At 36.5% G+C, this 68,993-nt stretch overlaps 2 protein-coding genes and 1 pseudogene across 2 annotated transcripts; 1 reads left to right on the top strand and 2 right to left on the bottom strand.

Annotated features, from left to right (window-relative positions):
* Positions 1-15,591: 15,591 nt before the first annotated feature.
* Positions 15,592-16,527, bottom strand: LOC141418187 (olfactory receptor 4F4-like). The gene has a single exon (XM_074058623.1). The coding sequence runs from the start codon at positions 16,525-16,527 to the stop codon at positions 15,592-15,594; it is 936 nt and encodes a 311-aa protein (XP_073914724.1).
* Positions 16,528-28,253: 11,726 nt separating this feature from the next.
* On the bottom strand, positions 28,254-48,008 carry LOC141418185 (olfactory receptor 4F21-like; annotated as a pseudogene).
* Positions 34,554-35,489, top strand: LOC141416861 (olfactory receptor 4F4-like). Its single transcript, XM_074054597.1, has one exon. The coding sequence runs from the start codon at positions 34,554-34,556 to the stop codon at positions 35,487-35,489; it is 936 nt and encodes a 311-aa protein (XP_073910698.1).
* Positions 48,009-68,993: the final 20,985 nt, after the last annotated feature.

Below are 68,993 nucleotides of genomic sequence, written 5' to 3'. Positions count from 1 at the left end.
ATGAAACAAGAAACAAAGAGGGGCATTATTCTGAAGTGCATTCTTCACAATAGTGCCTATGTTATGCTATAAACAGTCTTAAATACTCAGAAGGTTGAAATCCTATCAAAAATCTTTTCTGACCACAATGTTATAACGCCAAATATCTATAGTAGGATAAAAAAAGGAAAACCCACAAATGTGTGGAAATTAAATATCCACAACCAATGGGCTAAGGAAAAATAATAAGACTTTTTAAAAACTCAGAAAAAATGGAAACACAATATGCCAAAATTCAAGGTATGCATCAAAAAGCTCTAAGAGGAAAGTTCATATTAATAAATGTCTACATTTATTAGTACAATCTTGAAAAATAATAATAATCTTGAAAAAATGATGCAACTTTATAGGTAAAGGAAATTTACAAAGAATAATATAAAAACTCAGATAAGAAATGAAATAATAAATGGTAGAGTGAAATTAAATGAAATCGAGATTAGAAACATATTAGAAAATATTTTAAAAGCTACTATTTAGTCTTTTGAAAATAAAAACAAAATTGGCAAAACTTTAGTCCAACCAAGAAAAGACATGATTCAGCAAAATACAATTACAAATTTTCATCGCAACTCATATGACAGAAACAAAAAGATCATAAAAGATAGTGTGAGCAATTATACACCAGCAAATTGGATAACATACAGAAACTGGAGTCATTCCTAAAACCATAAAACTCACCAAGATAAAATAATAAGGACAGCTCAATAACAAGGACTGAATTAGTATTCAACATCCCCTAACACACCAAATAAGTCCCAGATGAGATGCCAAACTCTCAAATTCTACCAAACATTTAATGAATAATTAGTGTCAATCCTTCACAAACTCTTTCCCAAAAGTGAAGAGGAAGGAATGATGCCAAGTTTGTTCTATAAGGCCCAGATACTGACATCATAAAAGAAAATAAAATTACCAACCAATATCTCTGATAAAGATAGATCTAAAAACCATCAATAAAATGAAAGCTGAGATTAACTCCACATGAAAGTGATTATGCACTGTGCTGAGTGCACTACCTTCATGCCTTTCACGTAGAAATGTAAGAGATGCATACATTCCAACAAACATGGAGAGAACATATGTCCTCTAGACTTGTCTAAGAAATGCTACAGGAAGATTTTCAAACTAAAGGAAGAGACAGAAGAAAGAAGAGAAAGATGAAGACATAGGAAAGTGTAAGACTCATGGATAAGAGTAATTCTGCAAACAAATTCACAATGTCCTAATGTTACAACCATGGAGTGTAAACTACCCAAAATTTGTATATACATTTAGTGTGAAAACTAAAAACTTAAAAAAATAAGTACTTTAATACATTAAAATGGAATATTAATGTCAATGTAGAAAGATGTAAAATGGGTCACAAAATCATCAGAGTCTAACACAGTGTCTGGTAAGGTATTCAAGAGAAGTTTATTAAACACTTTTTGCACATTGAATGTGACAAAAGGATTAGCTATTAAACTTGGTTTGTCCTCCTGCAGTTTCTGTTAATAATGATTTTTCCAAAACGAAAAACGTTAAGATGTGAGGAGGAATGGAGTACAAGTGTAGGTTTCACTCAATATTTTCTCTCTTTTCATGCTCTTCTTATTTTAAAGATCTTATGCTATCATTTCAAGAAAACTTGTTAAATCAAAAAGGATTTTCAATCTTCATGATAATGACAAAGCAAAAAAAACTGTAATAGACAAATCAAAAATAATTAGCAAGGATCCAAAACACACTATTAACAGTAAATAAATAAATCTCAAAGGAAGACTGTGAGAGAGAGAGAATGGAAAAAAGAAAGGGAAAGATATATCAGTCTATCTTTCTATCTCTGTATCTATCTATATCTATATCTATATAGGTAGAGATCTAGAGAGAGAAAGAGAGAGAGAAAGAGAGATAATGCCCTAGAAAACACGAAGTCAGCACACTGAGAGACACCTGTGTGCCCATGATTATTGCTGCACTATTCACAACGCTGCAGACATGGAATCAACCATAATATCCAACAACAGAAGAGGGGTGCACATACACAGTGGAATGGTATTCAGCCAAAAAAGTGTAATCTTGTAATTTGGAGTGAAATGGATGAAAATGGAGGACATTATGATTAGTGAAAGAAGTCAGAAATGAAAAAAAATGTATCGTATGTTCTTCCACATATGTGGAAACATTTCAAAAGTCAGTTCTCAGGTGGGCACTGTCTGCTCACAACTGTAATCCCAGAAGTTTGGGAGACTGAGATGAAAAGATCTTATTTTGAGGCCAGGCCAGGCAAACAGATTGTGAGACCCCCCCATCGCCAAGATAACCAGAACAAAATGGATTGTAGGTGTGGCTCAAGAGGTAGACTGCCTGCTTTGCAAAGGTGAAGTCCTGAGTCAAACCCATCTCATCAAAAAAATCAATCTCAGTGTGCAATGTGATTAATAGAGGTAGAAAATCAGGAAATAGGGAGTGTGGATAAAAAGGAGTTTGGATTATGTCAGTGCACATTGCATGCATGTACTGAACTCCACAGCACACACTTTAATGTGCAATTCATACGTGCTTGCCAAAAATACTCTTTTAACTTTAAAAAACAAAAACACAGATGAAATATCCTTAAAAGACTTAGCCTAAAATCTTTACTGCACCAGTGTAATAAGGAATTTGGGGAAGAAAAGTTTGTAAGTTAGTGCAGGAGGATACTGTGGGAATGCATCTGTCTCCTGTGATACTTAGACTGTAAAAACAGAAAAGAGACAAATGAAAATACTTAGAATTTGCCAGCAAAACAAATATAACAAAATGTCTCACCATGGAATAAAAAAGAAGCAAACCAAATGCATCCCACTAATACATTCATAAAATTATTTCTGTTTGTGTAATCCCTTTCCTTGTCATGTTACTACTTCTCTATTTCATTGACTTATTTTGTTAGCCAAGTAAATGTTTACTAACTCCAGATTTTGTACCTAACAGAAGGAGGTATCACAGGTGGGAAATATACTTTAATTCCACTGATCGTGCCCTTTCCCATTTTCTACTGATAGATGGTTTGCAATCAGCTCCTCTGCACAGATGAATGGATGGACTAAATGACTCAGTTGCTGATTTTGTGTTGCTGGTACTCTCTAGTTCTTGGGAAAATATAATTTTTCTCAGATTGACATTCTCCTTGCTCTACTTAGGGATCATTCTGGGAAATCTCTTCATTGTGTTTTTGGTATTGCTGATTCACACTTACAGTCCCGTATGTACTACATATTGACTAACATGTCCCTCCTTGACCTGGGTCTCTCCACCACAGTTCCCAAAATGATCTCAGACCTTTTTAAAGAACACAAAGTCATCTCTTTCCAAAGCTCCATGGTGCAATTATACTTCATCCACATCATGGGAGGAGCAGAGGTGGTGTTACTCACAGCCATGGGATTTGACAGGTGCACAGCAATCTGTCAGCTTCTTCACTACTTAACATCATGAGCCCTAAGAGATGTGCTTCATTTGTAGTTATTAGCTGGGTAACAGGTGTGATCTATGCTATGTCTCAGTTTTCTTTTTTTTTTCTTTTATTATTCATATGTGCATACAAGACTTGGGTCATTTCTCCCCCCTGCCCCCACCCCCTCCACTATTGTTGGTTCAATTTTATTACTTGTTACAGATTGGTTTTTGTGGTTAATATTTTCTTGGCTCAATTTCGGATGGTCATAGGTATCTAGAAATTTGTCTATTTCTTCAAGATTTTCCAATATATTGGAACACAGTTTCTCAAAGTAGTCTCTGATGATTCCCCAATTTCCATGGTATTTGTTGTTATCTGCCCTTTTTTGGTTCTGATTTTACTAATTTGGGTCTTTTCCCGCCTCATTTTAGTCAATTTGCCAGGGGCTTGTCAATCTTGTTTATTTTTTCAAAGAACCAGCTTTATTTTTCCATTGATTCCTTGTATGGTTGTTTGGGTCCCTACTTAATTTCAGCCCTTAGTTTTATTATTTCTTTCCCTATTCTTGTTTTCAATTTTGCTTGCTCTTGCTTTTCTAGGAGATTGAGTTAGGGCATAACTTGTTTACTTGAGATCTTTCTGTCCTTTTAATATATGCACTCATAGCTATGTACTTTCCTCTGAGATTGCCTTTGCTGTGTTCCATAGGTTCCAGTAGGTTGTGTTTTGATTTTCATTAGCTTCCAGGACCTATTTTATTTCCTCTCTTATTTTTGGTATGAACCACTGATAGTGAGCAATGTATTATTCAGCCTCTAATTTTTTGTATGTTTTATGCTGTTGTTTTTATTGTTGTGACCTAGTTTTAGTGCATTGTGATCAGATAAAATGCAGGGAGTTGTTTCTATTTTATTATATTTGCTGAGGTTTGATTGTGTCCTAAGATCGGATCTATTTTGGAGAAAGTTCCATGGGCTGTTGAAAAGAAGGTATACTGTATTGTTGGATGAAATATTCTGAAGATATCAGTTAGGTCCATTTGATGTATGATGTCATTTAATTCTAGGATTTCTTGTTTGTATGACCTATCCATTGGTGATAAAGGGTGCTAAAGTCTTCCACTACCAATGTTTGGAGTCTACCTGTGCTATTAAATCCTTTAGTGTGTGTTTGATGAAATTGGGTGCACTGACATTGGGTGCATTAAAGTGGATAATTATTACTTTTTTATGTATTGCACCTTTTATTAGTATGAAGTGTCCTTCTTTATCTTGTTTGACTAATGTAAGTTCAAAGCCTTCTTTGTCTGATATATGTATTGCTACTCCTGCCTGTTTTAGAGGGCCATTAGCTTGATAAATATTCTTCCAGTCTTTCACCCTAAGCTAGTGTCTATTTCTGTCAATAAGATGTGTCCCTTGTAAACAACAGGTTGTCAGATCTTCCTTTTTAATCCACTTTGCCCACTGGTGTCTTTTGATGGGGGAGTTGAGTCCATTGACATTCAGAGTTAATACAATTAGGTATGTAGTGATTCCTGCCATTTAGTGTTTATTTTGGTTTAAGGATTTGATTGTGTGCAGTTGAGTCAATGCTACTCTCTGATTGCTTTTCTTTTCTTCTCCTGTGGTTTGATGATTCCCATCCTCTCATGGTTTTGCTTGCTTTCATCTTCTGTGTGCAGAATTCCTTGTAGAATCTTCTGTAGTGGTGGATTGGTGGGCATATATGGTTTTAGTGCATGTTTATTGTGGAGGACTTTTATTGCTGTATAAATGTTTAATGATAGTTTTTCTGGGTAGTGTATCCTAGGGTTGAAGTTATTTTCATTCAGTGACTGAAATACCTCACTCCATGCCCTTCTTGCTTTTAAAGTTTCCATTGAGAAATCTGCTGTTATTTTGATGAGTTTACCTTTATATGTTATTTGGTTTTTTTCTCTCTTATAGCCTTCAATAGTATTTCTCTGTTATCTGTGCTTGGTTTTTTGATGATAATATGTCATGGGATTGTTCTATTTTGATCAAGTCTGTTTGGTGTCCTGGAGGATTCCTGTGCCTGAATGGGCAAAGCTTTCTTGAGATTTGGGAAGTTTTCTGCTATTATTTTATTGAATATGTTATGTATCCCTTTGGTTTGCAACTCTTCTTCTTCAATGCCCCCATGGTTCTCAGGTTTGGTCTTTTAATGGAGTCGCTGATCTCTTGGATATTCCTTTCACAGCTCTTGAGTTGTTTGACTAAGATTTCTTCGGTTTTTTTTTTCTTTTATTTCTATTTTATCTTCTAGCTCTGAGATTCTGTTTTCCACTTGTTCTAATCTGCTGGAGTAGCCTTCCACTGGGTTTTTTGTTTACCTATAGGGACTTTTTATTTCCAGGATTTCTGTTTTAATTTTTCTTCTAAGATTTTCCAGTTCTTTGATCTACTACTCTTTTATAATTTGTGTTGTTCTCTTTAATTCATGTATCTCTCTTTTTATAGAGCACTTTGGTGTTTTCTGAGGTCCTTTCTGTGTTCCTTTATTTGCTTCTGTGTCGTCTCATGTTCTTTACTTTTGGTGACTTGAAATTTCTTGAGTGTATTTTGTACATTCTGGGTAACCATAATTAATATCTTCTCCATGAAATTCTCAGAGATTTTGTCCCAGATTTCTTCTTGGAGTCTTTTTCTTTTCGGGCATCACTGAGATCCTGAGTTACATTTATCATTATTTTGTCGAGGTGAGGAACTGGGTAACCATTTTTTTTCATTTCCTATTGAATGAATCCTGTATTGAATTTTTTTACTTTGAGCAGAGTGGTTTCCATCCTTTCTTCTTCTTTCTAATGCTCCTCATGGTGCTGTACCACTATATTTTTGGTAGGCTAGTTGATGGATTTTATTGCCTATTTTCTTTCCCTGATTCAATTGTTGTACTGTGGCTGACTTGTTTGTTAGCTAGGTTGATGTACTCTAGCTGACGCTGGTCTGGAGGTGTAATTTAGCATTAACAAGTTCACAGGTTCAACACCAGACCAGTTGTTAACATATTATATAGAAAACCCCATGATGATAATATGTATAAAGAGTAGCAATAGAGAAGGGGTTATGGTTATTAAGCTAGTTAAAGATTATGGTTAACTGGTAAAAGTGGCACTAAAAAATGGGTGAGAAAAGGAGTAGGTGAGTGGGTTAATAGGTATGGAGGCTGCTGGGTTTTGTGACCCTTGTGTGTGTTTTGGTGTATTTCTATTGTTATAGTGGAGGGTGTTTGTGTCAGGGATTGCGGGGGTCTGGGGTTTTGTGCAGTTGGTACAGTAGGATAGTCAGCAGGGGGTGAGTATGTAGGAGGGAGGGGTAGTGTGGTGACAGGTTGGGGGAGGTTTGAAGGTGGAGGTGAAGATGAGAAAGAGTGGATGAGAAGGGGCAGAAATAGTAGTTTGGAGGGAGAACAATGGAATGTAGTTTGGAAGAATGAGAGAGTAAAGAGTATGAGAATAGTGATGATGGAGTTAATATTACAGTAATAAAAAAAGATAAAGAAAGAAAGAAACACAATAAAAAATCCCCACCATGTTCAGGTACCTCAGAAAGTTCAGTCTATTAATAAAAGTTCTGGAGTCATTCCTTAGGTGTCCAATTCTGGTATTGGTGTTCAAGCAGAAGCTCTGATGTGGTCTCACCAGGTGACTGGCTTGTGAGTGGCATTTGACCCTTCTGTCCACTAGATTAGTTGGAGTTGTGAGGTGAGGTAAGATTGCCAGCTCATGCGGGGTTGTCAGAGGGTTTTCAACAGGCAGCAGCTGTGTTGCTCTTCAACTGCAGCTTGGTTGGTCAGCTTCTCCCCGACCCCTTCCCAGAGAGCAGCTCTGGTATCAACCTCCTGCCCTGCTGTGGGAGGTTAGTTTATCATTCCATTCCCTCTCTTAGCCCTTATGCCTCACCCAATTTTTGCTGGGTGCCTGCAGCTCCACTAGGCAGTTGGCTTGTTGGCATGCCTCAGTTCTCAGTCTTTGTTGCTTTATGGCACATCCCTGAGAGTGTAGCACTGAGAACTTTTGTTCCTTGCCACACCCCCGACAGTTCAGAAGTGAGAGATCAGCTCTTTGTCCCTCCCATGTTCTCCTGGGCACATTCAGAATTCCACACCTACCTCTTATGTCAGTGTTAACTTACAGTTCATGGTTTATATCTTTCGGTTTTGCTGGGGTGGGTTCAGTCTGGCCAGCAGTTGTGTTGGATTTTTTTCCGGATTGGGATGGAGGAGTGGGTAGGGGAACTGTGTTGTGGTCCCATGATGCTCACTTGTTACTTCTGCATTTCAATGCAGGAAGCTTTTTAGCCAGCTTGTGGGTAGAAATGGAGATGTTGTTTTCACTGCAGCGTGGTGTAAGGAGGCTTTCCATGGGCTATGGGTCCAGGATTTCACAGGGTTTGATTCTGATTGATGCTCTGTTTTCTACTTGTTGGGAGAAGAAGGAAAGAAGAAAAAAAAAGAAAGAGTAATGAGAAGTGGCCAGAGACTTTTTTCCCAGGGCCTGATGCCAGACACACCTTAATGGCTGTACCAGGCAGGATTTTCATGGCTTTTAGGTGTAATTAAAGGCTGAGTTAAGGGTCCATCTTTGAATTTTACCAGGACCTAATGTGATGGTGGTTATTATTTTGGCTTGGAGCAATCAGAATGTGGCTACTGCATCTCAAGGAGGTTTCTGGAGTCACAGAGCTTAGGAGATCTATTCTCTACCTTAGTTGCTATTTTTTCTCGTTATGTAAGTCTATACTTTATATAAAAAACTTTAGTGATAAACAAAAGCTGAAGGAATTAATGAACATCAAACCAGAACTGCATGTTACTTAATCTTATATACAAAAGAGGACGCTAAATGGAAAACATCGGAAAGAATAAATCCCACTAGGTAAGTAGATTAGCAAGTGAGGAATGGGAAAAAGTAAACATCACAAAACAAAAAATGATATGCAATTCTGCATGCAACATCAACCCTGAATGTCAGTGGTCTCAATTCTCCAATCAAGAGATGTGGAATGGTGAGCTGGATTAAAAAGCAATACCCAGTATTTGTTTCTTAGAAAAGGAGCATCTTATTGACAAAGATAAACACTAGGTTAGGGTGCAATGGTGGAAAAAAGATCTCCAAAAAAATGGATTTATATGATACTCATATTTTATAAGTTAGACTTCAAATCAACATTAGTCACAAGAAACAATGCTAGTCTCTTCCTATTAATAATGAGAATAATCCATCAAGAAGAAATAAGTGTTACTATACAAGTACCAAATACTGATGTTACCAGCTTCATTAAATATGTACTGCTGGACTTAAATACACAGATAGGCCCTAAAACACGAACAGTGGCAGACTTCAATAGTCTATTCTCACCAATAGACAGGTCCTTCAGCAAAAAAATATCTGAAACAATTTACACTAATGACCAAATAAACTTAATAGACATCTACAGAGTAGTTCAACTAACCGCAACACAGTATAAACTCTTCTCAGCAGCCCATGGAAAATTCTCCTAAATACATCATATTTTAGGACTTACAGCAAGTCTTAACAAATTTAAGAAGATACAACTAACCTCCTGTATTCTACCAGATTACAAAGGAATAAAACTAGAAACTGACTGCAAAAAGAAACTACAGAAAATTTTCAAATGCATGGAGATGTAAAGTTCATGGTTAAATGACCAGTGGGGTCATTGAAAGAATAAGGGGGAAATTAAAATGTTCCCAGAATCTAATGAGAATAAAAACACAACCTATCAGAGCCTTTGGAGTATAGCAAAGTCAGTGCTGAGAGAAAAGTTGACAGCTTTGAGTATATATGTATATATATATATATATATATATATATATATATATATATATATATGTTTATATTTTACACCATGGAAATATAGAGGATCATCAGAAAATACTTTGAAAACTACAGTGTAAGAAATTGCACAATGTAGAATAAATGGATAAATTTCTAGATTCATATGCTCTGTATAAATTGACTCAAGAGGATAGCACTCTCTTAAAAATATCTGTAACAAGCAAGGAAATTAAAGCAGTAGTCGTCTCCCAACAAAGAAAGCCCAGGACCCTGTGGATTCACTGCTGAATTCTATCAAACCTTTAAGGAAGAACTAACACAATATTCCTCAAACTTTTCCATGAGTTACAAAGGGCAGGAATAAACCAACCTGTTTATATGAATCCAGTATTGTACTCATTCCAAAACTAGGCAAGGATACAATAACAAAAAGGAGAATTATAGATAAAGCACTTTGGTGAGCATGGATGGAAAAATTCTCAATATAATACTTTCAAGTTGAAGTTAACAGCACAAGAAAAGATTTAACATCATGATGAAGTTGGCTTAATTGTAGGGATGTAAAAATGGTTCAACATATGTAAGTCAATGAATGTAATACATTCTGAACAGAAATAAGGGCAATGATCATTTGAATTGATGCCGCAAAAGCCTTTTGTAAGTATTCAACATCCCTTCATGACAAAAGCACTAATGACACTAGCAAAAAGGAAGGATCCCCAAACACAATAAAAGACATATATGACTAACCTACATCCAACATCATATTAAATGGAGGAAACTGAATTCATGTCCTCTAAAGACAAGGATGAGATGAGGCTGATTGTCTCCACATCCTTATTTTTACACATTTGCATTCTTATTCTTCTTGTACTGGAATTCCTAGTCAGAGCAGTAAGTCAATAAACAGAAATAAAAGAAATTCAAATAAGGAAGTAAGAGGTGAAATTACCCTATTCATAGGTGGTATACTATACTTAAAAGATCCTAAAAACTCCAGAAAACTCCTAGATCCTATAAATTCTTTCAGTCACCTAACAGGATACAAAATCAATATGCAATAATCAGTAACTCTGGGGCTGGAGGCATGACTCAAGTGTTAGAGTACTTCTCTAGCAAGCATGAGGCCCTGAATTCAGCTACAGCACTACCAAATGAATCAGTAGCTTTTCTATATACTAACAATTAAGTGATTGAGAAAGAAACTGGAAATACAATTCCTCAAAGCAGGCTCAATTTGTCTAGATATAAACAAAGACAAGGAGGTAAAAGACCTCTACAATGAACAATATAAAACTTTAAAGATAGAAATTGAAGAAGAAACCAGAAGACTGAAAGACATCCCATGTTTACAGTTTGGTAGAATTAATACTGTGAAAATAGTTATTCTATCAAAAGCAACCTATAGTCTCAATGCAATGTCCATCAAATTTCCAATATCATTCTTTATAGAACTAGAAGAGTCAATACTAAAATTCACACAGAAGCATAAGAAACCCCACATAGCAAAAGCAGTCCTGAGCAAAAAGAGTAACATGGGAGGAATCACAGTATCCGACTTCAAATTATACTACAGAGCCATAGTGAGAAAAACAGCATGGTAATGGCACAAAAGCAGACATAAAGACCAATGGAACAGAATAGAAGACCCAGAAATAAAACTACACAGGTACAGCCCCTTTAACACATGGTGCTTGAAAACTGGTTATCTACATGCAGAAGACTGAAACTGGATCCCTAACTCACCTTGAGATCTGAAATTTTGAAACTACTACAGGAAAACATAGGGGAGCTCTGGAAGATACAGGCATAGGTAACCATTTTGTGAGTAGGACTCCAAATACCCAGAAAATAAGAGTAAAAATTGCCATGTAGAACTGTTTCTAATTAAAAAGTTTCTGTAAATCAAAGAAACAATTATCAAAATCAAAAGACAACAAACAATTGAGAGAAAATCTTCAACAGCTATTCAATGAATTAAGGACTAATATCCAGAATATAGAAAGATCTCAAAAATTAAATTGCAAAAGAGCCAAATATTAAATTAATATATGTGTAAAAAGTTGAACACAGTTCTCAGGGGAAATACAAATGATTAACAAATACATGAAAAACATACAAAATTTTAACCATAAAGGAAATACCAATTAAAACTACACTAAAATTACACCTCACCCCAGTCAGAAGGGCTGTCATGAAGAAAGCTAACAAAATGATTGTTGGTAAGGATGCAGCCAAAAGGAACCCTCATACACTGTTGGTGGGAACATAAATCTGTATAACCACTAGGAAATCCACATGGAGACTCCTCAACAAACTAAAAATAGACCTACCTTATGACCCAGCTATACCCTTTTGGTCATATATCTGAAGTAGTTCAACTCAACATACAAGAGAGATATCTGTATACCCATGTTTATTGTAGCTCTGTTCACAAGAACCTAACTGTGGAACCCAACAACTGATGAATAGATAAACAAATATTACTCAGCCATAAAGAAAACTGATATTATGTCATTTTCAGGAAAATGGATGGAACTGGAGATCATGATGTTGTGTGAGATAAGCCAAGTTCAAAATCCAAGTATTGCATCTTTTTGCTCATTTGTGGAATCTAGACCTAATGATGATAATGGAACATAAATAAAAAAGCAGGACACTTTGGGGTAGGGATCAGTGGGAGAAGGGGAGAGGGGAGAAAAGGGTGAAGAGGATCGAAGTCAATTACATATAGCCATAGTTGACAGTGTAGTCAAACCCACCAAACACTTTGGAAAAGGGGGAAGGAGGGAGGAGGGAATGGGAATACAATGCAGGAGTGAACTTCCTCCAAGTGCAAAGTGCACATCTATGGAACCCCCTTATTTTATTGTTTTATACCAATCAAAAATAACAAAAAAATGAAATCATGTCACTTGGTGGAAAATGAATGGGACTAGAGATCATCATGTTAAGTGAGAGAAGTCCAAATCCAAAAGACAGACATGAAAGTGGAAGAGGGACTAGTAGGCATTAGGTCCCAGGGAAGAGGGTGGGGAGACAAGTGTGGGTAATTCATGGGAGAAGCATCTTCAAAAACCTTATGTACACTTACAAAAATGTCACAGTGAAAGCCAATATTTTTAGATTGAATACACACCAATACAAAATATGTTCTTGCTTCAGTAACTGTTTTAATTGTTCGTTTCATGTAAATCTTTAATTTATTGGTGTAACATCACATTATAATTTCTGTAAAGGATGTGGGATCTGTTGAATTTCTTTTTCAGCCCTGGCTTTCATTACTTGTGCTGTTTTCTTTCTCTTCTTATCAGTTTTGTTGGTCTTTGGAAAAACCAATTTGGGATTTATTCATACTTTGAATTTTAAAAAAGCTTCAGTTTTTGATCTTATGTCCTTCTACCTAAGTTTATTTTTTTGAGATGGATACATTATTCATTTATATGAATATTATCCTTTTTTTTTAAATGTAACAATGTCTCTGGGAGAATGAAAGCAACTGTGCCACACATTTTTCTCTATTTTTAAACTTTTACTAGTTTTCAGCTCAAAATGATTCTAAGTTTCCATTGTAATTCTTTTGAAACACAAATTCCTTTAAAGAGAAGCTCATTGAATTGCTGATGAGTTAAATAAAATTCCCATACCTATAGACAGGTTGGACATTAACACATCATTTTAAATCTACATAAACTAAGTATATACTGTAACAAGAGCTTGGTTAAGATGTCCTGTTGTAATATTGTTTCCATAGGCAGGTGAAAGAGGAAGGTATATGCGGTCTTTAAATCACTTAAGAAATACTCTTGACTAATAAGAATAGAGGAATATGTAAATGAGTGCAGGTAAGATAAAGCCACACCATAATATTCCAGGAAGTCACCATATGTTCCCATGCAGGTCTGCAGACAGACATGAGTAATGCTTCCAAAATAATCTGATTTGAGGAAACCATTACTACAGTTATTTATTTGTTTTTGCTACATCAGTTGTAGTGTTATCATGAACCCTTTATTTTTTATGTAGAGAGAAGATAGATTTTAACTATCAGCTTATGAGATATTGGTACAGACATGAGATCCAAGAAATTATGAATTGCTTTTCTATATAAGAATGAAGTAGACATTAAGATTTTGTGAAAATGTGTGCATACACTTTTACTCAGAAAATGACACCAAGTTGTATAGAATATTAAATATTAGAAAATTTAGTTTGTTTTAGAAGACTGTACAATGTTGAAATAAAAGTCTTACCCAATCCAACGCAACTAACAATAAAATAGGCTGCATTTCCATCTCTATTTTACCACACATATGAACCAAAATATACACAAACAGACATATGAGTACATACACATAAAAACAAATGTGTGTACACACATGTTTAACCCACACATATTAAATATGTCACTCGTATGTTTGTGTGTGGTTGTGTGTATTTTGGGAGGAGGTTGTTGTCAGGTGACAGTTTCCTTAGAAAGCAGAAAGTTTCTTTGGTGGGAATGTAGACTAGTACAACCACTCTGGAAAAAAATTTGGAGGCTACTTAAAAAGCTGGACATCTATCTACCATTTGATCCAGCAATACCACTCTTGGGGATATACCCAAAAGACTGTTACTCCAGAGGCACCTGCACATCCATGTTTATTGCGGCACTATTCACAATAGCCAAGTTATGGAAACAGCCAAGATGCCCCAGCACTGACGAATGGATTAAGAAAATGTGGTATCTATACACAATGGAATTTTATGCAGCCATGAAGAAGAACGAAATGTTATCATTCGCTGGTAAATGGATGGAATTGGAGAACATCATTCTGAGTGAGGTTGGCCTGGTCCAAAAGACCAAAAATCGTATGTTCTCCCTCATATGTGGACATTAGATCAAGGGCAAACACAACAAGGGGATTGGACTATGAGCACATGATAAAAGCGAGAGCACACAAGGGAGGGGTGAGGATAGGTAAGACACCTAAAAAACTAGCTAGCATTTGTTGCCCTTAATGCAGAGAAACTAAAGCAGATACCTTAAAGCAACTGAGGCCAATAGGAAAAGGGGACCAGGAACTAGAGAAAAGGTTAGATCAAAAAGAATTAACCTAGAAGGTAACACCCACGCACAGGAAATCAATGTGAGTCAATGCCCTGTATAGCTATCCTTATCTCAACCAGCAAAACCCCTTGTTCCTTCCTATTATTGCTTATACTCTCTCTACAACAAAATTAGAGATAAGGGCAAAATAGTTTCTGCTGGGTATTGAGGGGGGGAGCGGGAGGGGGTGGAGTGGGTGGTAAGGGAGGGGGTGGGGGCAGGGGGGAGAAATAAACCAAGCCTTGTATGCACATATGAATAATAAAAGAAAAATGAAAAAAAAAAAGAAAGCAGAAAGTTTGCTAGGCACATAATCCATAACCACATAGCTATCTGAATTTTGCAGAGAATGGAGAATTGTGCTGTGTTTGTCATTGATGGCTTCTCTTTGGCCGTGGAGATTTATTTTGCTTTGAAACAATGAATCCTTCTCCTTCCACATACTAATAGCTGTCCTTGTTATTTCTTCAAGTAAGATAAAACTGCAATCACAAAATTCATTTAATAACTGAGAAAATATTTCACATTATAAACACTTCTTCCTGTTTATTTAAGGAAAAAAATATTAGAAATGTTGCATTACAGAGGTTCTGTCACAGAGAGCAAGAGTAATTGTATTGTGCTTTGATTCATTCATCATTTTCTTTTCTCCATGGATGCAGAACATTCAAATATCTTATTATCATTTCTAGCTAATTTAGATATGTGATGCTGCAGTTTTAGAAGAGAGAGTACTGAAAACTATGTATTTTGTAAACAATATTATCTAGGCTAATGCCATGCATAGTTTTGGGAACACAAGTAGTGTTCAATAAATTGTGGCAAATGTTATTTTTAGAGCTTTCATTATTATCACCAATGTAAAATCTTTGAACTTACACGTAGGGATATTTATTCAGAAATATAATTTTCTCAAAGGAGCAAGATTCTGTGTATCGTATTTTAGGACATATTTTCATAATGAAAAATATACAAACCTTACATCTGTGAACACTCATAGCTTACAGAAATGCACGCATCATTTATGAAGTTCAATGTAATGATCAAATGTGGCTAACTGGAGTGCACACAGCTGAGTTTCTGATTACAGGAGATACCTCACAAATACACCTTGTGTTCACATGATAATTACCAGTTTCTTTAGGGCATTAATATTATTATTAATTATTATTATTATTATTATTGCAGTACTTAGGGTTGAACTCAAGGCACTAGCTAGGCAAGTGATCTACCACTTAAACCACGACCCAGCCTTGTAATGGCATTCTTAATCTCATTATTTCTAAGTGTGTAAATGGCTGGATTAAGGACAGGTGTGATTATTGTGTAAAACACAGCAAGAAACTTATCCACCCAAGTGATATTGACTGCCCATAGGTAGATGAAAATGCAGGGTCCAAAGAACAGCACCACCACTGTGATGTGGGATGTACAAGTAGAGAGTGCCTTTGATGCACCATTTTTAGAGTAAAGTAAAACAGTTAATAGTATGTAAGTATAGGAGATCATTAAGAGAATGAAAGAAGTTGTTGCATAAATACCACTATTAGAATTTATGACTATTGTTAAAGTGTCAGTATCCACACATGCTAATTTCATCACCAAAGGAATGTCACAGAAAAAGCTATCCACTACTCTGGGTCCACAGAAGGGCAAACCCAGAATTATGACCACTTGAATTATGGAATGCAAAAAGCCAATGATCCATGATACCCAAATTAGCCCAATGCACTTCTGTCTGTCCATGATGCTGCTGTAATGGAGTGGTTTGCAGATGGCCACATAACGGTCATAACCCATTGTCACAAGAATTACCATCTCAGCCCCTCCGAGGAAGTGCACACCGAGGATCTGGATCATACAGCCCCCAAATGAAATGGTTTTACTGTCCTGTAGGAGGTCTGTGGTCAGCTTTGGGGTGGTAACTGAGGAAAGGCAGAAGTCAACAAATGAAAGATTGGCTAACAGGAAGTACATAGGGGAGTGGAGATGATGGTCAGTGAGGATCACTACCACAACAAAAAGGTTACCTACAAAGGTCATCAGGTATATTGTAGAAAATGGCAGGAAGAGGAAGATCTGGAGTTCTTTAGAGGTGCAAAATCCCTGAAAAATAAACTCAGAAACCACAGACTTGTTTGCTTCCTCCATTCAGTACAGTATGATCTACTGAGATGCAAAGAACTGGTGAATTACAGATACCTGGAATAGAAGAAAACACTCAACATTCAAACAAGCAGAAAATATCCAGGTACATCTCTTAGCATTTCATTAAACCTGAAATTTAATATAAGTGTTTCTTGAATTTAAATGCATGCATAGACGTGTGTCAAGACAGACGTACCTAAGTCCAGAGAGGCAGGTCATAAATTGCCCAGAAGAAGTACATTACACACAGGTGTGAAAATGAATATTTTAATTTAAAATGTCAGCAGTAAATGTTCTCCATAAAACATTTTTTGTAAGCATTGAATCTATCTCTTCTATTGGGAATCAGACAGAAATTTCTTCAATGAATAGCTCTAAAATATATTTGAAGCCTCACCCAGAATGGATACAGGGAAGTCATCTAATGACACACTTCAGAAACAAAACACGTAATTCTCCGACATAAATCTATGATAAGTGGATATGCATGAGCAACCTGAATTGAACCAAAGTCTATTACCAACCATGGGAGGAACTGTTATCAAATGTCCTGAGATAGAACATTTGTGTTCAAAAGAGTCCAGAGGCTCAGTGCTCATTCTTAGCATTGTGTATAGTATTTATTGACAGTTTCAATTTCTTCATGTCAGTGTATTTCTGCCAAATCACCCATTTCTTGTCCTGTGCATGCTGTCATACATTGACTCGTCTTGAGCTCTAACTGGTAAGATTTCTTTTCGAGAGTAGGTTGAACAGTAGATGTGTGTCAGCAACTTTGAGTCCTGAATGTCATCACGGGGAATAGAATAGCCTCTATGTTCACTCATATTTAAACTACTCATCCACATTACTTAAATTACTTTAATGATTAATATTTACATTTTAATCCAGAAAAGCAATTCGTTTTTTCCAATTTCTTTCTTCTGTCCTCTATCTCTCCCTCTTTAACTGTTGTCCTTCCTTCAATATTGCTCTCCTTCTTTCCACCTTCCTTTTCTCCCTTACTAATTCTACTCTTCTTTTTGTCTTTATTTATCTTAGTATGTACTTTTTCTTTAGTGACTTTTAGAATGGAAACTGGAAGATCAAAAAGTCAACTATTACCAGATATTATATGCCAGCCTTTGCAACCCACATTAAACATTATACTTTAATAATCATATTTTTGGTCATTTTCAGATGTGAAAATTTAGTTTCCCCAAGTACTACAGTGAGGAGCTGACTGGAATGTAATCTGAGTTCTGTTTGATTCCAAAGCCTCCAACATAACTTTTAAGCTAGAAAAAAATCAAATTGATTTTGAGGAAATTATGTTCACTAGGCTCAAAAGGCCAAAACGTGCATGTTCTTCCCCATATGAGGATTTTAGACCTAAAACAAATGCAGTAATATTATTGGATATGAGCCACACGCTAAGAGGAGAATGTGCACAGGAGGAAAAGGGAAAGGGAATGAAACCTAAAGTTTGAATGTGGTTGATGTGCTTACTTTGAGAAGTGAATAAAATAATCTTAAACTGGCAGAGGCCACTATGGGAAGGGAACTTTGAAGAGGTCTGGCAGAGATGAACCAACTTGGTTGTAATACACACGTGCATAGATGAAATGCTAGGAATCTCTCTGTATAGATGTCTGTGTCTCAAGCTAGCAAAACGCTATGTCTTTCTTATCATCTCAACAAAATTGGAGAACAAGAAGTTGAACAGGTTCTGCCCAGTAGCAGCAGTGTGGGGAGGTGGCTCAAGCAATGTATACACATTTAATTAAACCTAAAGTGATAAAATAAAAAAGAAAACCAGAAAAAATAGTAATATTTTGAAATAAGATGTTTACTCTGTGAAGAAATATGAATGTAGACAAATTTAAATGCCAATAACATTATCAAAAAAGTTCATGTTTATTAAATTTTATTGTCATCATCTTGGGTTATGAATGTTAATATCTGGGTTTTTAAGCTACTCATACACTGTGAAAAATTGGTAGCACAGACAAAACCCAAAAGAGATTTAGAAAATATTTTGGTAAATTAAATGTCCTATAAAATCCATGCCTACCCCACTTAAGGGTCTGAGAATTTGTAAGAATTTATAAGGTCATTGCCTTTTGTAACTGAGAAAAACTACTTTAAGGACTTCATTTGTCTCAAGGATTAGCTGGAAAAACTCCTATAATGTTTTTGTGAAACACATAACTAAATAACACATTCAGAACTCCAAGATCAATGTGGAGCTAAAGATGGTGGTAAACAGAAACTAAAAATTATTCTGAGATTAGTGGATATGAATAAAAGTGAATGTACAAAAATCAGAGATTTCTGAATGTACTTACCTGCAGCAATCACTTCTGAAACCATGTTTCCCCCATAACAAGTTTGAAGATAAATTCCTCCCTACACCTGAAATAATGTCCAACTCCTTTTCTGCTGTGACCTGTGTGTGCAACAGGAAATTCAGCTCAGATGGCATAAATACAATGAAAAATGTAGTATCTAGGCTGGAAACATTTCGTATCTGTGTTTTATGTGGGGCTAAGTGTTTGGAAAGACTTTTACTTTCACATTCCTTGGGGATCCCTGGCCTCAAACTTCTCCTGAACTGAAGACACAGTGAAATATTGCACCATTTTCAGTGCTGGGCTCAAGATCATTAAAAACTAGTAGAAATGGAAGATAAGAATGCTTAGAGAAAAGATTAAAAATGTTGCTCAGACATGGAGAACTTGGAAACCTTGTACATTTTTGGTAGTAATGTGAAATGGTGTAGAAGTTATCAAAACCTGCAGAAATTCACTGGAAAAAAATCCTTTCACTGTGTGTACATACTTATTTTGAAGAGATACTGACTTCTGTGTTCATTGAAATATTATGAACAATGGTTATGATATTAAACTACTTAGGTGTCTATGGACATATGAACCAACAGAAAAAATGTGGCATATACATATTATGAGGCGTTATTGGACCTTGCACAGGAAATACTTCCATTCGTAACAACATGAATGAATGTTAAGGACACCTACTAAGTGAGATAAACCTGTCAAGGAAACAATGTGTGATTCCACTTATATGAAGATTCAAATAATTAAAGTCATAGAAGCAGAGAATAGGATAGTGGTTTCCATAGCTGAGGGAGGAGGGAAATAGGTATTCAGTGTTGCAAGGATTTTTTTTTTCTTATTATTTCATTTTATTCTTCCTTTTAAAAAATCTTCTCATTTTACATTTGCACATTGTTTGGGCCACCACTCCCTGCCCCTTCCCCCTGGAGCTTCTGGGCAGAAACCTGTTCTGCCTTCTTGTTCTCTGATTTTGTTGAAGAGAAAACATAAGAGATACAAGAAAGACAGCATTTTTGCTAGCTTGAGATAAAGATAACTGTACAAAGAGATTCCTAGCTTTGCTTCCATGCACTTGTGTATTACAACGTACATTGGTTCATCTCTGTCTGACCTCTGCACTACTTCCTGGTCACCTTCTCATAGTGGCCACTGCCAGTTTAAGATTACTTTTTTGCTCCTCTATATTAAGCACATCAAAAACTTTCAAGTTTTAGGTTTCCTTTCCTTTCCTTATTTCTCTTGTGCACATTCTTGCCTTAGTGTGTAACCCATGTCCAATAATATTACTGCATTTGTTTTATGCCTATTATCTGCATATGAGAGAGAACATATGATTTTGGCCTTCTGAGCCTGGCTAACTTCACTTAAGATGATGTTCTCCAGTTCCATCCATTTACTTGTGAATGACAAAATTTTGTTCTTTTTCGTGGCCAAGTAAAATTCCATAATACCACCACATTTTCTTAATCCATTCATTGGTAGTGGGGCATCTTGACTTTTTTCCATATCTTGGCTATTTTGAATAGTGCTGCAATAAACATGGGTGTGCAGGTGCTTTGAAATAACCTGAGTCGCATTCCTTCGGGCATATCCCTAGGAGTGGTATTGCTGGATCATATGGCAGATCTATGTTTAATTTTTAAAGAAGCCTCCATACTGTTTTTCAAAGAGGTTGAAATAGCTTACTTTCCCAGCAGCAGTGTATGAGGGTTCCGTTTATCCCCCATCTTCACCAACATTTGTTGTTGTTGGTTTCTTTGATGCTAACTGTTCTACCAGGGGTGAGGTAGAATCATACTGTGGTTTTGATTTGCATTTCCTTTATTGCCAGGAATGATGAGCATTTTTTCACGTGTTTTTTTTTTTTTTTTTTTTTTTGTCCATTTGGATTTCTTCCTTTGAAAAATTTTTGTTTCGTTCAGTTTTCCACTTCTTTTTTGGCTCATTGATTTTGGGGGAGTTTAGTTTTTTTAAACTCCCTGTATATTCTGGATATCAGCCCTTTGTCTGATGTGTAGCTAGCAAATATTTCTCCCACTCTGTGGGTGTTCTCCTCGGTTTAAAAACCATTTCTTTTTTTGTGCAGAATCATTTTAATTTCATGTAGTCCCATTTGTCCATCTTTTCTCTTAGTTGCTGGGCTCCTGGAGTTCTACTGGGAAAGTCCTTGCCTATACCTACTGCTTCTAGATTATTCCCTGCTCTTTGGTGTGTTAACTTCACAGTTTCAGGTCTGATATTAAGGTCCTTAATCCACTTTGAATTGATACTAGTACAGGGATATGGCATGAATCTAGTTTCAGTTTTCTGCAGGCAGATAACCACTTTTACCAAGAACATTCGTTGAAGAGGTTATCTTTTTTCCATTGTATATTTTTGGCACCTTTGTCAAAAATAAGGTGGGCATAGCTGTGTGGATTCATATCTGGGTCCTCTATTCCGTTCCATTGGTCTTCATATCTGTTTTTGTGCCAGTATCATGCTGTTTTTATTGCTATGACTCTGCATTGCAGTTTGAAGTCAGTTGTGCTACCTCCAGCATTGCTCATTTAGTTCAGTATTTCCTTGGCTATTTGTAGTCTTTTGTGTTTCCAAATGAACTTTATTTTTTTTTTCTTTTATTATTCATATGTGCATACAAGCCTTGGGTCATTTCTCCCCCCTGCCCCCACCCCCTCCCTTACCACCCACTCCGCCCCCTCCCTCTCCCCCACCCCCTCAATACCCAGCAGAAACTATTTTGCCCTTATTTATAATTTTGTTGTAGAGAGAATATAAGCCATAATAGGAAGGAACAAGGGTTTTTGCTGGTTGAGATAAGGATAGCTATACAGGGCGTTGACTCACATTGATTTCCTGTGCGTGTGTGTTACCTTCTGGGTTAATTCTTTTTGATCTAACCTTTTCTCTAGTTCCTGGTCCCCTTTTCCTATTGGCCTCAGTTGCTTTTAAGGTATCTACTTTGGTTTCTCTGTGTTAAGGGCAACAAATGCTAAGCTAACTTTTTAGGTGTCTTACCTATCCTCACCCCTCCCTTGCGTGCTCTCGCTTTTATCACGTGCTCAAAGTCCAATCCCATTGTTGTGTTTGCCCTTGATCTAATGTCCACATATGAGGGAGAACATACGATTTTTGGTCTTTTGGACCAGGCCAACCTCACTCAGAATGATGTTCTCCAATTCCATCCATTTACCAGCGGATGATAACATTTTGTTCTTCTTCATGGCTGCGTAAAATTCCATTGTGTATAGATACCACATATTCTTAATCCATTCATCAGTGGTGGGTCATCTTGGCTGTTTCCATAACTTGGCTATTGTGAATAGTGCTGCAATAAACATGGGTGTGTAGGTGCCTCTGGAGTAACCTGTGTCACAGTCTTTTGGGTATATCCCCAAGAGTGGTATTGCTGGATCAAATGGTAGATCAATGTCTACCTTTTTAAGTAGCCTCTAAATTTTTTTCCAGAGTGGTTGTACTAGTTTATATTCCCACCAACAGTGTAAGATTTTTCAATATCTGTGGTGAATGTCATTGGGATTTTGATGAGAATTGCATTGAACATGTAGATTACATTCAGTAGTGTTGCCATTTTTACTATGTTGATTCTCCATCACATGAACATGGAAGGCTTTCCACCTTCTGTAGTCTTCTTCAGTCACCCTTCTTCACTGGTTTGTTCTCTACAAGTTCTCCTTATAGAGGTCATTCACAATTTTTTAAAGTTTATTTCTAGGTATTTGATTTTTTTTGAAACTATTGCAAATGGAATTGATTTCCTATATTCTTTCTCAATGGGTTTGCAGCAAGGATTTAATTATAGAATAAATTCTGGAGCTCTTCTATACAACATAGTTCTATGTTTAATAATACCACATAAGACCTTAAATATCTGTTATTTTGTTTTCCTACAAAATAAAACATCACAAACAAAGAAAGGAAAAAAGAATAATCCCCTTGAACCTTCCAAATAAGCCTATGCAAAAATAAACAAAGTGAACAGGGCAGAAGCAAACTTTGGGAAGGGCTGGATATGACTGAGACCATTTTGTTGAGATGAGGTGTGAGCATAGTTACAAATCCATCACATCTTGCACATTAAATACAAGCAGTTGTTTTGCAGCAGTTGTACTTGAGCAAAGCTTTAATGTTAATGTAGTATGTTTTTATTATTCTCTTTGTTAAGAGGATATAATGTTCCTTACTTATACCTGCCACATAACAAAATAGATCCATGATGACAGTTCAGAAGGTAGTTGAGTTATTATTTGTGACTGGTGTCTAGCTCAGCACTGGAGCACTGTCATTTTTCTCATGAGCCTATTTGAACTCCTGTCACTCAGAGTAGACTTTGGGTCGGACAATTCTCTGTAGAGTTCTAAAAATTGAAAGTGTGATTGTAAATTATGCTGTGAGTATTTCTTAAAGTGAAAAGGGACAATGGAAAAATATTTATAAATGCACTTCAGTAATCCTGCTTTATTCATGCACCTATAAAACGTGGGTTTGTCCTGGTGTGATAAAAAAGAAAGTTCAAAAGAGAAATTTTTGATTACTCTTGCTTCTATTGCAAAGCTCAGTTGATAAGGACAGGCACTCAGTCAGTCCTGCATTTTGTCAGTTGTGTTTAAATCCTTGTGTGATATGCTGAGTGTTTCCCTGCCCTTAATTTTATGAACATCTTTCTCTCCCAAATGACATGGTACCCAAAAAGTAGGTGAAGGTTATGGTAAACATTCTAAGTCAAAAAATTTAAGTCTGTTGAAAGGCAACATGTCTTTAGCTTAAGTTGAGTACCATTGTGGGAAAAATGAATTAAAGATCTGCAGTTTTTAAGATAAAGGGCATGAAATAAGATCTAGTCCTTGGATTAATATTAACATGTATGAACAGTAATTTTGTAATACTAATGTTCACTATTCCATACAGTTTCAACCATGGATACTCAGATCTAATTTATGTATGATATAGGTAAATTTGAGTAATTTCAGAGTACTGAATTCCATACATCTTTTGCATTTGTGGTTTTTCCCTCAACAAGAGTTTCCTTGGAACTATATACCTGCAGACACCAAAGTTCTACTGTGCTATATGAAAAACAACATATAAATATGTTTCACTTTAATAAGATCCAATCAATTCTTTAGATATATTTGTGACAAATATTGAAACTCCATTTCTCCTCTCCCACTTTTATCTAGTCTTAGATATAACACCTACCAAATGTGGAGTGCATCTGTCTATCACTGCTTCAATAAACAGTGGAAAGTGAACATAGAGTAGGCATTGTTTAATCAAACTTTCCATTTCTTCAGTTTCAGTTATGCACTTCATGCTTTGATCTGAGAGACAAAGGGTGAGTATAGTCTGAGAGAGAGAGAGAATTATGACAATAATGCACATACAATACATCTTAGTTAGATTTGCCATCTGCGTCATTCTCCCTATTCCCCCACCCATTCTTAGAACAATTTCAACAGTTTTTTTCTTCTATTTTCATATATGGATACAAATTATATCCCACATATGTCCATGCTTTCCTTATGCCCACCCTCTTCTCACTCATACTCACCCCCAGAAAAGACCTATTTTACACTCCTGCTCTTCATTGTTTAAATAAAAATTTATATTGGTAGTTCAAGGTGATTTTGCCTTGGTACCTCAGGCCTTAATATATTGTGCTTTAATAAAATTAACCCCATTAATTTTATGGTCCCCTAATGCTCCCCTAATATTCAATAGTTTACAGTGTATTATTTTCTATTATGTTCATATATATAGTTGTTTCAATACTTTTCATTCTATAACATTTTCTTTCCCTCTCCTGACCCCCATTGTTCCCTCTGAAAGAAACAACAATACAATCTCATTCTCTCTGTATATGTCTATATGGACATATATATCTCTGCTTTAATGGTTTTTAATGGGTATCAATTTGCTATTTTCATATATATATATGTGTTTATGCATGTACAATGTACTTCAATCATATTCAATCCATATCACTCTCTCCTTTCCTCCTCCCCACCTCGTGGCTTCCTACACAAAACAGTTCTCCTTTCTCAGTTATGTCATATTAATGAATGAATGAATGAATGAATGAATCATTATCATTATTTAGGTCTAGATTCCACATATGAGCAAAAACAGGTGACTTATCTCATCCAACATGATTATATATAATTCTATTCATTTTCCTGCAAACAGTATAATTTCATTTTTCTTTATGGCTGAATAATACTTCACTGTATACATGTACACTATTTTCTTTATCCATTCATCAGTTGATGGTTAATTCCATACTTTGGCTACTGTGAATAGAGCTGCAAAAAACTTGGATGTGCAAGTTTCACCATTGTATGTTTTTTTACATTCCATTGGATATATGCCCAAGAGTGGTATAGCAGGATCATATGATAATTTTTACTCAAAGGAATTTCCTTTTTTAATATCATGCTATTGTACTGGGGGCACATTGTGATATTTACAAAAGCTCTTATCATATAACATAGTTGAACTCACCCCCTCCATCATTCTGTCAAAGGAATTTCTTGAACATGTTCCTGGAGCATAGGCACAAAGAGAGACCCTGTACATCAAAAAAATGGAGAAAGGATCCAAATTAATAAAATTGAGACAAGAATGGTGTATTATAACAGCCTGTACTTAATCAACAGAATCCTTATGGACTACTTTAAAAAGTTACATTCCAGCAAATTTGAAAATTGAGAAGAAATGCACAAATTTCTAGACACATCAGAAATGACAAAATGAAATCAAAATGATATAAAAACTAAGCAGGTCAATGCCAGTTATTGAGATTAAGGATATAATGAAAATTCTCCCAGGAAAGAAAAGTTCAGAACCAGAACAATTCACTGCTGAATTCTATCAGAACTTTGAAGAACAAACATCAATGTAAAGAGCACTTCCAAACTCATTCTATGAGGCCATTATTTCCCTAATACCAAAAACAAATAAGGACACAAGAGAAATGAAAACAATAGACCAATAGCATTGATGAACATAGGCACAAAAGTTTTTAATAAATTACTTGAATTACTGAATTCTGGAATTCATAAAATGGTAATACACTGTTATCAAATCAGTTTCATTATGAGAATACAAGAACAGTTTAACATATGCAAATCCAAAAATGTAATACAGCATATAGAATCAAGAATTAGAAAACCACATGCTTATCACAATACATGCAGAAAAAATCTTTCAAACATTCAATATAAAATTTATAAAAATCCTGAAGAATCTAGGTATAGAAGGTATCTTTGTCAGATCTCTCATCACTGTGATAATATACTTAAGAAAACAAGTTAAGGGAAGAAGGGTTTATTTTGGCTTACAGTTTTACAGTTTTTCATAGCAGGGTGGTTCCTTGTTTCTAGGCTGATGTGAAATAGAGGTTTTCAACTCATGGCAGGTAGCCAACAGTGTGAGGCCAGAGCAAGAAACAGCCCATGGTAACACACTCAAAGTTTTCACTTTTTCTAACCAGGATCCACCTTCCACAGGTCCATCATCTCCCAGGAGACTACTAAAAATTTTAATCCACCAGTATATTAAACCATTGATCAGGTCAGTACCCTAATGATCTAATCAGTTCTGGTAACACCCTCACAGGTGCATCCAAAGGTGTCCTTTAACAACCTCTTAGACATGCTCAATCCTATCAAGTTCATATTCAAGATTAACTGTCACAGAAATGTTATCCCATAATGTAATATGTACTATATGTAGTAAACTCATCACCAACGGACACGAATGTGGAAAATCTGAAAGCATTTCCTCCAAAATCAAGAATATTTCAGGATGTTCATACCACTGCTTTCCAACGGACTACTTATAACTTAAGCCAAAGCTATGAGGTAAGAGAAAAAGTAAAAGTAATACAATAAGAAAGATGGGAGTCAACTTATGTCTCCTTGCAGAAGAACTGGTCCTTTATTTAGAAGAGTCCAGGAAACCCAGGAATTAGCTGAGAAGATACCTTCAGTATATTACAAATGTCTAGAAAAGTTCTAAACCTTTCATGATTATATATATGACTTTCATATTAAACTACTTTGAATTTTGCTTAAATGTGAGGGACAAAGAAATATGAAAGATTAAGGCCTTATTGTGAAATATAAGATACTGTCATCAGTGTGATACAGATTTTACTGCAGTTTGTGTGCTCTGAAGTGGGGAACTTTAAAGTCCTCTATGTTGGGTGAGCATGCCACATACTATACAATCTTGTTTTATCCTTGGGTCATGGAGTTTCTCCAAATTTTATGAGTTTTCATAGACTGAGAACACATAAAAATGGAGTTTAATTTCAATGTCTACATATGGGAGCTTTTCAGAATTTTGGGATTATTTGTGCATGTGTGAGTGAAGAAAATTCTACTTTGTTTTAGTCTACAGTTGGAATTCTCCAACTAGACTAAGATGTCAATTCCTCTCCCAACAAAAGTCAGCTAATTTGTGTGTTGACAGATGATGGGTAATTGTGTTAGCTACAGCCCTTTAGGAAAATGACTTCTTGATCCATATCTATGGATAAATGACCACAATGAGGGGGTGGAAGTGGAAATCGAGCAAGGCAGACAGTCAGAGAAGCTTTTCAGAGGACATCATTCTCTGTACTCATAAACCAGATAAAATTCTCTATACTCTTGTAAAATATTATATAAATTAAAATAAAATGTTTATCTTAAACTTCTGTAAGTAAAATTATTAGAAAGTTGCCTTTATTTTCTGGTGATTAATTTTTGTATAGTCACTATAGCATCTACTTTACATCTTGTCCATACGTCCTAAAAAGCACACAGAATATTTTACATGAGAAAAGCTAAAAGTGGTGAGATATTAATGCACCATTGCAAAATGAGGACATACTCCAGATAGATTTTCCTGAAATTGTGGCAATTCTAAATCACAGAGTCTATGTAGTGTCCTAGAGTGACACCATAGGCTTGCATTATAGTAACGTTTGCCAACACAGGTATGTCTCCCTTCTTGGAATCATCCCCACACTGATGTTGTGAAATGTTGGCTTCTAAAAAATCATCTGTATTCAAATGTATCATTTGTTTTACTTATGAGGGAACCAAACTTAAGTGATCAATATAACTTCTCTTCAAAAATATGCATAAGGATTGATTTGATGATTCCTTTTATTCAAAAAGTAACATTGCAATCCTTATAGGGAAATAAATGGATGACATTATAACCTTTCTTATGTTCAAATGGTCATGTTAGATAATAAAACAATATGATTGCTTCTCTAAGATTTTATTTCACACATTAGTAAAAGCAATGAGTAAATGGTGTGTAGGAGTAGAGGAGTAGACATCTGTTCTCTTCAGTTGCCCATGTGACACAGCAGGTGACTCAGTGGAGATGCGCCAAAGTCAAGTGGATGTATAGTCTTAGAAGTTCAAAGCCAAATTTAGTCAGCAGCCTGTCATAATGACCAAACTTGCTTAATCTTTGTATTGCTCTTTTTTTATCTCGATTTCTTAGTGTATAGATGATAGGATCCAAGGCAGGATTAATAGCAAATTCTACAATAAACAACTATTTGTTAATTGATGATATGGGGAATGGCCAAACAGAAAAATATGCTTGGGGTGAAAAAAAGAACAACCACAGTGGTGTGAGCTGATAAACTGACAAGTCCTATGCAGAATGTTTCCAAACAGTGACCAAAGTAAAGGCGTAAAAGGAAAAGCAGGAAAAAGGTGCCCATATTCATGAAGCCAGTGTTGTCAGCATCAGAAAACTCAAACTTTTCTCCATCTGTGCAAGCAAGTTTTATAATCCTGGGGAAGTCACAATAAAAGCTGTCTATTTTATTGGGACCACAATAAAAGAAAGTTAATAACAACCACTCTGGAAAAAAATTTAGAGGCTACTTAAAAAGGTAGACATTGATCTACCATTTGATCCAGCAATACCACTCTTGGGGATATACCCAAAAGACTGTGACACAGGTTACTCCAGAGGCACCTACACACCCATGTTTATTGCAGCACTATTCACAATAGCCAAGTTATGGAAACAGCCAAGATGACCCACCACTGATGAATGGATTAAGAATATGTGGTATCTATACACAATGGAATTTTACGCAGCCATGAAGAAGAACAAAATGTTATCATCCGCTGGTAAATGGATGGAATTGGAGAACATCATTCTGAGTGAGGTTGGCCTGGTCCAAAAGACCAAAAATCGTATGTTCTCCCTCATATGTGGACATTAGATCAAGGGCAAACACAACAATGGGATTGGACTTTGAGCACGTGATAAAAGCGAGAGCACGCAAGGGAGGGGTGAGGATAGGTAAGACACCTAAAAAGTTAGCTTAGCATTTGTTGCCCTTAACACAGAGAAACCAAAGTAGATACCTTAAAAGCAACTGAGGCCAATAGGAAAAGGGGACCAGGAACTAGAGAAAAGGTTAGATCAAAAAGAATTAACCCAGAAGGTAACACACACGCACAGGAAATCAATGTGAGTCAACGCCCTGTATAGCTATCCTTATCTCAACCAGCAAAAACCCTTGTTCCTTCCTATTATGGCTTATATTCTCTCTACAACAAAATTATAAATAAGGGCAAAATAGTTTCTGCTGGGTATTGAGGGGGTGGGGGAGAGGGAGGGGGCGGAGTGGGTGGTAAGGGAGGGGGTGGGGGCAGGGGGGAGAAATGACCCAAGGCTTGTATGCACATATGAATAATAAAAGAAAAAAAAAATAAAGTTCATTTGGAAACACAAAAGACTACAAATAGCCAAGGAAATACTGAACTAAATGAGCAATGCTGGAGGTAGCACAACTGACTTCAAACTGCAATGCAGAGTCATAGCAATAAAAACAGCATGATACTGGCACAAAAACAGATATGAAGACCAATGGAACGGAATAGAGGACCCAGATATGAATCCACACAGCTATGCCCACCTTATTTTTGACAAAGGTGCCAAAAATATACAATGGAAAAAAGATAACCTCTTCAACGAATGTTCTTGGTAAAAGTGGTTATCTGCCTGCAGAAAACTGAAACTAGATTCATGCCATATCCCTGTACTAGTATCAATTCAAAGTGGATTAAGGACCTTAATATCAGACCTGAAACTGTGAAGTTAACACACCAAAGAGCAGGGAATAATCTAGAAGCAGTAGGTATAGGCAAGGACTTTCCCAGTAGAACTCCAGGAGCCCAGCAACTAAGAGAAAAGATGGACAAATGGGACTACATGAAATTAAAATGATTCTGCACAAAAAAAGAAATGGTTTTTAAACCGAGGAGAACACCCACAGAGTGGGAGAAATATTTGCTAGCTACACATCAGACAAAGGGCTGATATCCAGAATATACAGGGAGTTTAAAAAAACTAAACTCCCCCAAAATCAATGAGCCAAAAAAGAAGTGGAAAACTGAACGAAACAAAAATTTTTCAAAGGAAGAAATCCAAATGGACAAAAAAAAAAAAAAAAAAAAACACGTGAAAAAATGCTCATCATTCCTGGCAATAAAGGAAATGCAAATCAAAACCACAGTATGATTCTACCTCACCCCTGGTAGAACAGTTAGCATCAAAGAAACCAACAACAACAAATGTTGGTGAAGATGGGGGATAAACGGAACCCTCATACACTGCTGCTGGGAAAGTAAGCTATTTCAACCTCTTTGAAAAACAGTATGGAGGCTTCTTTAAAAATTAAACATAGATCTGCCATATGATCCAGCAATACCACTCCTAGGGATATGCCCGAAGGAATGCGACTCAGGTTATTTCAAAGCACCTGCACACCCATGTTTATTGCAGCACTATTCAAAATAGCCAAGATATGGAAAAAAGTCAAGATGCCCCACTACCAATGAATGGATTAAGAAAATGTGGTGGTATTATGGAATTTTACTTGGCCACGAAAAAGAACAAAATTTTGTCATTCACAAGTAAATGGATGGAACTGGAGAACATCATCTTAAGTGAAGTTAGCCAGGCTCAGAAGGCCAAAATCATATGTTCTCTCTCATATGCAGATAATAGGCATAAAACAAATGCAGTAATATTATTGGACATGGGTTACACACTAAGGCAAGAATGTGCACAAGAGAAATAAGGAAAGGAAAGGAAACCTAAAACTTGAAAGTTTTTGATGTGCTTAATATAGAGGAGCAAAAAAGTAATCTTAAACTGGCAGTGGCCACTATGAGAAGGTGACCAGGAAGTAGTGCAGAGGTCAGACAGAGATGAACCAATGTACGTTGTAATACACAAGTGCATGGAAGCAAAGCTAGGAATCTCTTTGTACAGTTATCTTTATCTCAAGCTAGCAAAAATGCTGTCTTTCTTGTATCTCTTATGTTTTCTCTTCAACAAAATCAGAGAACAAGAAGGCAGAACAGGTTTCTGCCCAGAAGCTCCAGGGGGAAGGGGCAGGGAGTGGTGGCCCAAACAATGTGCAAATGTAAAATGAGAAGATTTTTTAAAAGGAAGAATAAAATGAAATAATAAGAAAAAAAAAATCCTTGCAACACTGAATACCTATTTCCCTCCTCCCTCAGCTATGGAAACCACTATCCTATTCTCTGCTTCTATGACTTTAATTATTTGAATCTTCATATAAGTGGAATCACACATTGTTTCCTTGACAGGTTTATCTCACTTAGTAGGTGTCCTTAACATTCATTCATGTTGTTACGAATGGAAGTATTTCCTGTGCAAGGTCCAATAACGCCTCATAATATGTATATGCCACATTTTTTCTGTTGGTTCATATGTCCATAGACACCTAAGTAGTTTAATATCATAACCATTGTTCATAATATTTCAATGAACACAGAAGTCAGTATCTCTTCAAAATAAGTATGTACACACAGTGAAAGGATTTTTTTCCAGTGAATTTCTGCAGGTTTTGATAACTTCTACACCATTTCACATTACTACCAAAAATGTACAAGGTTTCCAAGTTCTCCATGTCTGAGCAACATTTTTAATCTTTTCTCTAAGCATTCTTATCTTCCATTTCTACTAGTTTTTAATGATCTTGAGCCCAGCACTGAAAATGGTGCAATATTTCACTGTGTCTTCAGTTCAGGAGAAGTTTGAGGCCAGGGATCCCCAAGGAATGTGAAAGTAAAAGTCTTTCCAAACACTTAGCCCCACATAAAACACAGATACGAAATGTTTCCAGCCTAGATACTACATTTTTCATTGTATTTATGCCACCTGAGCTGAATTTCCTGTTGCACACACAGGTCACAGCAGAAAAGGAGTTGGACATTATTTCAGGTGTAGGGAGGAATTTATCTTCAAACTTGTTATGGGGGAAACATGGTTTCAGAAGTGATTGCTGCAGGTAAGTACATTCAGAAATCTCTGATTTTTGTACATTCACTTTTATTCATATCCACTAATCTCAGAATAATTTTTAGTTTCTGTTTACCACCATCTTTAGCTCCACATTGATCTTGGAGTTCTGAATGTGTTATTTAGTTATGTGTTTCACAAAAACATTATAGGAGTTTTTCCAGCTAATCCTTGAGACAAATGAAGTCCTTAAAGTAGTTTTTCTCAGTTACAAAAGGCAATGACCTTATAAATTCTTACAAATTCTCAGACCCTTAAGTGGGGTAGGCATGGATTTTATAGGACATTTAATTTACCAAAATATTTTCTAAATCTCTTTTGGGTTTTGTCTGTGCTACCAATTTTTCACAGTGTATGAGTAGCTTAAAAACCCAGATATTAACATTCATAACCCAAGATGATGACAATAAAATTTAATAAACATGAACTTTTTTGATAATGTTATTGGCATTTAAATTTGTCTACATTCATATTTCTTCACAGAGTAAACATCTTATTTCAAAATATTACTATTTTTTCTGGTTTTCTTTTTTATTTTATCACTTTAGGTTTAATTAAATGTGTATACATTGCTTGAGCCACCTCCCCACACTGCTGCTACTGGGCAGAACCTGTTCAACTTCTTGTTCTCCAATTTTGTTGAGATGATAAGAAAGACATAGCGTTTTGCTAGCTTGAGACACAGACATCTATACAGAGAGATTCCTAGCATTTCATCTATGCACGTGTGTATTACAACCAAGTTGGTTCATCTCTGCCAGACCTCTTCAAAGTTCCCTTCCCATAGTGGCCTCTGCCAGTTTAAGATTATTTTATTCACTTCTCAAAGTAAGCACATCAACCACATTCAAACTTTAGGTTTCATTCCCTTTCCCTTTTCCTCCTGTGCACATTCTCCTCTTAGCGTGTGGCTCATATCCAATAATATTACTGCATTTGTTTTAGGTCTAAAATCCTCATATGGGGAAGAACATGCACGTTTTGGCCTTTTGAGCCTAGTGAACATAATTTCCTCAAAATCAATTTGATTTTTTTCTAGCTTAAAAGTTATGTTGGAGGCTTTGGAATCAAACAGAACTCAGATTACATTCCAGTCAGCTCCTCACTGTAGTACTTGGGGAAACTAAATTTTCACATCTGAAAATGACCAAAAATATGATTATTAAAGTATAATGTTTAATGTGGGTTGCAAAGGCTGGCATATAATATCTGGTAATAGTTGACTTTTTGATCTTCCAGTTTCCATTCTAAAAGTCACTAAAGAAAAAGTACATACTAAGATAAATAAAGACAAAAAGAAGAGTAGAATTAGTAAGGGAGAAAAGGAAGGTGGAAAGAAGGAGAGCAATATTGAAGGAAGGACAACAGTTAAAGAGGGAGAGATAGAGGACAGAAGAAAGAAATTGGAAAAAACGAATTGCTTTTCTGGATTAAAATGTAAATATTAATCATTAAAGTAATTTAAGTAATGTGGATGAGTAGTTTAAATATGAGTGAACATAGAGGCTATTCTATTCCCCGTGATGACATTCAGGACTCAAAGTTGCTGACACACATCTACTGTTCAACCTACTCTCGAAAAGAAATCTTACCAGTTAGAGCTCAAGACGAGTCAATGTATGACAGCATGCACAGGACAAGAAATGGGTGATTTGGCAGAAATACACTGACATGAAGAAATTGAAACTGTCAATAAATACTATACACAATGCTAAGAATGAGCACTGAGCCTCTGGACTCTTTTGAACACAAATGTTCTATCTCAGGACATTTGATAACAGTTCCTCCCATGGTTGGTAATAGACTTTGGTTCAATTCAGGTTGCTCATGCATATCCACTTATCATAGATTTATGTCGGAGAATTACGTGTTTTGTTTCTGAAGTGTGTCATTAGATGACTTCCCTGTATCCATTCTGGGTGAGGCTTCAAATATATTTTAGAGCTATTCATTGAAGAAATTTCTGTCTGATTCCCAATAGAAGAGATAGATTCAATGCTTACAAAAAATGTTTTATGGAGAACATTTACTGCTGACATTTTAAATTAAAATATTCATTTTCACACCTGTGTGTAATGTACTTCTTCTGGGCAATTTATGACCTGCCTCTCTGGACTTAGGTACGTCTGTCTTGACACACGTCTATGCATGCATTTAAATTCAAGAAACACTTATATTAAATTTCAGGTTTAATGAAATGCTAAGAGATGTACCTGGATATTTTCTGCTTGTTTGAATGTTGAGTGTTTTCTTCTATTCCAGGTATCTGTAATTCACCAGTTCTTTGCATCTCAGTAGATCATACTGTACTGAATGGAGGAAGCAAACAAGTCTGTGGTTTCTGAGTTTATTTTTCAGGGATTTTGCACCTCTAAAGAACTCCAGATCTTCCTCTTCCTGCCATTTTCTACAATATACCTGATGACCTTTGTAGGTAACCTTTTTGTTGTGGTAGTGATCCTCACTGACCATCATCTCCACTCCCCTATGTACTTCCTGTTAGCCAATCTTTCATTTGTTGACTTCTGCCTTTCCTCAGTTACCACCCCAAAGCTGACCACAGACCTCCTACAGGACAGTAAAACCATTTCATTTGGGGGCTGTATGATCCAGATCCTCGGTGTGCACTTCCTCGGAGGGGCTGAGATGGTAATTCTTGTGACAATGGGTTATGACCGTTATGTGGCCATCTGCAAACCACTCCATTACAGCAGCATCATGGACAGACAGAAGTGCATTGGGCTAATTTGGGTATCATGGATCATTGGCTTTTTGCATTCCATAATTCAAGTGGTCATAATTCTGGGTTTGCCCTTCTGTGGACCCAGAGTAGTGGATAGCTTTTTCTGTGACATTCCTTTGGTGATGAAATTAGCATGTGTGGATACTGACACTTTAACAATAGTCATAAATTCTAATAGTGGTATTTATGCAACAACTTCTTTCATTCTCTTAATGATCTCCTATACTTACATACTATTAACTGTTTTACTTTACTCTAAAAATGGTGCATCAAAGGCACTCTCTACTTGTACATCCCACATCACAGTGGTGGTGCTGTTCTTTGGACCCTGCATTTTCATCTACCTATGGGCAGTCAATATCACTTGGGTGGATAAGTTTCTTGCTGTGTTTTACACAATAATCACACCTGTCCTTAATCCAGCCATTTACACACTTAGAAATAATGAGATTAAGAATGCCATTACAAGGCTGGGTCGTGGTTTAAGTGGTAGATCACTTGCCTAGCTAGTGCCTTGAGTTCAACCCTAAGTACTGCAATAATAATAATAATAATAATTAATAATAATATTAATGCCCTAAAGAAACTGGTAATTATCATGTGAACACAAGGTGTATTTGTGAGGTATCTCCTGTAATCAGAAACTCAGCTGTGTGCACTCCAGTTAGCCACATTTGATCATTACATTGAACTTCATAAATGATGCGTGCATTTCTGTAAGCTATGAGTGTTCACAGATGTAAGGTTTGTATATTTTTCATTATGAAAATATGTCCTAAAATACGATACACAGAATCTTGCTCCTTTGAGAAAATTATATTTCTGAATAAATATCCCTACGTGTAAGTTCAAAGATTTTACATTGGTGATAATAATGAAAGCTCTAAAAATAACATTTGCCACAATTTATTGAACACTACTTGTGTTCCCAAAACTATGCATGGCATTAGCCTAGATAATATTGTTTACAAAATACATAGTTTTCAGTACTCTCTCTTCTAAAACTGCAGCATCACATATCTAAATTAGCTAGAAATGATAATAAGATATTTGAATGTTCTGCATCCATGGAGAAAAGAAAATGATGAATGAATCAAAGCACAATACAATTACTCTTGCTCTCTGTGACAGAACCTCTGTAATGCAACATTTCTAATATTTTTTTCCTTAAATAAACAGGAAGAAGTGTTTATAATGTGAAATATTTTCTCAGTTATTAAATGAATTTTGTGATTGCAGTTTTATCTTACTTGAAGAAATAACAAGGACAGCTATTAGTATGTGGAAGGAGAAGGATTCATTGTTTCAAAGCAAAATAAATCTCCACGGCCAAAGAGAAGCCATCAATGACAAACACAGCACAATTCTCCATTCTCTGCAAAATTCAGATAGCTATGTGGTTATGGATTATGTGCCTAGCAAACTTTCTGCTTTCTTTTTTTTTTTCATTTTTCTTTTATTATTCATATGTGCATACAAGGCTTGGTTTATTTCTCCCCCCTGCCCCCACCCCCTCCCTTACCACCCACTCCACCCCCTCCCGCTCCCCCCCTCAATACCCAGCAGAAACTATTTTGCCCTTATCTCTAATTTTGTTGTAGAGAGAGTATAAGCAATAATAGGAAGGAACAAGGGGTTTTGCTGGTTGAGATAAGGATAGCTATACAGGGCATTGACTCACATTGATTTCCTGTGCGTGGGTGTTACCTTCTAGGTTAATTCTTTTTGATCTAACCTTTTCTCTAGTTCCTGGTCCCCTTTTCCTATTGGCCTCAGTTGCTTTAAGGTATCTGCTTTAGTTTCTCTGCATTAAGGGCAACAAATGCTAGCTAGTTTTTTAGGTGTCTTACCTATCCTCACCCCTCCCTTGTGTGCTCTCGCTTTTATCATGTGCTCATAGTCCAATCCCCTTGTTGTGTTTGCCCTTGATCTAATGTCCACATATGAGGGAGAACATACGATTTTTGGTCTTTTGGACCAGGCCAACCTCACTCAGAATGATGTTCTCCAATTCCATCCATTTACCAGCGAATGATAACATTTCGTTCTTCTTCATGGCTGCATAAAATTCCATTGTGTATAGATACCACATTTTCTTAATCCATTCGTCAGTGCTGGGGCATCTTGGCTGTTTCCATAACTTGGCTATTGTGAATAGTGCCGCAATAAACATGGATGTGCAGGTGCCTCTGGAGTAACAGTCTTTTGGGTATATCCCCAAGAGTGGTATTGCTGGATCAAATGGTAGATAGATGTCCAGCTTTTTAAGTAGCCTCCAAATTTTTTTCCAGAGTGGTTGTACTAGTCTACATTCCCACCAAAGAAACTTTCTGCTTTCTAAGGAAACTGTCACCTGACAACAACCTCCTCCCAAAATACACACAACCACACACAAACATACGAGTGACATATTTAATATGTGTGGGTTAAACATGTGTGTACACACATTTGTTTTTATGTGTATGTACTCATATGTCTGTTTGTGTATATTTTGGTTCATATGTGTGGTAAAATAGAGATGGAAATGCAGCCTATTTTATTGTTAGTTGCGTTGGATTGGGTAAGACTTTTATTTCAACATTGTACAGTCTTCTAAAACAAACTAAATTTTCTAATATTTAATATTCTATACAACTTGGTGTCATTTTCTGAGTAAAAGTGTATGCACACATTTTCACAAAATCTTAATGTCTACTTCATTCTTATATAGAAAAGCAATTCATAATTTCTTGGATCTCATGTCTGTACCAATATCTCATAAGCTGATAGTTAAAATCTATCTTCTCTCTACATAAAAAATAAAGGGTTCATGATAACACTACAACTGATGTAGCAAAAACAAATAAATAACTGTAGTAATGGTTTCCTCAAATCAGATTATTTTGGAAGCATTACTCATGTCTGTCTGCAGACCTGCATGGGAACATATGGTGACTTCCTGGAATATTATGGTGTGGCTTTATCTTACCTGCACTCATTTACATATTCCTCTATTCTTATTAGTCAAGAGTATTTCTTAAGTGATTTAAAGACCGCATATACCTTCCTCTTTCACCTGCCTATGGAAACAATATTACAACAGGACATCTTAACCAAGCTCTTGTTACAGTATATACTTAGTTTATGTAGATTTAAAATGATGTGTTAATGTCCAACCTGTCTATAGGTATGGGAATTTTATTTAACTCATCAGCAATTCAATGAGCTTCTCTTTAAAGGAATTTGTGTTTCAAAAGAATTACAATGGAAACTTAGAATCATTTTGAGCTGAAAACTAGTAAAAGTTTAAAAATAGAGAAAAATGTGTGGCACAGTTGCTTTCATTCTCCCAGAGACATTGTTACATTTAAAAAAAAAGGATAATATTCATATAAATGAATAATGTATCCATCTCAAAAAAATAAACTTAGGTAGAAGGACATAAGATCAAAAACTGAAGCTTTTTTAAAATTCAAAGTATGAATAAATCCCAAATTGGTTTTTCCAAAGACCAACAAAACTGATAAGAAGAGAAAGAAAACAGCACAAGTAATGAAAGCCAGGGCTGAAAAAGAAATTCAACAGATCCCACATCCTTTACAGAAATTATAATGTGATGTTACACCAATAAATTAAAGATTTACATGAAACGAACAATTAAAACAGTTACTGAAGCAAGAACATATTTTGTATTGGTGTGTATTCAATCTAAAAATATTGGCTTTCACTGTGACATTTTTGTAAGTGTACATAAGGTTTTTGAAGATGCTTCTCCCATGAATTACCCACACTTGTCTCCCCACCCTCTTCCCTGGGACCTAATGCCTACTAGTCCCTCTTCCACTTTCATGTCTGTCTTTTGGATTTGGACTTCTCTCACTTAACATGATGATCTCTAGTCCCATTCATTTTCCACCAAGTGACATGATTTCATTTTTTTGTTATTTTTGATTGGTATAAAACAATAAAATAAGGGGGTTCCATAGATGTGCACTTTGCACTTGGAGGAAGTTCACTCCTGCATTGTATTCCCATTCCCTCCTCCCTCCTTCCCCCTTTTCCAAAGTGTTTGGTGGGTTTGACTACACTGTCAACTATGGCTATATGTAATTGACTTCGATCCTCTTCACCCTTTTCTCCCCTCTCCCCTTCTCCCACTGATCCCTACCCCAAAGTGTCCTGCTTTTTTATTTATGTTCCATTATCATCATTAGGTCTAGATTCCACAAATGAGCAAAAAGATGCAATACTTGGATTTTGAACTTGGCTTATCTCACACAACATCATGATCTCCAGTTCCATCCATTTTCCTGAAAATGACATAATATCAGTTTTCTTTATGGCTGAGTAATATTTGTTTATCTATTCATCAGTTGTTGGGTTCCACAGTTAGGTTCTTGTGAACAGAGCTACAATAAACATGGGTATACAGATATCTCTCTTGTATGTTGAGTTGAACTACTTCAGATATATGACCAAAAGGGTATAGCTGGGTCATAAGGTAGGTCTATTTTTAGTTTGTTGAGGAGTCTCCATGTGGATTTCCTAGTGGTTATACAGATTTATGTTCCCACCAACAGTGTATGAGGGTTCCTTTTGGCTGCATCCTTACCAACAATCATTTTGTTAGCTTTCTTCATGACAGCCCTTCTGACTGGGGTGAGGTGTAATTTTAGTGTAGTTTTAATTGGTATTTCCTTTATGGTTAAAATTTTGTATGTTTTTCATGTATTTGTTAATCATTTGTATTTCCCCTGAGAACTGTGTTCAACTTTTTACACATATATTAATTTAATATTTGGCTCTTTTGCAATTTAATTTTTGAGATCTTTCTATATTCTGGATATTAGTCCTTAATTCATTGAATAGCTGTTGAAGATTTTCTCTCAATTGTTTGTTGTCTTTTGATTTTGATAATTGTTTCTTTGATTTACAGAAACTTTTTAATTAGAAACAGTTCTACATGGCAATTTTTACTCTTATTTTCTGGGTATTTGGAGTCCTACTCACAAAATGGTTACCTATGCCTGTATCTTCCAGAGCTCCCCTATGTTTTCCTGTAGTAGTTTCAAAATTTCAGATCTCAAGGTGAGTTAGGGATCCAGTTTCAGTCTTCTGCATGTAGATAACCAGTTTTCAAGCACCATGTGTTAAAGGGGCTGTACCTGTGTAGTTTTATTTCTGGGTCTTCTATTCTGTTCCATTGGTCTTTATGTCTGCTTTTGTGCCATTACCATGCTGTTTTTCTCACTATGGCTCTGTAGTATAATTTGAAGTCGGATACTGTGATTCCTCCCATGTTACTCTTTTTGCTCAGGACTGCTTTTGCTATGTGGGGTTTCTTATGCTTCTGTGTGAATTTTAGTATTGACTCTTCTAGTTCTATAAAGAATGATATTGGAAATTTGATGGACATTGCATTGAGACTATAGGTTGCTTTTGATAGAATAACTATTTTCACAGTATTAATTCTACCAAACTGTAAACATGGGATGTCTTTCAGTCTTCTGGTTTCTTCTTCAATTTCTATCTTTAAAGTTTTATATTGTTCATTGTAGAGGTCTTTTACCTCCTTGTCTTTGTTTATATCTAGACAAATTGAGCCTGCTTTGAGGAATTGTATTTCCAGTTTCTTTCTCAATCACTTAATTGTTAGTATATAGAAAAGCTACTGATTCATTTGGTAGTGCTGTAGCTGAATTCAGGGCCTCATGCTTGCTAGAGAAGTACTCTAACACTTGAGTCATGCCTCCAGCCCCAGAGTTACTGATTATTGCATATTGATTTTGTATCCTGTTAGGTGACTGAAAGAATTTATAGGATCTAGGAGTTTTCTGGAGTTTTTAGGATCTTTTAAGTATAGTATACCACCTATGAATAGGGTAATTTCACCTCTTACTTCCTTATTTGAATTTCTTTTATTTCTGTTTATTGACTTACTGCTCTGACTAGGAATTCCAGTACAAGAAGAATAAGAATGCAAATGTGTAAAAATAAGGATGTGGAGACAATCAGCCTCATCTCATCCTTGTCTTTAGAGGACATGAATTCAGTTTCCTCCATTTAATATGATGTTGGATGTAGGTTAGTCATATATGTCTTTTATTGTGTTTGGGGATCCTTCCTTTTTGCTAGTGTCATTAGTGCTTTTGTCATGAAGGGATGTTGAATACTTACAAAAGGCTTTTGCGGCATCAATTCAAATGATCATTGCCCTTATTTCTGTTCAGAATGTATTACATTCATTGACTTACATATGTTGAACCATTTTTACATCCCTACAATTAAGCCAACTTCATCATGATGTTAAATCTTTTCTTGTGCTGTTAACTTCAACTTGAAAGTATTATATTGAGAATTTTTCCATCCATGCTCACCAAAGTGCTTTATCTATAATTCTCCTTTTTGTTATTGTATCCTTGCCTAGTTTTGGAATGAGTACAATACTGGATTCATATAAACAGGTTGGTTTATTCCTGCCCTTTGTAACTCATGGAAAAGTTTGAGGAATATTGTGTTAGTTCTTCCTTAAAGGTTTGATAGAATTCAGCAGTGAATCCACAGGGTCCTGGGCTTTCTTTGTTGGGAGACGACTACTGCTTTAATTTCCTTGCTTGTTACAGATATTTTTAAGAGAGTGCTATCCTCTTGAGTCAATTTATACAGAGCATATGAATCTAGAAATTTATCCATTTATTCTACATTGTGCAATTTCTTACACTGTAGTTTTCAAAGTATTTTCTGATGATCCTCTATATTTCCATGGTGTAAAATATAAACATATATATATATATATATATATATATATATACATATATACATATATATATATATATATATATATATATATACATATATACTCAAAGCTGTCAACTTTTCTCTCAGCACTGACTTTGCTATACTCCAAAGGCTCTGATAGGTTGTGTTTTTATTCTCATTAGATTCTGGGAACATTTTAATTTCCCCCTTATTCTTTCAATGACCCCACTGGTCATTTAACCATGAACTTTACATCTCCATGCATTTGAAAATTTTCTGTAGTTTCTTTTTGCAGTCAGTTTCTAGTTTTATTCCTTTGTAATCTGGTAGAATACAGGAGGTTAGTTGTATCTTCTTAAATTTGTTAAGACTTGCTGTAAGTCCTAAAATATGATGTATTTAGGAGAATTTTCCATGGGCTGCTGAGAAGAGTTTATACTGTGTTGCGGTTAGTTGAACTACTCTGTAGATGTCTATTAAGTTTATTTGGTCATTAGTGTAAATTGTTTCAGATATTTTTTTGCTGAAGGACCTGTCTATTGGTGAGAATAGACTATTGAAGTCTGCCACTGTTCGTGTTTTAGGGCCTATCTGTGTATTTAAGTCCAGCAGTACATATTTAATGAAGCTGGTAACATCAGTATTTGGTACTTGTATAGTAACACTTATTTCTTCTTGATGGATTATTCTCATTATTAATAGGAAGAGACTAGCATTGTTTCTTGTGACTAATGTTGATTTGAAGTCTAACTTATAAAATATGAGTATCATATAAATCCATTTTTTTGGAGATCTTTTTTCCACCATTGCACCCTAACCTAGTGTTTATCTTTGTCAATAAGATGCTCCTTTTCTAAGAAACAAATACTGGGTATTGCTTTTTAATCCAGCTCACCATTCCACATCTCTTGATTGGAGAATTGAGACCACTGACATTCAGGGTTGATGTTGCATGCAGAATTGCATATCATTTTTTGTTTTGTGATGTTTACTTTTTCCCATTCCTCACTTGCTAATCTACTTACCTAGTGGGATTTATTCTTTCCGATGTTTTCCATTTAGCGTCCTCTTTTGTATATAAGATTAAGTAACATGCAGTTCTGGTTTGATGTTCATTAATTCCTTCAGCTTTTGTTTATCACTAAAGTTTTTTATATAAAGTATAGACTTACATAACGAGAAAAAATAGCAACTAAGGTAGAGAATAGATCTCCTAAGCTCTGTGACTCCAGAAACCTCCTTGAGATGCAGTAGCCACATTCTGATTGCTCCAAGCCAAAATAATAACCACCATCACATTAGGTCCTGGTAAAATTCAAAGATGGACCCTTAACTCAGCCTTTAATTACACCTAAAAGCCATGAAAATCCTGCCTGGTACAGCCATTAAGGTGTGTCTGGCATCAGGCCCTGGGAAAAAAGTCTCTGGCCACTTCTCATTACTCTTTCTTTTTTTTTCTTCTTTCCTTCTTCTCCCAACAAGTAGAAAACAGAGCATCAATCAGAATCAAACCCTGTGAAATCCTGGACCCATAGCCCATGGAAAGCCTCCTTACACCACGCTGCAGTGAAAACAACATCTCCATTTCTACCCACAAGCTGGCTAAAAAGCTTCCTGCATTGAAATGCAGAAGTAACAAGTGAGCATCATGGGACCACAACACAGTTCCCCTACCCACTCCTCCATCCCAATCCGGAAAAAAATCCAACACAACTGCTGGCCAGACTGAACCCACCCCAGCAAAACCGAAAGATATAAACCATGAACTGTAAGTTAACACTGACATAAGAGGTAGGTGTGGAATTCTGAATGTGCCCAGGAGAACATGGGAGGGACAAAGAGCTGATCTCTCACTTCTGAACTGTCGGGGGTGTGGCAAGGAACAAAAGTTCTCAGTGCTACACTCTCAGGGATGTGCCATAAAGCAACAAAGACTGAGAACTGAGGCATGCCAACAAGCCAACTGCCTAGTGGAGCTGCAGGCACCCAGCAAAAATTGGGTGAGGCATAAGGGCTAAGAGAGGGAATGGAATGATAAACTAACCTCCCACAGCAGGGCAGGAGGTTGATACCAGAGCTGCTCTCTGGGAAGGGGTCGGGGAGAAGCTGACCAACCAAGCTGCAGTTGAAGAGCAACACAGCTGCTGCCTGTTGAAAACCCTCTGACAACCCCGCATGAGCTGGCAATCTTACCTCACCTCACAACTCCAACTAATCTAGTGGACAGAAGGGTCAAATGCCACTCACAAGCCAGTCACCTGGTGAGACCACATCAGAGCTTCTGCTTGAACACCAATACCAGAATTGGACACCTAAGGAATGACTCCAGAACTTTTATTAATAGACTGAACTTTCTGAGGTACCTGAACATGGTGGGGATTTTTTATTGTGTTTCTTTCTTTCTTTATCTTTTTTTATTACTGTAATATTAACTCCATCATCACTATTCTCATACTCTTTACTCTCTCATTCTTCCAAACTACATTCCATTGTTCTCCCTCCAAACTACTATTTCTGCCCCTTCTCATCCACTCTTTCTCATCTTCACCTCCACCTTCAAACCTCCCCCAACCTGTCACCACACTACCCCTCCCTCCTACATACTCACCCCCTGCTGACTATCCTACTGTACCAACTGCACAAAACCCCAGACCCCCGCAATCCCTGACACAAACACCCTCCACTATAACAATAGAAATACACCAAAACACACACAAGGGTCACAAAACCCAGCAGCCTCCATACCTATTAACCCACTCACCTACTCCTTTTCTCACCCATTTTTAGTGCCACTTTTACCAGTTAACCATAATCTTTAACTAGCTTAATAACCATAACCCCTTCTCTATTGCTACTCTTTATACATATTATCATCATGGGGTTTTCTATATAATATGTTAACAACTGGTCTGGTGTTGAACCTGTGAACTTGTTAATGCTAAATTACACCTCCAGACCAGCGTCAGCTAGAGTACATCAACCTAGCTAACAAACAAGTCAGCCACAGTACAACAATTGAATCAGGGAAAGAAAATAGGCAATAAAATCCATCAACTAGCCTACCAAAAATATAGTGGTACAGCACCATGAGGAGCATTAGAAAGAAGAAGAAAGGATGGAAACCACTCTGCTCAAAGTAAAAAAATTCAATACAGGATTCATTCAATAGGAAATGAAAAAAAATGGTTACCCAGTTCCTCACCTCGACAAAATAATGATAAATGTAACTCAGGATCTCAGTGATGCCCGAAAAGAAAAAGACTCCAAGAAGAAATCTGGGACAAAATCTCTGAGAATTTCATGGAGAAGATATTAATTATGGTTACCCAGAATGTACAAAATACACTCAAGAAATTTCAAGTCACCAAAAGTAAAGAACATGAGATGACACAGAAGCAAATAAAGGAACACAGAAAGGACCTCAGAAAACACCAAAGTGCTCTATAAAAAGAGAGATACATGAATTAAAGAGAACAACACAAATTATAAAAGAGTAGTAGATCAAAGAACTGGAAAATCTTAGAAGAAAAATTAAAACAGAAATCCTGGAAATAAAAAGTCCCTATAGGTAAACAAAAAACCCAGTGGAAGGCTACTCCAGCAGATTAGAACAAGTGGAAAACAGAATCTCAGAGCTAGAAGATAAAATAGAAATAAAAGAAAAAAAAAACCGAAGAAATCTTAGTCAAACAACTCAAGAGCTGTGAAAGGAATATCCAAGAGATCAGCGACTCCATTAAAAGACCAAACCTGAGAACCATGGGGGCATTGAAGAAGAAGAGTTGCAAACCAAAGGGATACATAACATATTCAATAAAATAATAGCAGAAAACTTCCCAAATCTCAAGAAAGCTTTGCCCATTCAGGCACAGGAATCCTCCAGGACACCAAACAGACTTGATCAAAATAGAACAATCCCATGACATATTATCATCAAAAAACCAAGCACAGATAACAGAGAAATACTATTGAAGGCTATAAGAGAGAAAAAAACCAAATAACATATAAAGGTAAACTCATCAAAATAACAGCAGATTTCTCAATGGAAACTTTAAAAGCAAGAAGGGCATGGAGTGAGGTATTTCAGTCACTGAATGAAAATAACTTCAACCCTAGGATACACTACCCAGAAAAACTATCATTAAACATTTATACAGCAATAAAAGTCCTCCACAATAAACATGCACTAAAACCATATATGCCCACCAATCCACCACTACAGAAGATTCTACAAGGAATTCTGCACACAGAAGATGAAAGCAAGCAAAACCATGAGAGGATGGGAATCATCAAACCACAGGAGAAGAAAAGAAAAGCAATCAGAGAGTAGCATTGACTCAACTGCACACAATCAAATCCTTAAACCAAAATAAACACTAAATGGCAGGAATCACTACATACCTAATTGTATTAACTCTGAATGTCAATGGACTCAACTCCCCCATCAAAAGACACCAGTGGGCAAAGTGGATTAAAAAGGAAGATCTGACAACCTGTTGTTTACAAGGGACACATCTTATTGACAGAAATAGACACTAGCTTAGGGTGAAAGACTGGAAGAATATTTATCAAGCTAATGGCCCTCTAAAACAGGCAGGAGTAGCAATACATATATCAGACAAAGAAGGCTTTGAACTTACATTAGTCAAACAAGATAAAGAAGGACACTTCATACTAATAAAAGGTGCAATACATAAAAAAGTAATAATTATCCACTTTAATGCACCCAATGTCAGTGCACCCAATTTCATCAAACACACACTAAAGGATTTAATAGCACAGGTAGACTCCAAACATTGGTAGTGGAAGACTTTAGCACCCTTTATCACCAATGGATAGGTCATACAAACAAGAAATCCTAGAATTAAATGACATCATACATCAAATGGACCTAACTGATATCTTCAGAATATTTCATCCAACAATACAGTATACCTTCTTTTCAACAGCCCATGGAACTTTCTCCAAAATAGATCCGATCTTAGGACACAATCAAACCTCAGCAAATATAATAAAATAGAAACAACTCCCTGCATTTTATCTGATCACAATGCACTAAAACTAGGTCACAACAATAAAAACAACAGCATAAAACATACAAAAAATTAGAGGCTGAATAATACATTGCTCACTATCAGTGGTTCATACCAAAAATAAGAGAGGAAATAAAATAGGTCCTGGAAGCTAATGAAAATCAAAACACAACCTACTGGAACCTATGGAACACAGCAAAGGCAATCTCAGAGGAAAGTACATAGCTATGAGTGCATATATTAAAAGGACAGAAAGATCTCAAGTAAACAAGTTATGCCCTAACTCAATCTCCTAGAAAAGCAAGAGCAAGCAAAATTGAAAACAAGAATAGGGAAAGAAATAATAAAACTAAGGGCTGAAATTAAGTAGGGACCCAAACAACCATACAAGGAATCAATGGAAAAATAAAGCTGGTTCTTTGAAAAAATAAACAAGATTGACAAGCCCCTGGCAAATTGACTAAAATGAGGCGGGAAAAGACCCAAATTAGTAAAATCAGAACCAAAAAAGGGCAGATAACAACAAATACCATGGAAATTGGGGAATCATCAGAGACTACTTTGAGAAACTGTGTTCCAATATATTGGAAAATCTTGAAGAAATAGACAAATTTCTAGATACCTATGACCATCCGAAATTGAGCCAAGAAAATATTAACCACAAAAACCAATCTGTAACAAGTAATAAAATTGAACCAACAATAGTGGAGGGGGTGGGGGCAGGGGGGAGAAATGACCCAAGTCTTGTATGCACATATGAATAATAAAAGAAAAAAAAAAGAAAACTGAGACATAGCATAGATCACACCTGTTACCCAGCTAATAACTACAAATGAAGCACATCTCTTAGGGCTCATGATGTTAAGTAGTGAAGAAGCTGACAGATTGCTGTGCACCTGTCAAATCCCATGGCTGTGAGTAACACCACCTCTGCTCCTCCCATGATGTGGATGAAGTATAATTGCACCATGGAGCTTTGGAAAGAGATGACTTTGTGTTCTTTAAAAAGGTCTGAGATCATTTTGGGAACTGTGGTGGAGAGACCCAGGTCAAGGAGGGACATGTTAGTCAATATGTAGTACATACGGGACTGTAAGTGTGAATCAGCAATACCAAAAACACAATGAAGAGATTTCCCAGAATGATCCCTAAGTAGAGCAAGGAGAATGTCAATCTGAGAAAAATTATATTTTCCCAAGAACTAGAGAGTACCAGCAACACAAAATCAGCAACTGAGTCATTTAGTCCATCCATTCATCTGTGCAGAGGAGCTGATTGCAAACCATCTATCAGTAGAAAATGGGAAAGGGCACGATCAGTGGAATTAAAGTATATTTCCCACCTGTGATACCTCCTTCTGTTAGGTACAAAATCTGGAGTTAGTAAACATTTACTTGGCTAACAAAATAAGTCAATGAAATAGAGAAGTAGTAACATGACAAGGAAAGGGATTACACAAACAGAAATAATTTTATGAATGTATTAGTGGGATGCATTTGGTTTGCTTCTTTTTTATTCCATGGTGAGACATTTTGTTATATTTGTTTTGCTGGCAAATTCTAAGTATTTTCATTTGTCTCTTTTCTGTTTTTACAGTCTAAGTATCACAGGAGACAGATGCATTCCCACAGTATCCTCCTGCACTAACTTACAAACTTTTCTTCCCCAAATTCCTTATTACACTGGTGCAGTAAAGATTTTAGGCTAAGTCTTTTAAGGATATTTCATCTGTGTTTTTGTTTTTTAAAGTTAAAAGAGTATTTTTGGCAAGCACGTATGAATTGCACATTAAAGTGTGTGCTGTGGAGTTCAGTACATGCATGCAATGTGCACTGACATAATCCAAACTCCTTTTTATCCACACTCCCTATTTCCTGATTTTCTACCTCTATTAATCACATTGCACACTGAGATTGATTTTTTTGATGAGATGGGTTTGACTCAGGACTTCACCTTTGCAAAGCAGGCAGTCTACCTCTTGAGCCACACCTACAATCCATTTTGTTCTGGTTATCTTGGCGATGGGGGGGTCTCACAATCTGTTTGCCTGGCCTGGCCTCAAAATAAGATCTTTTCATCTCAGTCTCCCAAACTTCTGGGATTACAGTTGTGAGCAGACAGTGCCCACCTGAGAACTGACTTTTGAAATGTTTCCACATATGTGGAAGAACATACGATACATTTTTTTTCATTTCTGACTTCTTTCACTAATCATAATGTCCTCCATTTTCATCCATTTCACTCCAAATTACAAGATTACACTTTTTTGGCTGAATACCATTCCACTGTGTATGTGCACCCCTCTTCTGTTGTTGGATATTATGGTTGATTCCATGTCTGCAGCGTTGTGAATAGTGCAGCAATAATCATGGGCACACAGGTGTCTCTCAGTGTGCTGACTTCGTGTTTTCTAGGGCATTATCTCTCTTTCTCTCTCTCTTTCTCTCTCTAGATCTCTACCTATATAGATATAGATATAGATAGATACAGAGATAGAAAGATAGACTGATATATCTTTCCCTTTCTTTTTTCCATTCTCTCTCTCTCACAGTCTTCCTTTGAGATTTATTTATTTACTGTTAATAGTGTGTTTTGGATCCTTGCTAATTATTTTTGATTTGTCTATTACAGTTTTTTTTGCTTTGTCATTATCATGAAGATTGAAAATCCTTTTTGATTTAACAAGTTTTCTTGAAATGATAGCATAAGATCTTTAAAATAAGAAGAGCATGAAAAGAGAGAAAATATTGAGTGAAACCTACACTTGTACTCCATTCCTCCTCACATCTTAACGTTTTTCGTTTTGGAAAAATCATTATTAACAGAAACTGCAGGAGGACAAACCAAGTTTAATAGCTAATCCTTTTGTCACATTCAATGTGCAAAAAGTGTTTAATAAACTTCTCTTGAATACCTTACCAGACACTGTGTTAGACTCTGATGATTTTGTGACCCATTTTACATCTTTCTACATTGACATTAATATTCCATTTTAATGTATTAAAGTACTTATTTTTTTAAGTTTTTAGTTTTCACACTAAATGTATATACAAATTTTGGGTAGTTTACACTCCATGGTTGTAACATTAGGACATTGTGAATTTGTTTGCAGAATTACTCTTATCCATGAGTCTTACACTTTCCTATGTCTTCATCTTTCTCTTCTTTCTTCTGTCTCTTCCTTTAGTTTGAAAATCTTCCTGTAGCATTTCTTAGACAAGTCTAGAGGACATATGTTCTCTCCATGTTTGTTGGAATGTATGCATCTCTTACATTTCTACGTGAAAGGCATGAAGGTAGTGCACTCAGCACAGTGCATAATCACTTTCATGTGGAGTTAATCTCAGCTTTCATTTTATTGATGGTTTTTAGATCTATCTTTATCAGAGATATTGGTTGGTAATTTTATTTTCTTTTATGATGTCAGTATCTGGGCCTTATAGAACAAACTTGGCATCATTCCTTCCTCTTCACTTTTGGGAAAGAGTTTGTGAAGGATTGACACTAATTATTCATTAAATGTTTGGTAGAATTTGAGAGTTTGGCATCTCATCTGGGACTTATTTGGTGTGTTAGGGGATGTTGAATACTAATTCAGTCCTTGTTATTGAGCTGTCCTTATTATTTTATCTTGGTGAGTTTTATGGTTTTAGGAATGACTCCAGTTTCTGTATGTTATCCAATTTGCTGGTGTATAATTGCTCACACTATCTTTTATGATCTTTTTGTTTCTGTCATATGAGTTGCGATGAAAATTTGTAATTGTATTTTGCTGAATCATGTCTTTTCTTGGTTGGACTAAAGTTTTGCCAATTTTGTTTTTATTTTCAAAAGACTAAATAGTAGCTTTTAAAATATTTTCTAATATGTTTCTAATCTCGATTTCATTTAATTTCACTCTACCATTTATTATTTCATTTCTTATCTGAGTTTTTATATTATTCTTTGTAAATTTCCTTTACCTATAAAGTTGCATCATTTTTTCAAGATTATTATTATTTTTCAAGATTGTACTAATAAATGTAGACATTTATTAATATGAACTTTCCTCTTAGAGCTTTTTGATGCATACCTTGAATTTTGGCATATTGTGTTTCCATTTTTTCTGAGTTTTTAAAAAGTCTTATTATTTTTCCTTAGCCCATTGGTTGTGGATATTTAATTTCCACACATTTGTGGGTTTTCCTTTTTTTATCCTACTATAGATATTTGGCGTTATAACATTGTGGTCAGAAAAGATTTTTGATAGGATTTCAACCTTCTGAGTATTTAAGACTGTTTATAGCATAACATAGGCACTATTGTGAAGAATGCACTTCAGAATAATGCCCCTCTTTGTTTCTTGTTTCATTTTGACTAAAATCCTATTTCATCTGCTATAAGTACAGATAACCTGCCCTCTTTTGGCTTTCAAATGCATAAGCTAGCTTTTCTCTTCCTTTTTACTTCAGCCTATGTGTATCCACAAAGTTGACCTGCATCTCTTGTTGGGCAATGTGCAGTTGGATCTCCCTTTTTATGCATTCAGCCTCTCTATGTCTTTTGATTGAATATTTATGCATTCATAATTAATGTAATTATTAGTAGATAGAGGCTTAATTTTGACATATTATTAATTGTGTTCTGACTTTTTAAAGCTCCTTTGTTCCTTTCTTCTTCTCTGTCATTTTTTTGCAGTACTTTGCATCAAACCTGAGACCTTGGGAATGCTAGGCAAGTGCTCTATCATTGAGTTATATCCCTTGTCATCCTTTTTGATTTGATGATTTTTCTGTAATTATATGCTTTGATTCCTTTTTCTTTATCTTTCTTTTATCTACTACAGTTCTGTGGTTTGTAGTTATCATGGATAAACCTAAATGATTGCATAATTCATCTTCTTCATTACTTATGTGAAATCAGGTGGGAAAAATGTGAATATGTTCCACTGGAAAAAAATTTTTTTGTGATTACATGAAGACTTTTGTGGCACAAATTTAATGTAATTAGTGAAATATCTTCTGACTATCTCATGGAGCATATATATACTTGCATCTTTACTTGATTGACATATATATATGTTTATATGCATCATTGAAAAATGTCTTATAACTGCCTATTTTAAGGTTACAACTTTGACTCCTACCCACTCTATATTTTGCATTTTTAGTGTCATGATTTACTCCATTTTTAATATGTATCCATTAACAAATAGTGACTATTAACGCTTTTGTCTTTTATCCTTCATATTAAGTCAAACGTGATTTACAGTGTTAGGGTTCTCTCAGTTTAACTACATACTTATTATTATCATTAAATATTTATTCTATGTTTTATTCTTCTCCTTGACTGGTCTTCAGATTTTATGTACTAAATGTACTTCTTTAAATGTGATGCAAATAGTACCATCCCATGAAAGGACAGGAGTAGTCTAAGAAAAGAAGGGAGAAGGAACCGGAGTGAATGTTTTACTTTCTCCTTTAAATAATCACAGTATCCATCATTTTAAAAATAGTTGCATAACCACTGATGTGCAACTGTGTGATTAGAACTTCCCTCTCACTCATATTTTGCGTCTATTTCTATCTTCCTCCAGTACACCTTCATTGCTACTCACACTTTTATCAGGTAATTAGATTGCCAGATTGTCTTTTTTCTCTGTTTAATATTCTTCATCTCTATCCTCTCTTCCCAACACAACATTAAATAAGTCTCTTCTACTAAATCACTCCACTTTCTCATTAACCTTTATTAATAAGCTAAACCACCACCCCTTCCTGCCTTAAAAAAACCAAATACTTTTTATTATTTATAAGTGTTATCCCACTTATCTCCTTCCCATTACCACCCTTACTACTAAGGACTTGCAAAATCAGGAAGGCTTCTCTTTGCTGCTATGCTAATCTAAACACTACTGGAGCAGAAGTGGTGACTGATTTCATTAATGTTTCATAATCTCAGAACTGTGGTTTATCATCTGCAATAGCTGTTGCAGCTAAGCTTGTGCCTTCTTAGTTGAGTAGCAGGCTGAACGCAGTGTCTTGAGCATTGAAGGCAAATGTTTGACTACTGAGCCACATACCTCCAATCTATTAGCAAGAAAATACATAACAACCCAGGAATTACTCAGTCTTAAATAATCCTTCATACATTTCCATCTAAAAGAAATGGAAGATTGAATCATCCAACCAAACACTTGGCCCCACATGCATAAATAGCATCATAGAAACATACATTTCATGAAAAAACAAAGCAATATGCCTTCTTCAAAAGACAACAAGTTCACAATAAAGGACTTAAATGATGGTGAAAAGGAAGAAATTTAAAACAGCAAATTAAAAACCAATAAGAATCTTCAACAAGATTGAAGAGATGTCTAAACAGCTGAATTAATTCTAATATGTTAGAAATAAACAACTAACTGAACTGAAAGAAAATTCAGATAGTTAAATGGAATAAAGAAGATAAGTCAGGATCAGGATATGAATGATTCAATAAAAATAAAGAAGTTCTGAAAATTTAAATCTTGTAATTAAAAAGCTCAATAATCCAAATGAAAAAACCAATCAAACAAAACTAGTGATAAAGGCAGAACAGGACCTGCCTGGAACTGAGTGGGGAAGGGGAGGAGAGGTTGGGGGAGGGGTACAGGGGGGAGAAATGAGCCAAACAATGTATGCACGTGTGAATAAAAAAAAATCCAATTGGGATGAAAAAAAAAACATTTTGTTAAATCAAAGGTAATGATTGTCAAAAAAAAAACCAAAAAAAACCCTTCTGGCTCATAGAATGGAGCACATTAAAAAAGAGTTTCAGGGACTGAAAATGAAGCAGTTATTAGACAAAGACACTAAAAAAAAAAATGAATGTGACATGCAAGACTTCTGAGAAATCACCAAAATATCAAATCTAAGAATCTTGTGTGCAGAAGAAGAGACAGAAATAAAAGGTGTAGATAGTTTAGTTAATAAAATAATAGCATAAAACTTCCCCAATCAATAAAGAGAGGTACATGCAGGTATCAGAGGTTTTCATAATACCAAACTGTAAAAATCAGAAAGAAACTACCCTAGACATATTGTAATTAAAACCCTAAATGTAAAGAACAAAGAAAAATACTGAAAGCTGCAAAAGAAAAGTGACAGGTCACATATGAAGGCAAATCCATTAGAATAACAGCAGATCTAAACACAAAGTCTAAATGCAAGGAATGCATGGAATGATGTTTTCAAGTTCTGGGAGAAAAAGCTGTCTACCTAGATTAGCGTATCCAGCAACTCTATCCATTTGTTTTTCTTGTCATATTTGTTTTTTTCCCTTTTTCTCCTTTTATTTTATCATTTTTATATGTACTTACATGTTCATACATTATTTGTGCCACCTCCCCTCCACTCCCTCAAATCCCCACCCCTGCTTCCAGGCAGAACCTGTCCACTCTCATCTTCTTTGATTTTATTGAAGAGAAAACATAAAAGATAATAAGAAAGACATATTATTTATGCTAGTTAGGGACAAAGATAACTATACAGACAGATTCCTAGCATTTGCTTCCGCACATTTGTGTATTGCATCCCACATTGGTTCGTTTCTACCAGACCTCTTCCCTAAATCCTGGTCCACTTTCCATAGTGGTCTTTGATAATTTGAGGTTACTTTATTCTCTCAACACGGGGCACATCAAGCACATTCAGGTTTTAGGTTTTCTTTCCTTTCCCTATTTCTCCTGTGCATGTTCTCTCCTTAGAGTGTGACCGGTGTCAAATAATATTACTGCACTTGTTTTAGGTCTGTAATCCACATATATGAGATAACATGTGATTTTTGGTCTTCTGAGCCCAACTATCTTCACTTAAAATGATGTTCTCTGGTTCCATCTATTGACTTGCAAGTGACAAAATTTAATTCTTCTTTGTGGCTGAGTAAAATTCCATTGGTGTAAATACATTTTCTCGATCCATTCTTTGGTTGTGGGGCATCTTGGCTGTTTCCATAACTTGGCTATTGTGAATAGTGCTGCAATAAACATGGGTTTGCAAGTGATTTTGTAATAACTTGAGTCACATGCCTTTGGGTATATCCCTAGGAGTGGGATTGCTGGATCATATGACAGATCTATGTTTAGTTTTTAAAGAAGACTCCATATTGTTTTCCAAAGTGGTTGTACTAGGTTACATTCCCACCAGACGTGTATGAGGGTTTCTTTTTCCCCACATCCCCGCCAGCATTCATTGTTGGTGTTCTTGATGATAGCCATTCTAACAGTGGTGAGGTGGAATCTTAATGTGCTTTTTATTTGCATTTCCTTTATGGCCAGGGATGGTGAGTGATTTTTCCTGTGTTTTTGACCATTTGGATTTCTTCCTTACAAAAAAAATCTGTTTATTTCAGTTGTCTACTTCTTTTTTTATTGGTTCATTCATTTTGGGGAGTTTAGTTTTTTGAGACTTCTGCATATTCTGGTTCTCAGTCCTTTTTCCGATGTATAGGCAGTGAATATTTCTCCCCCTCTATATGGGTGATCTTTTCAATTTAGATACCATTTCTTTTGTTGTGCAGGAGCATTTTTAATTTCACACAGTCCCATTTGTCCATCTTTTCTCTTAGTTGCTGGGCTGCTGGAGTTCTTCTGAGGAAGTCCCTGTTTACACCTATTGCTTCCAGAGTATTCTCTGCTCTTTCATGTACTAACTGAGAGGTTTTGGATCTGACATTAAGGTCCTTAATCCACTTTGAATTGATACCAGTACAGGGTGACAGACATGGACTTAGTTTCAGTTTTCTGCCGGCAGATAGACACATTTGTTGGAGAGGTTGTATTTTCTCCATCCTATGTTTTTGGCACATTTGTCAAAAATGAGGAGGGCATAGCTGTGTGGATTCATATCTGGGTCCTCTATTGTGTTCCACTGGTCTTCATATCTATTTTTTTTTTTTTTGCCAGTACTGTCATGTTTTTATTGCTATGGCTTTTAGTACAGTTTGAAGTCAGGTATTGTGAGACCGCCAGCATTTCTCTTTTTTCCTCACTATTGCCATGGTATTTGCAGTCTTTTGCATTTCCAAATGAATTTTAATTTAGATTTTCTAATCTCTGTGATGAATGTAATTGGGATTTTGATAGGAATGGCATTGAACATATAGATTGCTTTTGGTAGTATAGCCATTTTTACTACGTTGGTTCTACCAATCCATGAGTATGGGAGATCTTTCCATCCTCTGCAGTCATTCTCGATCTCTTTCTTTAGTGGTTTGTAGTTCTCCTTGACAAGGTCATTTCTTCCTTCATTAATTTTACTCCTAAGTATTTAATTTTTTTGAGGCTATTATAAATGGAATTGTTTTCCTGTACCCTTTCTCAATATATTCACTGTTGGTGTATAGATAGACTACTGTTTTTTTAAGTTAATTTTGTATCCTGCTACATTGCTGAAACTGTTTATGTTATCTATAATTTTGTTAGGTGGAATTTTTTGGGTCTCTAAAGTATAGGATCATGTTACCTGCAAATATGGCTAATTTGACTGTTTCTTTATCTATTTGTATTCCTTTTACTTGTTCTTCTTTCCTTTTGCTCTGTCTAGGAATTCCAGGACTATGTTGAATAAGAGTGGGGAGAGTGTGCACCCTTGTCTCATTCCTGAATTTAACAGGAATTGTTTCAATTTTTCCCCATCAAGTATGATGTTGGCAATAGGTTTGTCATATATTGCCTTTATAATGTTGAGGTACATTCCATGTAATCCTAGTTTTCTTAGAGCTTTTACCATGAAGTGCTGTTACATCTTATCAAAGGTTTTTTCTATCTAATGAGATGATATTGTGGTTTTTGTCTTTGCTTCTATTAATGTGATGTATTGCATTGATTGATTTGTATATGTTAATCCACCCCTGCATCCCTGGGATGAAGCTGACTTGGTCTTGGTGAATTATCTTTCTGATATATTGTTGGATTCAGTTTGCTTTTATTTTATTGAGGATTTTTGCATGGATGTTCATTAAAGAGATTGGCCTGTAGTTCTCCTTTCTGGATATGTCCTTGTCTAGTTTTGGGAGGAGTTTAATACTGTTTTCATTGAATGAGTTGGGCAGTGTTCCTTCCCTTTCTACTTCATGGAAAAGTTTAAGGAGTGTTTGTATTAAGTCTTCTTTGAATGTCAGGTACTGGACTTTTCTTTTTTGGGAGATTCTTTATAGCTGCTTCAATTTCATTGCATGTTATGACTCTATTTAGGTGGTAAATATCTTCTTGGTTCAGTTTTGGAATTGTCATAAATATCTATAAATTTGTCCATTTCTTCAAGGTTTTCCACTTTATTGGAATATAGATTCTCAAAGTAGTCTCTGATCATTCCCTGTCTTTCCATGGTGTTTGCTGTTATCTCCTGTTTTTCATTTCTGATTTTGCTAACTTGGGTCTTTTTCTTCCTCATTTTAGTCAGATTTGCCAGGGGCTTGTCAATCTTGTTTGTTTTTTAAAAAAAACCAGCTTCTTTGTTGTTGTTGATTCTTTGGGATTTTTTTGGTCTCTGTTTCTGCCCTTATTTTCATTTTTTCTCTTCTTCTACTTGTTTTGGGTTTCACTTGCTCTTGCTTTCCTAGGAGTTTGAGATGTAACATTTGGTCATTAATTAAAACTCATAGCTTTCTTCTTAGGACTGCCTTTGCTGTGTCCCATAAGTTCAAGCAGGTTGTGTTTTTATTTTCCTTAGATTCCAAAAGTTTTTTATTTCATCTCTTATATCTTCTATGATCCAATGATTGTTGAGCAATGTGTTATTCAGACTCGAAATATTTACATATTTTCTGCTGTTGTTTTTGCTGTTTAGTTCTTGTTTTAATGCATTGTGATAAGATAGAATGCAGGGGGTTATTTTTACTTTGTTATATTTGCTGAGGCTTACCTTGTATCCTAAGAAATGTTCTATTTCAGAGAAAGTCCATGGGTTGCTGAGAAGAATGTATATTGTGTTGTTGTTGGATGAAATATTCTGGAAACATCAGTTAGGAACCTTTGCTTTATGGTATCATTAAATTCTAGGATTTCTTTGTTGATTTTTTTGTTTGCATGACCTATCTATTGGTAGTAGGGTGGTATTAAAGTCTCCCACTACCACTGTGCTAGAGTCTATATGAGCTTCTAAGTCCCTTGGTGTATGTTTGATGAAATTGGGTGCACTTTCATTGGGTGAATATAGATTGATAATTGTTATTTCTTTTTGATGTATTGGTACTTTTATTAGTATGAAGTATCCTTTATCTCATTTGACCATTAGAGGTCTGCAGTCTACTCTGTCTGATATAAGTATTGCTACTCCTGCATGTTTTGGAGGGCATTTTCCTTGGTAAATCTTCTTCAAGACTTTCACCCTAAGTCTGTGTTTATTTTTGTCAGTAAGATTGGTCTCTTGTAAACAACAGATTGTCAGATCTTCCTTTTTAATCCAGTTTGCCAAATGGTGCTTTTGATGGGTGAGTTGAGTCCATTAACATCCAATGTTAATATTGATAGGAATTCACTGATTCCTGCAATTTATTTGTTTTTGTTGTTTAAAGATTTGATAGTGTGCAATCAAATCAATGCTACTCTCTGATTGCTTTTCATTTTTTTCCTGTGGTTTGATAAATCTTCTATAGTAGCAACTTGGTGATCATATACTGTTTTAGTTTCTGTTTATTGTGAAATATTTTTATTGCTCCATCAATTTTGAATGATAGTTCTACAGAGCAGAGTATCCTAGGGATGAATTTATTTTCATTCAGTGCCTGAAATACCTCACTCCAAGCCATTCTTGCTTTAGAGGTTTCTGTTGAGAAATCTGCTGTTATTTTTATGAGTCTACCTTTATATGTTATTTATTTTTTTTACAGACCTCTATATTCTTTCTCTGTTCTCTGTGCTTGTTGTTTAAATGATAATATACTATGGGGATGTTCTATTTGTCAAGTCTATTTGGTGGCCTGGATGCTTTCTGTACCTGAATGGACAAAACTTTCTTGATATTTGGGAAATTTTCTGTTACCATTTTATTGAATATGTTATTTATCCCTTTCGTTTGTACCTCAATGCACTCTTCAATATCCATGATTTTCAGGTTTGGTCTAATAATGGAGTAGGTAAGTTCTTGCATATTCCTTTCACAGCTCTTGATTTGTTTGACTAAGATTTCTTCTGTTTTTTCTTTAATTTATATTTCATCTTTGAGCTCTGGGAGTTTGTCTTTCACTTGTTCTCATCCTTGGAGTGGTCTTCCACTGTTTTTTGTATGAATCTAGGGACTTTTAATTTCCAGGATTTTATTTGATTCTTTCTTCTGAGATTTTCCAAATCTGTGATCAACTCTTCTTTTATAATTCATGTGGTCCTCTTCAATTCATGTATTTCTCTTATGGTGTCCTTTATTTCATTTTAGTGTTAGTTGAGGTCTCTTCTAAGTTCCCTCATTTGTTTCTGTGTCATCTCATGTTTCTTGTTTTTGGTGTCTTGAAATTTCTTGAGTGCATCTTGTACATTCATATTGACTATGTCTAATATCTTCTCCATGAATTTTTCAGAGATTTCTCCCCAGATTTCTTCTTTCAGGGTTTTTTAGTCGACATTGCTGAGTTCCACAATTACATTTATCATTGTTTTGTTGAGGTCAGGGAATGGGAATTCATTTTCTTCATTTCCCACTGAATTGTTTATTGAATTATTTTTTTGAGGAGAGTAGTTTCCATACCTTCTTCTTCTCATTGCTCCACTTGGTGCTGTGCCATTATATTTTTGGCATGCTATGTGGTGAATTTGATTGCCTTATTTCTTTCCCTGATTTAATTTTTTTGCTATAGCTGACTTGTTTGTTAGCTAGGTTGATGTACTCTATCTGACAGTGGTCTGGGGATGTATCTTAACATTAGCAAGTTCACAGATTCAATGCCAGACTAGTTGTTAATGCATTCTATAGAAAATCCCTTGATGATAATATCTAAAATCAGTATGAGTTGGGGGGTATGGTTATTAGGCTAGTTATAAATTATGGGGATCTGGTAAGGCTGGAAATAAAAAAGAGTGGGGGTGGGAAAAGGAGTGGGTGGGTTGGCTGAGAGTTATGTAGGATGCTGGGTTTTCTGGCCCTTATGTGTGTTTGGGTGTATTTCTATTGTTGTAGTAGAGGGTGTTTGTGTCAGGGATTGCAGTGGGCTGTGGTTGTGTACAGTTTGTAGAGTAGGCTAGTTAGCTCATGGTGAGTGTATAGAAGGAAATGTTAGTGTGGTGACAGTTTGGGGGAGAATGAGAGGGGAAGGTGAAGATAGGGAAAAGAGTGGATGAGAAGGGGCAGAAATAGTAGTTGGGAGGGAGAACAATGGATTATATTACTGGAGGAGGGAGTGTGAAGCGGATGAGAATGGGGATAAGAAGATAGGTATGATGGAGTTAATAATACAGGAATTAAAAAAAAGAAAATGAAAGAAAGAAAAAAGAAAAAGGGACACACAGTAATAATAATAAAAAATAGGTTTAGGAACCTGGTTCAGTTCAGTTTATTAATAAAAGTTCTGGAGCTATTCCTTAGGTATACAATCCTGGTATTGATGTTCAAATGGAAGCTCTGATGTGGTTTCACCAGGTGATTGGCTTGTGAGTGATATTTGGTCATTCTGTCCACAAGATTAGATGGAGTTGTGATATGAGGTAAGACAGCCACGATATTCAGGATGGTCAGAGCTGTTTTCAGCAGACAGAAGCTGGGGTGTTCTTCAGCTGCAGGTCTGATTGGTCAGCTCCTCCCCCAGCAAGGTCCAGCAAGTCAGATTTGAGTGCTGACCTCTGTCCTGGCTAACAGCTCTGGGGTCCACCTACTGCCCTGCTTAGGAGTTTAGTTTCCCTCTCTTAGTCTTTATGAAACTTCTGACTTCTGTTGGGTACCAGTGGCTCCTCGAGGCAGTTTGCTTTTCTGTCTGCCCTTGCTGTCAGCCTTTGCTGTTTTATGGTGTGTCACTGAGAGTTCAGCTCTGAGAACTCAGTTTCTTGACACACCACTGACAGTTCAATATTGAGAGATTGGCTCTTTGCCCCTCCCCCATTCTCCAGGGCAGGTTCAGCATTCTGCCCCTTCCCCCAATATTGGTTATGGATTACAGTTTGCTGTTTACAGTTGTCAGTTTTACTGAGAGGGTTCAGTCCACACATGGGCTGAGCTGGATTATATTACTGGAGAGAGGGCATGTGTAGGGTCTCCTGTCTTTCACAAGCTTGTACTAGAAAATTTAACTGGGGGCAATGGGAGATGCTGGAAAAGACAACAGACAGAAGACCAAACATGCATAAAGCTGGGGCCAGGTAGGCTGGGGGCTCAGATGGAGGCACACAGCCCCCTCCACCTCCAGTGAGTTTATTATACACAGTGGCAACACAAGGTGGAGAGGCATTTTTCAGGGGAGGGGGAGTGACATTGTACTACTTTGGAACAGGAGAAACCTGTGACAGCTTCTCTCTGAATGTAAACATCTTGGGAAAAAAACAGCTGTACTGAATCTTGCCCACTTCTGCAGCTGAGTCTGCACCAACTCAAGTGTGTAATTTATTAGGCATAACTATGCTTGCTCCCTTCTGTGTTTGGGGCTGTGCCAAACTCAAACCCACAGCTTATTCAATACACCTGTCAGTTCCCCACATCTCCCCTGTTTTAATTTCTTAAATGTTCATGATGAAGCCTGTCCTCTTAATCCAAGGAACTGTCTTTGCACCATGCAGCATTTAACTAAAAAAGAAAACAAGAAAACAGTGAACAATACCAGAAGGAGTTCTTTAGCAAGTTAAATGGTTTGAAACCCTTGAATTTGTCCAGTATAGTTTTTGCAATAGTAGCTGGAGAAACAACATTATCATAAGCCTTTTGCATGGCCAGTATTTGTTGCCTTAATAGCCAGAAGTCCACAGTATCATTTGCTTCATTCTCATGTGCCCATAAGATAAGCTTAATCTGAAAAGCTATAGTCACTATATTGAGGCACCAAATGTCCTGAGGAATGACCTCCCTTGCACACCATATCATTAGTAAAGATAGATACAGGGTGGCTCTACCAAGTGATAGGATGCATGATTGGCAGGATGGGCTTGAAAGTCCAGTATGCATCACTCTGGACAACACCCACTTGTATTGTAATTATGACCAATGCCACCATCAATGTGGCTGTGGGATTCCCTGCTATCCCCAGGCTACCAGTTAACATCATCACCTTGACTATTAGTTTCTCAATTTGACCCAGGATGGTTGGTGTTTGTCTCACCAGCAACGATATCCTTGGCCACCTTCTGGTCAGTAGAGGAGTCAGCCTCAGCAGCTCCCTGTCTGCATCAAGTCTTCCAGCCTCAGACTCCTTATGTTCAGGACCAAGGGATCCATGAGGCTTGACAAACTAAGATGGTACCCACACTGGGTGTTCTGCACCTTCAGGAAAAACACAAACATGCCCTCTACCCTAGATAGCCAAACAATGAGCAATGACATGCTTAGTGGCCTCACCAGTATGTGCAAAGGCATAGATGCAATTGACTATGCAAGGCTGAAACATTTTGATGGTACACAGCATGACTTCATCATGCAGCTTCTACAGGTGCACAGTTTACATGGGCAAACCCAAAGCAAGCCCAGAGACTTGGCTATCTACCCAGGCTTTACTGTCAGTGAGTCAGCTGGGGAGATTAGAATGTGAGTGCAAATGGCTCACAAAACAGGAATAGAGGCTGCAATTGCCAGAGTGCATTTGCAGTGATGGGGGCGAGGGAATGGGGCCAGGCCTGGATGGGACTGAGCTCTTTTAGGAGGTTGGTCCGACACCCTAGCTCCACCGGCACCCACCATGACTCAATCCCTCTTGGGCTCACCTGTTCCCGGCAGTGGTGCCTCCCTCCACAGATCCTGTTCCTCCCCTCCGACATTGCTCAGGGAGTCAAGTCCTGGACCCATTGACACCAGTTGGTGGACTAGTCATGGAATCTCTGTTGCATGCCAGGGTCATTATGGTGTGGTCCCTGAAGCACAGGGTAAAATTTAAAACCAGCTATATCCTCTCCTTGACTACAAGCTGCCTGCAAGTCAGTCTGCAGGGGACTCTTAGCAAGAGCAAGAAACCTCTTGGCCCATGGAGGGAACCCCAATACATGATTCCCTGTGCTTGATGTGCCAAAGCTTCCTCCTCTGACACTGAATCAGAATCTCTGGGCTGAACTTTACTTTTAAGATGGGGCTGATGGTTCAGTGCTTCCATTGCCCACAGCATCTTGTTATTGCCCCTCACACTCCTGTATGACTGTTTTAAGGGTGAGTCTCAGATCCCTCTTGTCTATCAAGGAGGAAAATCCTTTATTTCTTACTTCTACTCTTCTACTGTATGTCTTATACCACTCTACCATAAGTCTCTACCATATTCTATTGGATAATTTCTAACATAGCTTTTTTAAAGCCTACAGTTCTCAGTCCTTGGACTCACCCTGTTTCAGGTTTCTATACCTGGCTGTATTCAATACACTCTCCCCCCACATCTTACTTGTTTCTTATTATCTCTTATGTGTGCACTTCTCAGAGAGTATCTCCTCATCTCAGGCTTCAAGTTCCCCCATAGTTAGCTCCCTTCCAGGTGTCACCTCACTCTCAGTCCTGGTTTGGGCACCAGCTCTCATGTCTCACATGAGCTTGTCCTAGAAACCTAACTGGGGGCAATGGGAGATGCTGGAAAAGACAACAGACAGAAGACCAAACATGCATAAAGCTGGGTCAAGGTAGGCTGGGTGCTCAGATGGAGACACAACAGCCCCCTATACCTCCAGTGAATTTATTATATACAGTGACAACACAAGGTGGAGAGGCATCTTTTGGGAGAGGGGCATGACATTGTACTCCTTTGGAATAGGAGAAACCTATGACAACTTCTCTCTGAATGTAAACATTTTGGGAAAAAACAGCTGTACTGAATCTTGCCCACTTCTGCAGCTGAGGTTGTGCCAACTCAAGAGTGCAATTTATTGGGCTTATCCATGCTTGCTCTCTTCTGTGGTTTGGGGCTGTGCCAAACTCAAACCCATGGCTTATTTGATACACCTGTTGGCTCCCCAAGTAGGGGAGTCATGTGTTTTGTGATGCTCACCTGTTTCTTCTTCAGTTTCACACAGGCAGGTTTGGAGCAGGCTTTTGAGGAGAAATGGCATCATTCAGTTTGGTGTAGGGAGTCTTTCAATGGGCTCGGGGTCCAGGATGTCACAGTTTGATTCTGATTGAAGCTCTGTCTTCTGCTTGTTGGGAGAAGAATGAAAAGAAGAGAAAAATAAAAAGTGGCCAGGGGTTTTTACAAGGTGAAATGCTTCCACAAGAAAAGACAATATTTTCATTAAAATGGGAATCAAGATTGGCTATTAGATATTGGAATTTAGTCTAGTGAATGTGTATATCTTTAACTCTCTTATATTAGTGTCTGTTAAGATAATTATAATAAAACTAGTGGAAATTAAAGAGAACCTGTCTTTCTGATTAATTTGTAAGTATGAACTTTGAATAGCATAGCACAAAGTATAAATATTTTAGTTTGGAGCATATAGTATTGTGTTTTTCTAATTGTCAAGTTTTTATTAGCATAAGCTAATTATACGAAAGGTGTTTCATTCTGAGCATGTGGCATTTGGGTACTCTTTAGACAAGTCACTTTATTGTAGGATAGAAGCTGTGGTTTTCATTCTATACCCTTCTTTTTGGATATTAAGAAAATTTACAGAAAGTACTCAACATTCATTCTAAGGACATATAGAGATTTAAAAATACTCAGCATTGTAAGTAGCAACAGTGATTATAACTAAGTAGTTGTGTTGGGCTAATCCTGAGCAAGAACTGAGGTTAGGCCAACATGGAAGTAGTCAAGGGAGTTGGCCTTCAGACCTTTATTGATATGTGTGCTGTATGTGCTCAGGTGTACAATTAGACTGTGTGAGCAGAATCATTCATAATTTACAATGAATGATCCAACAAGATGGTAAATTGTGACATTGCCAACAGTAATTTTTTATTTTCTGAGCTTAATGGGGATGTTATGAAATTTTATTTTTGGAATAACTTACACTTTAACTTTTTCTGTAAAGTGATAGTAAATTTTACTGGGAAAGAAATACATTTTCAGTAGACTGGAACCAGGCAGTTCTTTAGAGTGAGAAGAGAATGAGAAAAGTAATTAAATCTTTTAATGCATTGTGAAGTGTCATTTAAGAAGGGACATTCTTGGAATGAAACTGTTTTCTGAAGTCTTTAATTATAGAAAATATGTGCCTGTGTTACCTAAGAAATTTGTTTTGAGACAGGTTCTCTTTATGCAGCTGGGATGCCCTGAAACTTATTGTGTGGTCCAGGCTGGCCTTGAAATTGTCAACCTCCTGTCTCTGCCTTTTGGTTCTGAGAATTTCAGATTACAAGCAAGTACCAACAAGTCTGGTTTCTAAGTCTTCTTTAGTTATTCACAATTTGGAACAATAAAAAATGCATGTAAGGTAATAATGCAGCTAACATGATGATATAGAGTATGCAGTCAAAAATGAGAAATGCATTATTTTTTATTCTATCATTTTGTTGCATTTTGTTCCCACATGAAGAGTGAAAATCTATATATGATCTTTATTTTTAAAGACTTTTATTGGTCTTATAATGAATTTCAATCTATTTAATGAATGTGAGTAACTAGGGATTCATCCCTTCACTTTCTACAGAATCATGTTATGTTATTGTTAGTCTTTTGAGGAGTTGTGTTCCCCTGCCTTATTTCTCTCCCCATGTTTCTATTTTGTGCTTTGCTTGTGTGTTGTTAAGTTAGTAAGTCCCTTGATTTAATTTCTATGCTCTAAGTTAGTTGTTATTTAGTTTGTTGTAATATTTCTGTTCCCTCACCTAGTTATAACTTAGCAATAACAAGCTCATAGATTCAACAGCAAGCTACTTATTTACAAAATACATTAAAAAATCCCTTGGTAATATTGTCTATAAGCAGTTGCTATTGGGGGGATATCAGTTATTTGCATACAGATGGGTGCTTAGGTAATTAAAAAGATGGTGCTAAAAGAGGGGGCAGGGAGCAGGAATGTGGCAATGGGGAGAAGCGGTATGAGGTGTGGGGTGTACAGGGTAATAAGGCCCTAATATATGTAAAGGTGTGGTTCAGTCATTGTGGGGAGAGTACTATTGTCAGTGATTGCAGTGGGATAGTAAGGATGAGGGTAACCTGTAAAGTTGGTATAGTAGACTATTCAGTGAGAGGTGAGTGTGGAGGAAGTAGGGACAGTGGGGGGAAAGGGACACAGGGAGACAAAGGCAAGGGGAAGAAAGAGAGGAAAGAAGAGAAGAAAAAATAGGTGAAGAGAAAGATGAGTGAAGAAGAGAGGGCTAAGCAAATTGATTGATGGACAGAATGGAAAATGGAGCTTGGAAAGAAAGCATTTAAAAATAATATAAAAATTAAAACAAATAAAAAATAAAAATATTAAATAAGAATAAAAATATATTTGTTGTCCAAATTTCCTTCTTGTTATTGGAGAGGAATGGGTTTCTTTTCAGTTTAATGGGTATTCTGGGATCTTTTCTCTGATGTCTAATCCAGGTGCTGACATTTTGTCAGGACCTCTCTCTTTGTCTCTGCCCCTTCTCAAGTTTCCTATGCTGGGCTGTGTGGCAATGGATGTTGCCCTTCCCTATTGTACTGATTTGGGGGAGATAAGCTCAGAGTGTTTGAGGTGAGGCTCTTCTTGGTGGGATGGGCTGTCTGGTTCAGTGGATTCTGTGAAGTGGTCCTGCAAGGAGTTGGTGTGTGAGATGTCGCCAGCCCCTTCTTCTAGCTGTGCAATCCTAGGAGGTAGAATTCAGCTTTTTGGTCCATCCCTTTTCTCTTGGAAGTTTGTCAGTTTTATCTCAGTCCAAGTTTCTCCAAGGTGGTAGAATGTTTTGTTTTTACCAGACTGTGACAGGGCCACCCACCCCCCGACAGGCTGGGTCAGCTCAGCATTCTTCCCCACCCCTATCAGACAAAGGTGATACTTTCCCTCCATTTGTGGCCACCAGTTTTTCTCAGGAGGTGTGCAATCTTCCCACCAGCTGTGCTGGACTATGTAGTTCCCTCCAGAGCAGATGTGCGGTGCTCCCATGGCAGGGTTGCATTTACATTCAGTGGAATAGAGTCAGGACATCTCAGGCAAATAGGAGTACATGATTCTGTGTCCAGAAATTGTGGCAAGTCCAGGACATCCCAGAAGCTTGCAGAACTTGATCTGCAGTTCTATGTGTTGCATTTTTGCAAATGAATAGAAAAGAAGCAAAAAAAAAAAGGAAAATGGGGTGGCCTCAGGTTGCTGGTCCACAGCACCTGGGCTTCTTGGCCTGTCCTGTGCTATAAAAAGCTAATGTAAGGGTCCACTGTTGTAAATTATGTGCACCCTATTTATTGGCAGTATGTAGCTGGCAACAAAGCTGAGTTCCCTAATCCTTGCTACCACAAATCTGAAATATTCTTCTGAAAACCTGGATCTCAGGATCCCAGGGTTCTTTCACCATCTGCCATCTTTATCTCATGTTTAAAATCCTGTTGCAACTATTTTAAGAATGGGAGGAAGGAGGATAAAGGAGGATGGTGATAATGGTGAATTTAACTAAGATATATTGCAAGCACTTATGTAAATGTCACCATGTACCCCCTGTACAACAATATTATGATAATAAAAATAAATTAAAAATTAAAAAGTTACCGACTCTATAAATAGCTCAGAAAAATTAAGCACCTATTGCAGACTATGTGGTGCAATGAATATCACAAATTCATGAACTTGCATCCAGATTACTTGGCAGACTATGCATCTGGTTATGGATGTGATACTGCTAATCGTGTCTACCCAGCATTGTTTTATTTTTTTAACTCATCAGGCATGTCTGATTTATTTCCTTTTAGGTAATGTTTTTTGGAAAATTACATTTTCAAAGAATCAGCCCTTATAAACAGATAATCTTTCCAAAACTAAAATCCAGTATCTAGATTCCCATAACTTACACAAGCAGGTGGAAATGTCTGATGGTCGGCCAGGAGTGTCATGCTCAAGCAAGTTTCACGTCACAAATGGTCAGCTACAGCTAATTTCAGCAGCAAATCCAAGCCCTACAGAGCACTACAGACTACAAGTGCTGCTCTCAGCTGGGCTGACAACTGTCTTATTGCTAAAGTATGCATGTTTTCTTTGGCAACATTATCAATTTAACACCACAGGACAACTATAAAGGTTTGGGTTAACTCAGTACTTAAAGTATCATTATAATTATTTGAATGTAATTTCTAAGATGCTAGAATAAGAAAGCCTCCCAAAACATGCCTAATGCCCCCACAAAGCCCCACAAAATCCTGCTAAATAGTCACTACAAAAAGATTTTCAGTTTTATACACAAGTTCCTAATTCAACTCAACTTCACCACTTGAAACATTACAAAGTTAGATCCAATTCCTCACCATATCTTCTGTGACAAAGGACAACAAACAACATCTGGGTACCTGTCAACTTTTCTGAAAGGCTGTTTCATATAAATTCAAAATGGCCTAAAGGTGGCCAAAACTTAATAGGAATTTTCACTGAAATACTTTAAAACTTATACTTAAATACTGGTAGCTTACTAATTTTTAAATTTTGTTCCATGGAATAATCCTATTTTGGAGACTTGGTGCAATATGACCAAGAAATTTAAATAGGAATCTCCAAGTCTATAAGTTTAACTAAGAAATCTTTTCTCTCTCTATAAAGAAATCCCCAACTTAAATGGCTTCCACTAAAAACTTATCACTCCAGAATTCACATACAGTAAATTAAAACAAGTATGACAGAAAGTGCAAACATATTCATGTGACACAAAAGCAACAAAGGTCAACCAGCAAAAAGTTCAACTGTGCATACACTGCCAGCACTCGTGTGCACACTTTCAGAACAGTGAGAGTGACTCATCCGGGTAATTTTATATACAGCTGTGTACAGTTTAAAACAGTACAACTAAAAAGTCGTCTATGCAAAAGCCACCATGAAGTCCAATGAAGCACTAAGTAACAGTCTCACAAGCGGGTCTGAGTTCTTAGCAGAACAGCTGCATGGCGTGGCTCTAAGAGACACCCTCTTCCTGATCGATCATTTGTGTTTTAATTGAAAACACATCTGCCAGCAAATGTTTTGGAATCTCTGAGCCCCGGACTTTGAGGGCACAACAAGAATTCTCTACTTTGGCC

The sequence above is a fragment of the Castor canadensis genome, chromosome 2 (genome assembly GCF_047511655.1).
Source record: "Castor canadensis chromosome 2, mCasCan1.hap1v2, whole genome shotgun sequence".
NCBI classification, from domain to species: domain Eukaryota; kingdom Metazoa; phylum Chordata; class Mammalia; order Rodentia; family Castoridae; genus Castor; species Castor canadensis.
The sequence above is the reverse complement of the archived record's forward strand: the minus strand, read 5'-3'. Positions and strand labels throughout refer to the sequence as shown.

What these genes read in the sequence shown, in the direction of transcription:
- LOC141416861 (XM_074054597.1), top strand. Translation starts at nt 34,554, where the DNA reads ATGGAGGAAGCAAACAAGTCTGTGGTTTCTGAGTTTATTTTTCAGGGA.
- LOC141418187 (XM_074058623.1), bottom strand. Translation starts at nt 16,527, where the DNA reads ATGGAGGAAGCAAACAAGTCTGTGGTTTCTGAGTTTATTTTTCAGGGA.